Source organism: Aedes albopictus, chromosome 2, assembly GCF_035046485.1.
Source record: "Aedes albopictus strain Foshan chromosome 2, AalbF5, whole genome shotgun sequence".
Lineage (NCBI taxonomy): Eukaryota > Metazoa > Arthropoda > Insecta > Diptera > Culicidae > Aedes > Aedes albopictus.
In genome coordinates, this window is record NC_085137.1 from 198,300,482 (window position 1) to 198,372,570 (window position 72,089).

At 41.9% G+C, this 72,089-nt stretch overlaps 1 long non-coding RNA gene across 1 annotated transcript; it reads left to right on the top strand.

Moving 5' to 3' along the window:
- The first annotated feature begins 17,283 nt into the window (after window positions 1-17,283).
- On the top strand, window positions 17,284-23,056 carry LOC134286652 (uncharacterized). Its single transcript, XR_009996913.1, has 2 exons — window positions 17,284-17,404; window positions 23,024-23,056. It is a non-coding gene; the product is annotated as an uncharacterized LOC134286652 (long non-coding RNA).
- Window positions 23,057-72,089: the final 49,033 nt, after the last annotated feature.

The window sequence follows — 72,089 nt, forward strand, 5'->3', positions numbered from 1 at the left end:
GGGTTTCGTTGATTCGCGAGCCGTTCAACTTTCCTCTGAGATACTAGTCTCTTACAAAAGTCGGGCAAACCTAACACGACCGGTGGTCTCTCTTCGAGAGTGGCGCAAAAGCCACCGTGCTTTGATAAGATCTTTTGAGAAAGTTGGCGAACGGTTACAAGTGTGATAGTGAAAGAATTTTTGAAAAATACTAGACCGGGTCTTCACAGTTCAAAACCGAAGTTTATATGGAGAACTTGGGGTGTTCAATTGATATGTGCATTAGAACACGCTGTGCATATATTTAGGCGTTAGGCAACAACGAAACTAACCCAAATACTGAAAACGCCTAAAAATATACACGGCACTTTCTAATGCACATATCAATTGAACACCCCAAGTTCTCCATACAAACTTCGGTTTTGAACTGTGAAGACCCGGTCTAATATTTTTCAAAAATTCTTTCACTATGACACTTCTAGGGTCCCAAATCCATGTTATTTTTTTTTCATCCCATAACACCTAAATTTGTAAAATTTTGTCGAGCAGTGTTATGCTTCAGTTACAGCTATCAATGAGGATATAATAAACAGTACTGGAGGAATTTCTGCAGCAATTCTTGGGGGAATTTGAGGAAGAGACCGTAGAAGAATCCCTGAAGGAATTCCTGGAGTAATTTTTTAAGGATTACCTGTAGAATTTCCTGGGGGAATCCCTGGAGAAAATCCTGGAAGAATTCCTGGAGGAATCTCTAAAGGAATTCTGGAAGGAATTCTTTCCGAAATTTCTGGAGGAATTCCTAGAGGAATATATGAATAAATTGCAGGAGAAATCCTTGGAGGCATTTCTGAAAGAATACCTGGAGGAAATTCTGGGTGAATCCCTGAAGAAATTCTTAGAGAAATCTCTTGAAGAATCCTTGAAGGAATCCCAGGAGGAATTCCCGGGGAATTCCTGAAGGAATTTCTGAAAGTTTACCTGGAAGAATTCTTGGCAATCTCTAAAGAAATTCCTGGATGAATTTCTGAAAGAATTTTCTTAGAGAAATTCCAGGAGCAATTGCTGGAGAAATTTCTGAATAGATCTTTCAATGAATTCCTAGAGAAATTTCTATGGGAATCCTTTGTGAAATTTTTGGCATACGACTAAAGAGTAAAACCAGGCGAATCGGATTAGTCATTAATGTGTCGAAAATAAAGTATATGATGGCAAAGGGCTCCAGGTAGGAAACACCGCGCTCGTCAACCCGAATTTCTACCGACGGTCATGAAATCCAGGCGGTTGAAGAATTCGTGTACTTGGGCTCACTGGTGACCGCCGACAACGACACCAGCAGAGAAATTCAGAGGCGCTTTGTGGCAGGAAATCATTCTTACTCTGTACTCCGCAGAACTCTACGATGGAAAAAAGTTCGCCGTCACCTCTATGGGCACGAAGCATGGACTCTACGTGCAGAGGACCAACGCGCCCTTGAAGTTTTCGAACAGAAGGTGTTGCGTACCATCTACGGCGGAATGCAGATAGAAAGCGGGACTTGCAGAAGGCGAATAAGCCACGAGCTGCACCAGCTGCTGAGAGAACCAACCATCGTCCACACCGCGAAAATTGGGAGGCTACGGTGGACGGGTCACGTCATCAGGATGTCGGATAGCAACCCGACTAAAATGGTTCCCGAGAGTCATCTGACCGGTACTAGAAGACGTGGTGCGCAGCGAGCTAGGTGGGTCGACCAAGTGGAGGACGATCTGTGGACACTTCACAGAGTGCGGAACTGGATACCATGGACCGAGTAGAATGGAGACGAATACTATGTACAGTGGATGCTACTCAGGCCTTAGTCTGACCGGTAAGTATCTTTTTGCTTCTATCTGATGAGACATTGCGGCAAAAGTAAGTTGGAAAATCTTTAGTTATTGTATAGGGTATTGTACCATTAGGGCAGGTGTTCCTATTTTGGGCACTTGCCGCTATAACTAAGTCAATTTCAAACCGATTGATTTGAATTTTTGTACAGAGTTAGATACCGTAAGTGCCTAACTCTATACAAAATTTCAAATCAATCGGTTTGAAATTGACTTAGTTATAAAAAGACACGGACACGGACACCGTCTTCAGCCAGAGGCTGTACAGACTGAACGATACTTAAACACTAGACAACGGACACACGGAACATGCACCAGTGGATACGGAGAAGAAACTTTTCTCACGAAAAGTTTCATCGCCCGGAGCGGGAATCGAACCCTCACCCCACAGCGTGGTGCGATTAGAAGCTTGGTGACCCTAACCGCACGGCTACGAGGCTCCACGTTATAGCGGCAAGTGCCCAAAATAGGTACACCTGCTCAAATGGTACAAGACCCTATTTCCCGTTTGAAATTACGGGAATTAACCTTATCGTTAGTGCTGCAAAGCAACAAAAAAATCTTCTGAGCAAAAACTATTTCAGGTATAATGATTCATCATAACAGTTTTCATTGTAGATATCCATAAGTAACATTCTTTTTGTTTTCGCATCTTTACTGATTACATATTAAACATGCTATCGACATTTTTATGATCGGTAGTGTAACATGCACACTTAATTTGGAATACCGTTTTCGGTAATTTTTTGACGAAAATGGAACAGCTGAATACAGCTATACTGCATTATTTACCTTTTGCACCCGGTTTTGACAGTTGGTGTACTGAGCCTCAGTAAAATCGATTACCGAAGCTACGGAAATAGTTCTGCTGCTCTATTTTCGTCAAAAAAGTGCTGAACAAGCAATTCAGTGACAAATTTTGAAACGACGTATATTTTATATTTATGTTTCATTTCTTTAATATAAATAAATTATACATGGGGCTATATGGGGTACTTCTGGAGGAGACTAAATAAAACAGTTGTTGTTCGTTCAAGAGTTAACATACAAAGAGATCGAGCCTTTGCTCGAATGCTTTATTTAACTATCTATCAATACAGTGGTCGGTGTAAGGGTGGTATACACCACAGTATAATCATTGATTATACGTCGTTTTCAAAACTTGTTGTGTGTTGTATGTTGTGTGACCTTTTCATTGACATTGACTTTTCATTAAATATCAAAACGGTTTCCTACACTGAGGCAAAAAAACTTAGGAAGAACGTAAGAACCCCTTATGATTTGGCGACACTACGATTATTGTTGAAAGCCATAAATTTCACTTATTATTAAGAGGGAAAAAATCAATATGCAGTCCCTTAACAAAATCATAAGTTTTCGCTTATGAATAACATCGGATAAAAACTATGATTATGATGTGTTTTCACTTATTGAATTCAACTACTAATACTTATGGAAATCGATGTTGTTAATTATGAATTTCAACGCGCAAATCAAATAATATTCGTATTCTAATTTTATAGATTATGGATGGATTATTTCTATTCTAAATTATGACATGACATTGTATCTTGGAATTACCCAGTAAGTAAAATGATCGATTTTTCTTGTTTGATAATGTCCTTTAATTAGACAAGGAGCGCTTTCAACTGTTCTTTCATTTAAGTGGATCTGTGGCAAAATAATTCCGTCAAATTTGCTTATTGTTCCTTTTATTCAATCGTTAAGATTGATTAAGAACGACCGATCATGTTACTTACGTAATCCAAGATTTGTGGTTGATGTGGGCGAAAAATTCTTGAAATTAGGAAATGAAGGCAATTTGACTTTTTATGTCCTTCAGTTCCGAAAACAGATCTTTGAGTAATGTGTGTGAGTCCAAGCAGCGGCTAATTGGAATCCATACCCTTGCTGTAACGATTTTCATAGTTTTCAATTATGATTTTTTCACAACCAAACGCAATCACAACCGCTATGAAATAAATAAGCGAGCAATGAAACAGAAAAATCGTCCATTCATATATTACAACTTATGGAAACCCTAAGTGTTTTTGCCTCAGTGTAACATTTTCGTAATAAAAAAAGTATAACCAGTACCCAAACAAAGCCATCAAGCAGCCAAGCTGTCTGGCAAGTGTTTTGACTTCCAGGAACACATTAGAGGAGTCCTTCTTCTTCTTCTTCTTCGTGATGCACCCCGTATCAGAATACGTTCAAACCCAAATCATCCAGATCGACAGCATCAGTCCTTCTCCCCGCTTCAGCGGGAAGCACAATACTCGACTCGTAATCTCCTAGACCAAATCACCGACTCCCTTTTACACTTGATGACGACTTTTCGAATGCTCCCATTGTCAGCCTTCGTTACATTGTAATAAATTTCCGAAAACGCCTAATTCTCAACAACCACCCGAAAAGGAAAAAGCGAAATCAATGTGATGGGCTGCCGTTGCTTCTCCGCTGACTGTATCACGGTGTGCTCTAAAGGAGAGCCCTATTGTTTGGCAGGCGATAAAATAAATATCTTAAGGACGTTCCTTTCGATGCTTCATCTGGAATCCTAGATCAAGCGGGGACGATTCTATTCATTGCAGTTCGGCCGGTTGATTTAATGACCTGGGTCGCGCTTTTCCTCGAGGTTATTTGTATTCGTTGGAAACTATCAAAAAAGTGGATTCAAGCGTTTTGGGAAAGGAATAGAAGCGCGGGTGCCTTTGTTGTCCAAGTGTCCAAGTCCATTTGAATGCGGGCGAAGGTGTTCCATGATTGAGTATGTGTGGAAGACGCGATTAGAAGTTATTTTCTATCCCTTCGTCGGATGAAAAGGAATCAATTGAAAAGGGTATCAAAACATTCGTTTTGAGGTCCATTGTGTCGATGCACTTCTGTCCAGGGCTTGGAATCCGTTCGGCTCGATTTTGTTGGGTGGAGAAGGGAAGAAAAGAATTTGTTTTCCAAACTTTCATAAAACAGCTGTAAATATTATTAGTTCAACAAATTCCATGATAGGGAATGAACAATATAAAATTTATAGTCTGCCTTTTATCCTTACCGACTATTTTGAGGAATACTACTTGGGCAAACCTTGATTTTGCTTACAAAGACAATATAATTTGAAAATTAGAAAGGTACATTCTCAGGGATAAATCGAATGACTATCTCTGTTTCTTGGAGACGAGGCTTAAAAAATCTGAAAAGAGGCTATATAGATTCAAAATAAGATCATTACTCAAAAAGGCAACTCATTTATCAGATACATGAGCATGAGCATAGATGACCGCACAATTCGTAGTTGCTACTCCGTGATTGACCAGAGCAATCGAAATTGCACAAGGAACCAATGAATAGGGCTTGGGACTAGCTTACTATTCTCAATGTACACAGGTCGAGAGCTCTCAACTTTAATAAGGTCAATAACGGCGCCGGCCACGTCCTTACGGTCATCGAGGATGGGAGGGAATGTTAGTAAGACAAACGTTGTTATAAAGACCGCGACTCGCTGCATCTCCACGTTTGTCTCAGGAAGGAATTTTTTGTTAGTAGGGTAAGGTACATTGTCAGTCCGGGAGTCACCTATGGTTGGTGATATGATTTGACAATGGATCAATATACACAAACCGCCGTTAACAACCGACCACTTTTCGACGCAAGAACTAGCCAAAAAGAAAATTCTATCGCGCGTCTCCACTCCACTAGGGAGCAGAAACCTTTAGTCTATTCCACACAGAAATACACTGAACGCGACTCACTTGTCGGCGCCCGGATTTTTTCTCGACCGGCGAACCCGAACTAACATTTTTCACTCTGTGTAAATGCAAAAAATGAAAGAAAATATTTATTATCAACTAAAAGTGTATTGGAAACTAGCGCCGAAGGGAAGCGAAAAATTCAGAACCGACTCAACCACGGCGCGCGCACACTCGTCCCGTCGTCGGAGCCCCGCAGAGAGAAGAGAAAAAAATATCGTAAAAATCCAGCAGAGCCAGCGCGCGAAGCTTTGCTGCTGCCGAACTACCGCACACTACTGACTGCTTCAGGCAACTCATTTATCAGATACAGGGGATAAACGAAATGATCAGAACAGGAATAATTTTAACATTCTAAAATATGTAACACTAGCTGTTACATTAAAAAAAAATGTTCATGTGAATTTTATTCAAAGAACAATCAAGGTACTTTATGGAAAGTATTTAAAAATTCATAACTAAGACAACGATGAAACTTGGAGGCTCACATACTGCCAACGGAATAGCCTCACCCGCACAGAGCCCGGGAGATGGATGGCGTACAAACAAAGGAAAGCCCCGAATGCATGGATCCTTCGACATGGATCGACCAATCAAACATGGATTGCTGGTGCTGCTGATGGCATGCCAGTCGGTGAAGGAGGGCAAGGGTATCGGAAAACCCAAAGTTAGCCTGACTGCATGTGTAGTTACATGCCTCTTTATTACCACCATCCCTACTTGCAAGCGAATCCGTGGGAAACTGACGTGTGCCCGCGAGCGTGTGCCATCGTTCACGGACTCGCGCCCTGCCGCCGCTGGATGCTGCTGGATGCCAGCCAGGCCAGAAGGTATAGGTACCTACCTACTACGGTGAATTAAAGTTGCTTGCGAGGCAGTTATAAAAGTTATAAAATGCGCGATAACCGTAATTCACCTCTTGCTGTTCAACATTGACTGCCGCGGGCGTATGGCAAAATAGTTTGGGGTGATGGGGATTCGAAGATGGTGCTGAAGAATGCATCTTGGTTTAGAAAGAGAACCAATATTTTTGGGCGACATAGAATGGGGAAAAATTATATGACATCTAAAATGGACCAATTAATTTCCGAAAACTATTGAACGCTCTTCAATCAAAGTAAGACTAATTTTCTACTTTCACTTCTTGTTCCACTCCTGATGCAAATTCTGTTTCTTAGCATGTATTTCCACAGTTATTAGCTGCGAGAAAGCATAAGCGTTAGGGTGGCCCACACTTATATGAAAGACAAAAATTTTAAAAAATGCCAAGTCTTACCTCCTAAATCAGTTGTTTTGGACTCCCAGAAGCTACGTTCAAAATTTGAGCAAAATCGGTTGAGCCTACGGGGGCGCTCAAAACGTTTGAAGTCTGCATGGGAAAACTTGACCAAATGTATGCAGAAATTTTAATTTTTCGAATTTGGCCGCTAGGTGGCGCTGTAAGCGTTCAACAAATGACCCCTTTGGTATTTTTGTAGGTGACTATACGCCAAAGAACTTTGTGGAAGATCGCGAAGTGATCCGACGGCTGTGAAAAAAGTTATACCCTAGGCAAAGTGAGGCAAAGTATTGAGATTTCATTATTGATATTATTCCTTTACATGTACATATTGAAAAAAAACAACAATTAAGTTTATCCTCACTTTACCTAGAGTATAAAACTTTAAAACAACTTTTGCGGATAACATGAGTGACAATTCAGATATCGCTAAAAGAATTTCTGTAAAATCAGTACCCAGTGGATCTCTATGAAACCATGTGACAGAATTTTGTTCAACAAGTTTAAACTTTTAGTTAAATTAATTCAAAAATCAAAAAATTGAGGATGCCATTTTGGGGCGAAATTGATCAGTATACAATTAAGCATCGGTTAAAAAGATAAAAATCCTTATCCACTTAATTTTGTTTTTCTTAACCCGAATAACGCGTCAAAACTCTTACAACTAGTGAATTTGACACTAAAATGCAAAATTAAATTTTGAAATTTCCCCCTTAACGCCTAAAGGTAGGCACTTGCCTTTCAAATATGTGTTTTTTGTTACAATACATGATTTTTTCGTCAAAAAAAGAACTTATTTTAACTTATTCAAAATTAGAATAGCTTCATAACTTTCCAACCACAAAAATGTTAAAACAAAAAAATTACGGGAAGTCGTATTGGCAATCGATTGTTTAGAAGCAATGATTTCAGCTAAAAGAGAAATACATTGCAAAATCCTAAAAAAATAAGGCAAAACTAACTTTTATCTAAACAAATGAAAGTCTTAACTCATCTCTAGACATTTATGAACTAGATGAGGTAAGAAGTTTGAGATCATTGCGACGCTTAGAAGTTCCTGATATGCAATTACAATGTAGTACCCAAATGATCAATTTCGCCCCGCTGATCAATTTGACCCCGGTTCACGGTACTAGCAGATAGGGCCAGAGCTTGCAGTTCTTGATGCTTGCAGAACAGTTGAATACGGCGTGGTTTTTTACACTACTCGCCTTACGAGGACGAAAGGTGTGACAAGGACCACTCGCCCAAGTAACACACTTGTCACAGGAGAGTCACGGCGGCGCAGGTTTATGTTGCGCAAAAGTCACTGTGGTTTACTTCTAGCAAGCAAGTATTTATTTGTTAGAAGGAAGTCACAGTGGTTTCTGCGTTGCCGTGACTCTTCTGTGACAAGTGTGTTACTTGGGCAGGAAACTGGATAAGCGCCAGCAGCATTCTACCTAGGTGGACTCTCCAAAGCGAGTCATTGGTGTTTGTTTCTGCAGGCTACGCAGCTAATCTTGAGGGTCGTATGATGCGCACTAGGGCGCTGTCCATAAACTACGTAGACTCAATTTTGGCAATCTCAGACCCCCCATCCCCCCTCGTAAACTTTCGTCCATACAAAATTTTTGAAAATTGTAAGAACCGTAGACTTTGGCCAGAACCCCCCCCCCCCCCCCTCAGAGTCTACGTAGTTTATGGACAGGCCCTAGCCCCCCTCTGCAGCAATGCATTCTTGGTGGTTCCGGAGGGATAAGGGTTAGGCGGCCATGGGAATGTTGTTTAGTGGTGGATCTTGGGAAAATAGCTGTTTGGCAGATACGCACCTTGGTGCGAGGGTAGTGGTTTTGTAGGCGTAAAATAGAGTGTATGTTTAGATTTCTGTGGCGATAATGCAGCACAGTTTGCTTTTTCAACCCGTTTATAGCTCTAGCGACGGGAATGAAGAAGGATAGAAATAGAACGTTACAAAAGTGTGATTACCACGTGAGGACATGTTGATTCATATTGCGGTCTTTTGTACATTTATTCATTGTAAATCAAGGACCATTTCGAAGTAATCCGATGTATGCTTGTTTTAGTATGATTAAGTAAAGCAGGCCTGCCCAACCTTTTTCGGCCGCGGGCCACTGGTGAATCTGCATACCAGTCGACGGGCCAGAAATAAAAATTCGTTAATAAAACATTTTTTATCTTTTCTGAGCGTGGCTAGATAATAGAAAAGAACTTTTTTGCAATTTAATGTTTCTAATGAAATTTGAAAGGTTTTTTTTTATTTCTTGCAGAATATTGGAGCTTGACAAAGTATTTAGGAAGTTTCAATAACATGTTTCAATGTAGTACCAGGCGGAGCTATTGAATAGCACAAAAAATCACTGAAAGCTTCAAAAATTGTGATTTAATTTTTTATGTTTTTACTAAATTAAGTTTAGCGAATTTTCACATTACACATTATTTTATTGTTAAGAATCTTTTACTTCAATTTTGTAGGACACTCAAACCAAATGCTTGCATATTTTTACATCTTTTGAAAATTTTACAAAATATACTCTAAAAAGTCATTTTATTTTTTAAAATTATTAAAATACATTTCCATCGAAAAAAAAAATTTTTCAGAATTATAATATCTCGGGCTAAATTCTATCATTTTTGTCCAATCGTGCCGCGGGCCGCACAAAATGTCCTCGCAGGCCGGATCCGGCCCGCGGGCCGTACGTTGGGCAGCCCTGAAGTAAAGTATGCTTATTAAGATGGCCCACACTTTATGAAAAACAAAAACTCGAAAAATGCAAAGTCTTACCTTCTAAATCAGATGTTTTGGACTCCCAGAAGCTACGTTCAAAATTTGAGCTAAATCAATTAAGCCTAAGGGGCGCTCAAAACACTTAAAGTTTGTATGGGAAAACTTGGCCAAAAGTATGCAGAAATTTTAAGTTTTCGTATTTGGCCGCTAGGTTGCGTTGTAAGCGTTAAATAATCAAACCCTTTGGTATTATTGTAGGTGACTATATGCCAAACAACTTTGTCGAAGACCGTAAAGTGATCCAACGTCTGTGGAAAAAGTTATACTCTAGGTAAAGTGAGGATAAACTTAATTGTTGTTTTTTTTCAATATGTACATGTAAAGGAATAATATCAATAATGAAATCTCAATACTTTGCCTCACTTTGCCTAGGGTATAACTTTTTTCACAGCCGTCGGATCACTTCGCGATCTTCCACAAAGTTCTTTGGCGTATAGTCACCTACAAAAATACCAAAGGGGTCATTTGTTGAACGCTTACAGCGCCACCTAGCGGCCAAATTCGAAAAATTAAAATTTCTGCATACTTTTGGCCAAGTTTTCCCATACAAACTTTAAGTGTTTTGAGCGCCCCTTAGGCTTAATTGATTTAGCTCAAATTTTGAACGTAGCTTCTGGGAGTCCAAAACATCTGATTTAGAAGGTAAGACTTTGCATTTTTCGAGTTTTTGTTTTTCATAAAGTGTGGGCCATCTTAATAAGCATACTTTACTTCAGGGCTGCCCAACGTACGGCCCGCGGGCCGGATCCGGCCTGCGAGGACATTTTGTGCGGCCCGCGGCACGATTGGACAAAAATGATAGAATTTAGCCCGAGATATTATAATTCTGAAAAATTTTTTTTTTCGATGGAAATGTATTTTAATAATTTTAAAAAATAAAATGACTTTTTAGAGTATATTTTGTAAAATTTTCAAAAGATGTAAAAATATGCAAGCATTTGGTTTGAGTGTCCTACAAAATTGAAGTAAAAGATTCTTAACAATAAAATAATGTGTAATGTGAAAATTCGCTAAACTTAATTTAGTAAAAACATAAAAAATTAAATCACAATTTTTGAAGCTTTCAGTGATTTTTTGTGCTATTCAATAGCTCCGCCTGGTACTACATTGAAACATGTTATTGAAACTTCCTAAATACTTTGTCAAGCTCCAATATTCTGCAAGAAATAAAAAAAAACCTTTCAAATTTCATTAGAAACATTAAATTGCAAAAAAGTTCTTTTCTATTATCTAGCCACGCTCAGAAAAGATAAAAAATGTTTTATTAACGAATTTTTATTTCTGGCCCGTCGACTGGTATGCAGATTCACCAGTGGCCCGCGGCCGAAAAAGGTTGGGCAGGCCTGCTTTACTTAATCATACTAAAACAAGCATACATCGGATTACTTCGAAATGGTCCTTGATTTACAATGAATAAATGTACAAAAGACCGCAATATGAATCAACATGTCCTCACGTGGTAATCACACTTTTGTAACGTTCTATTTCTATCCTTCTTCATTCCCGTCGCTAGAGCTATAAACGGGTTGAAAAAGCAAACTGTGCTGCATTATCGCCACAGAAATCTAAACATACACTCTATTTTACGCCTACAAAACCACTACCCTCGCACCAAGGTGCGTATCTGCCAAACAGCTATTTTCCCAAGATCCACCACTAAACAACATTCCCATGGCCGCCTAACCCTTATCCCTCCGGAACCACCAAGAATGCATTGCTGCAGAGGGGGGCTAGGGCCTGTCCATAAACTACGTAGACTCTGAGGGGGGGGGGGGTTCTGGCCAAAGTCTACGGTTCTTACAATTTTCAAAAATTTTGTATGGACGAAAGTTTACGAGGGGGGATGGGGGGGTCTGAGATTGCCAAAATTGAGTCTACGTAGTTTATGGACAGCGCCCTAGTGCGCATCATACGACCCTCAAGATTAGCTGCGTAGCCTGCAGAAACAAACACCAATGACTCGCTTTGGAGAGTCCACCTAGGTAGAATGCTGCTGGCGCTTATCCAGTTTCCTGCCCAAGTAACACACTTGTCACAGAAGAGTCACGGCAACGCAGAAACCACTGTGACTTCCTTCTAACAAATAAATACTTGCTTGCTAGAAGTAAACCACAGTGACTTTTGCGCAACATAAACCTGCGCCGCCGTGACTCTCCTGTGACAAGTGTGTTACTTGGGCGAGTGGTCCTTGTCACACCTTTCGTCCTCGTAAGGCGAGTAGTGTAAAAAACCACGCCGTATTCAACTGTTCTGCAAGCATCAAGAACTGCAAGCTCTGGCCCTATCTGCTAGTACCGTGAACCGGGGTCAAATTGATCAGCGGGGCGAAATTGATCATTTGGGTACTACATTGTAATTGCATATCAGGAACTTCTAAGCGTCGCAATGATCTCAAACTTCTTACCTCATCTAGTTCATAAATGTCTAGAGATGAGTTAAGACTTTCATTTGTTTAGATAAAAGTTAGTTTTGCCTTATTTTTTTAGGATTTTGCAATGTATTTCTCTTTTAGCTGAAATCATTGCTTCTAAACAATCGATTGCCAATACGACTTCCCGTAATTTTTTTGTTTTAACATTTTTGTGGTTGGAAAGTTATGAAGCTATTCTAATTTTGAATAAGTTAAAATAAGTTCTTTTTTTGACGAAAAAATCATGTATTGTAACAAAAAACACATATTTGAAAGGCAAGTGCCTACCTTTAGGCGTTAAGGGGGAAATTTCAAAATTTAATTTTGCATTTTAGTGTCAAATTCACTAGTTGTAAGAGTTTTGACGCGTTATTCGGGTTAAGAAAAACAAAATTAAGTGGATAAGGATTTTTATCTTTTTAACCGATGCTTAATTGTATACTGATCAATTTCGCCCCAAAATGGCATCCTCAATTTTTTGATTTTTGAATTAATTTAACTAAAAGTTTAAACTTGTTGAACAAAATTCTGTCACATGGTTTCATAGAGATCCACTGGGTACTGATTTTACAGAAATTCTTTTAGCGATATCTGAATTGTCACTCATGTTATCCGCAAAAGTTGTTTTAAAGTGATCAATTTGACCCTGGATTACGGTACCAGGAAGGATTGCTGACAGTGGGGCTTCCACCTGCCCCGGCCCTTACCGGGGATCCCTTTCAAATCGCGGGCTTGGATCCACCAGGATGTTCTCCCCGCTGTAAGGGTCGATTTCGACCACAGGGCACCGGTGTGACCTACGAAGCCGACTTTGATCACTTGGACCACCTCTTGTATAGCGTCTGAACTATCCATTCTCTGAATCCAAGCACCACCTCTTCTGTAGCTCCAAGACGATGCGGGTGATAGCCGTTAAAACGGCATTCCAGTCAAACTCATCCCTACACATCCTCTGGACAAGATTGTCCGGAGTTGTGTCTTCCCCGCATGTGACAAGAATGCGAAAGCCCGTCATACGAACAAAACGTGATCCGCCGTTTCCTCTAAACCAGCTCAAATTGGACATTCGGGAGAACCCGCATGACTGAAATGGTGTAGATACTTTCGGAAGCAACCATGGCCTGAAAGGATCTGAGTCAGGTGGAATGATGCTTTCCCATGACGCCTGTAAATCTATCTATGTAACTATCTCGGGATCAACCTATGGGTTCACTTTCCTTTGAGGTAGTTGTCCGCGCTGCCATTTGTCCTTGGAGGCCAATCTGGCAGTCCTTCGTATGCCTCTTGTGCCGCGCATTTCGAAGCCATCTATGTCCTCCCTGATAAGGATGCCGATAGATACCATACCTAGTGATGACACAGAGCGCATCGTATGACACGGTACGGTATGCGCTCGCAACCCTCAGGCACATCAGCCTATAAGTACTTTCTAGCTTACCACGTGTTACCACGGTAGCTTTTGGTACTTAGCGCCAAGCCCCAAGCTGGGCCGCCATACCTTAATATGGACGAGGCAACACTAGCCGGAAGCTTGCGCTTGCTGGTATACACCGCAGAGCTATTGGACATTATCCGGGACAGTGCCACTATAGCTGTGAAGGCTCTTTTACAGGCGCAATCAACGTGGCTACCGAAGGTATGTTTATCGTCGATCATCACCCTCGAGTGTTTGACAAAGCGCGTGCAATCGTCTACACTAATCACCGCTTGCTGCCCCGACCTTCAGTTGTTCACAACCACCATCTTACTTTTATGGTGAGCCAACTCAAGTTTCCTGGATCTCATCCACTCTTCTGCAACCGCGATCAAGTGAGCAGTAGTCAATTTCACTTCTTCGATCGATTCACCGTAGACTTCCTGTGTAATGTCCGCAGGAAAACCGACGAACTCCATCGGGAACTCTCACCTCAACACCTCATTGTACATGGCATTCCTTATCACCGGATCCAAGATGGAAACTTGCGGGACTCCTGAGGTTATGTGAAAGCACTTCCGACCCACTTCTGTGTCGTAAACTAGTATTCGATTCTGGAAGTAACTTCCGAAAATCTTGTACAGGTACCCGAATATCTCGAGCGCACCGGCAATAGCCGGCCAACTGACGCTATTAAACATCTTTTCATCCAGAGTTCCAACTGCACAGTAGCGAAGCCCCCTTCTCTTACGCTGGACCGCTATCTCGGCGGTTTTTGTAACCGACAGGATAGTGTCTACGGTCGACGTCCTCTTCCGGAATCCGAACTAGTTAGTCGATAGACCATTTACACCCTCGGCGAGCCTGAACATTCTGTTGAGGTTGATCTTTTTGAGCAACCCCCCCGTGTCGATCAAGCATATTGAGTCAACGGGTCTCAGGTTGGTTTCTCCGCCTTTGACAATAGAACCAGGCTCTGCCTCTTCCAAACTTCTGAAAAAGCTCCCTCGTACAGATATTCCTGCATAGCAGACATGAACATCCCGGGACACTCTGCAATTGCAACTTTTATAGCCAAGTTCGGAACTACGTTCGGAGCTGGGGCCTTACCTACGCTAAGGGACTTCGCTTTCCACCAAGTTCTCCATTGGTGACCCTCTCATTATCGTCAGCTCCAGTCCTCGGCTATCCTACGAAAGGAGGCTAAGGACTGGGATCTTGGCATGGAAAAAACCCCTCAAAGAACTCCTCCAGCATCTCTAGAAACTGCTATGCAAGAGCCATTACACCTCTTGTCTTGACCATCACGATCCTGTAGGCATCACCCTCATGGATTCGCATTGGCACTCTGACAAAGACCCTCAAAGCAGGCCTTTTTGCTAGCCCTTATCACGGTCTTCAGCACGGCTTTTGTAGCTGCGAATACCACCCGTCGCTCATTTCGCTCTTCCGCAGATCGTACAGACTCTGCCGCCTAGCTCAAAGGCAGACGCGGCGCAGGTCTGCAATCGCTTGATTCCACCAGTAAGTCTTCCACTTCTAGTGTGAACTTGTCTAGGCATGGTCGTCGCATCGCACACACGCGAGAGCACTAGCGCCGCCGTCTAAACCAAGTAGGTTTCTCTCACGGCGGAGCGCCTCTCTTAATACCCCTTCGTCAAAATATGATGTCTCCCACCTTCGAGAACTTGGCTCAGGCCTAGCTGTCTCTTCATCTACCCGCTGCCTGCTGTTATTAATACTATAGCAAACCACCAGGTGATCGCTGTGAGTGTAGATATCGTCTTCTCTCCAGTTCGAACAACTTGTTAGGCCAGGACTACAAAAAGTAAAGTCAAAAATCGACTCCGCACCGTTCAGCCTAAAGGTACTCTTAGTGCCAACATAGGCCATGTCGACATCTAGTATGGCCAGTGTCTCTAGCAGGATCTGACCCCGCTGGTTCGTGTAATGGCTTCCCCATTCCATGACCCAGACATTGCAGTCACCCGCTATTATCACCAGCCCTCACCCTGTCCGCTTGGTCGTCATACAGTGACCGTCCAACACCTGCGTGGACTGTTCGATCTGCCACCGTGGAGGAGCATAATAACTACAGAAGAAGACCCCGATTACTTTGGCGACCACGAAGCTCTCATAGGTAGTAGACATAAACTCCTGGACGGGTGTTTATCCGTCGTACATATCGCCGCCATTTTTCTGAACCCATTCGCGACCCAATTGCCATTGCCGGAATTTTCTCAGTATGGGTCCGTCATAATGGCAATATCCGTTCCCCACTCAGAAACCGCCTGAAAAAGCAGTTGCTGAGCTGCGTCACAATGGTTCACATTCAACTGCGTTACCTGCACTGTGATTTGTTCACTGCGGCTTTCTTGAAGGCCGGGCGCCTTGGACCACCCGTTAGGTGCCTATTGTTCACGGATTTCTCGGAACAAATCCGGCAAATAGGTGGACTTGTGCAGCCTTGTGCCTTATGGCTTTCGTCGCCACATTTCCTACACAGTTTGCTCCTGTCAGGGCTTTTGCAGTCCCATGAGTTGTGTCCCGCCGGTTAAAGACACCTGAAACAAACATCCGGTGGCTCGTGGAAGATCAGATGACATATGTACGCACCAGCCTACCTTGCTTCTCCCTAATTTAACGGACTTTTTTTACGTCCACCACAGGTAGCTGAACCAAGGATACCTGTGTCCCTGCCGGCCCCTTCCGTAGCCGAACGGCTGTGGAGGCCACCTGCGCATCGCACTGTTGCCGCAGTGCCGAGATGAGCTCTTCCGCTTCGGTGACCTTGTCTAGATTTTTCCCCATCAGAGTCGCCTCTGTTCCCTCACCTAGACCCCTTCGCCAAGGGCGGCACCCTTGCGTTACTTGTCGCGGTTCAGCTCTAGGATCATTTCACCAGTGCGAGTACGTTTGATACCACGCACGTCGGCTCCCCCAGATCCACGAGCTTGGCGTCACTTCGCATCGCTTCAAGATGTCCGATTACCTAAACTGTTCGATCTTGATGACGAGCGCGTATCGTCGCCCTTCTCGCGCTTGGCACCTACTCTTTTACGCCCTCCCTGATTTCCTCGACCAGTGGCTTTTTCTTCTTCCACTTCCACTCGACTTTCATCTAAGGGGGGTCCTCCCCTTGCTTACCCCTACTCTGAGGCTGCTGAGTACCTAACAACGGTCTCAACCCCCTGTTCCCCTCAATCCGGGACGGGCCAGCCTTTTCAGGCCAATCCTTTTCAGCTTTCCGGGACGCCTGGCTGGGGGCCGACTTGCCGGCATTACTGCCGACCTTCAAGGTTAATATTTTTCTAGCCTTGCGGGCGCCGTGCGACAGTTCCTCACCTGACGGCTATCCCACCCGCTTCGGCAAATGTTTATTACAAGCAGTCGCATCCACCACAGTTTTTGAACTTCCTGCGAAAGCGAAGGCCTCCGTCTGGGTAGACTTCGTAACCTTTACTTTCACCGGCTCCGCCGCTGCTGCAGTTTCCACGAGTTTCACGTGATCACGGGTCGTTTTCAGCTCCATAATTATGTTGGACTTGGTGAACGCAAAGTCGATGATCTCTCCAAGCTGATGCTCAGCCACCTCAATCGCGATCAGCCCTTCTCGCTCCGTCTAGTATCCTCCGGCAAGCTAGCCAGGGAATGGATCGGAGCTCCCACGCTGGAGCTGGGTGCGCAGCTTACCGTTCGTATCTCCTCGCTTCTACTTAACGGAGACCTTGCCAATCTACTTCTTATGAAGGGGTTAGCCTCGCCAATATATTACCACTATCTTCTCTTGAATTGATTTTGTTTTTGCCTTTCTCGTACACTAAGTGTACTGGAAAGGCTATATGTTCACTCCAAAAATGACTTTTTGATAGAAGGCTCGGAGGGTCGAGTCACATATACCAATCGACTCAGCTCGACGAATTGAGGTGATGTCTTTTTTTTTTTTCCTTCTAAACCATAGGGGGATAAATCTGCTCATCAGACACCCTAACAGGAAGGTTAGGGTAGTGTGGGGATGAGGCCACTCCCTTTGTCCTCGGAAGGCGGGCAGGGTCAACCCCGCCCGCGCCCTACTGCTGAGCGGACATCAAGAACTGATGCCCACGTGCAACCCGATCTGATCTGCCCGCAAAGGAAGGGTATCACTACCCTTCAGGCCCTATCAGATGCACCCGTAGGTTGCAGACAGCAGGATCTCACCTACCCCGACCCTTGCCGGGGACCCCTTTCCAACCGCGGGCTCAGATCCAACCCAGTAGACCGACGCCACGACAGCACCGCTACCGGGACTTCCTCTCCGCGGCCACTTAATCGCTGTAAGGGTCGATCTCGACCGCAGGGCACCGGTATGACCTACGAAGCCGACTTCGAACCCCTGGACCACCTCTTGTACTGCATCTGGACTAGCCATTCTCCGAGTCCACGCGCCACCGCCTCTGTAGCTCCCAGACGATATGGGTGATAGCCGTTGAAACGGCATTCCAGCTAATCTCATCACTACACATTCTCTGGACCAAGTTGTCCGGAGTTGTGTCCTCCCCGCATGTGGCAAGCATGCGGTCACGCATTGTGCGAAAACGCGGGCACACGAACAACACGTGTTCCGCCGTTTCCTCTAAACCATTGCACACTGGGCATTCGAGAGAATCCGCATGCCCGAAACGGTGTAGATACTGTCGGAAGCAACCATGACCTGTAAGGACCTGTGTCAGGTGGAATGAAACTTCCCCATGGCGCCTATTAATCCAACTATCTACCCTCGGTATCAACCTATGGGTCCACCTTCCTTTGGTGGAACTGTCCCACGCGCGCTGCCATTTGACCATAGAGGCCATCTTGACAGTTTTGCGTATGCCTCTTGTGCCGCGCATTTCGAAGCACTCCATGTCCTCACTGATAAGAATGCTGATAGGCACCATACCAGTAATGACACAGAGAGCGTCGTGTGACACGGTACGGTACGCGCTCGCAACCCTCAGACACATAAGCCTGTAAGTACTTTCCAGCTTCCGTCGGTACATTCAGTACTTAGCGCGGTACCCCACGCCGGGCCGCCATACCTAAGTATGGACGTAGCAACACTAGCCAGAAGCTTGCGCTTACTGGCGTACACCGCTGAGCTATTGGACATCATCCGGGACAGTGCCGCAATAGCTGTGGAGGCTCTTTTACAGGCATAATCAACGTGGCTACCGAAGGTAAGCTTATCGTCGATCATCACGCCCAAGTGCTTGACAGAGCGCTTCGACAGGATAGTGCATTCTCCTACACTGATCTCCGTCTGCTGCGCCGACTGCATGTTGTTAACAACCGTCACCTCTGTCTTGTGGTGAGCCAGCTCCAGTTTTCTGGACCGCATCCACGCCTCCACAACCTTGATCGAGTGGTCGGTAGTCAACTTCACCTCCTCGATCGTTTCACCGTAGACTTCGAGCGTAATATCGTCGGCAAATCCGACAATCACCACTCCCACTGGGTACTCTAACCTCAACACCTCGTCGTACATGACATTCCATAACACCGGACCCAGGATGGAACCTTGCGGGACTCCTGAGGTTATGTGAAAGCACTTCCGACCCACCTCCGTGTCGTATACTAGTACGCGATTCTGGAAGTAGCTTCCGAGAATCTTGTACAAGTACTCCGGTATCCCCAGACGCAAGAGCGCATCGGCAATAGCAGCCCAACTGGCGCTATTAAATGCATTCCTTACATCCAGAGTCACTACCCCGCAGAAGCGAATTCCCCTCCTCTTAGGCTCGAGTGCTTTCTCGGCGGTTTTTGTAACCGACAAGATAGCGTCTACGGTGGACCTCCCCTTCCGGAAGCCATACTGGTTGCTCGAGAGACCATTTACGCCCTCAGTGAACTTCAACATTCTATTGAGGATGATCTTTTCGAGCACCTTCCCCGCCGTGTCAATCAAGCATATTGGTCTATATGCCGACGGGTCTCCGGGTGGTTTCCCCGCCTTTGGCAATAGTACCAGGCTCTGCCTCTTCCAAGCTTCTGGGAAAACTCCCTCGTCCAGGCATTTCTGCATAGCAGACCTGAACATCTCGGGAGCTTCTGCAATAGCTACTTTTAAGGCCAGGTTCGGAACTCCGTCCGGACCTGGGGCCTTACCTACGCTAAGGGACTTAGCTATCCCCGCAAGTTCCACATCGGTGACCCTTTCCTCATCGCCAGCCCCAGTCCCCGGCTGTCCTACGAAAGGAGGCCAAGGACTAGGATTATGACGCGGAAAAAGTCCTCCAATGATCCCCTCCAACATCTCTGGAGATTGCTCTGTAGGAGCCATCACACCTCTCGTCTTGGCCATAACGATCCTGTAGACATCACCCCACGGGTTCGTATTGGCACTCTGACAGAGACCCTCAAAGCAGGCCTTTTTGCTTGCTCTTATCTCGGTCTTGAGCGCGGCTTTTGCAGCGGCGAACACCACCCGCCGTTCGTTTCGCTCTTCCTCTGATCGTGCTCGCTGCATCCGCCGCCTAGCCCGTAGGCAGGCGCGGCGCAGGTCCGCAATCGCGTCGGTCCACCAGTAAGCCGGTGGCCTCCCATTTCTAGGGTGGACTCTCCTAGGCATGGTCGCATCACACGCACGTGAGAGCACCGCTACCAGCTCGTCGCCGTCTAAACCGAGTAAGTTTCGCTCACGGCGGAGCGCTTCCCTAAATACCTCTTCGTCGAAGTATGATGTCTTCCACCTACGAGGGCTTGGCCTTGGCCTAGCCGCCTCTTCTTCTATCCGCTGTCTGCTGTTGTTGTAGTCGATACTGTAGCGAACCGCCAGGTGGTCGCTGTGAGTGTAGCCATCATCTACTCTCCAGTTCGAACTACTTGTTAGGCCAGGACTACAAAAGGTCACGTCAATAATTGACTCCGCTCCGTTTCGACTATAGGTACTCTTGGTACCGACGTTAGCCAAGTCGACATCTAAGATGGCCAGTGTTTCTAGCAGGATCTGACCCCGCTGGTTCGTGAAACGGCTTCCCCATTCCACAGCCCAGGCATTAAAGTCACCCGCTATTACCACCGGCCTTCGCCCTGTTAGCACGGTCGTTAAGCGGTCCAGCATTTGCGTGAACCGCTCGATCGGCCACCGCGGAGGCGCATAACAGCTACAGAAGAAGACCCCGTTTACTTTGGCGACCACGAAGCCCTCATAGGTAGTAGACACCAACTCCTGCACGGGGTATTTACCCGTCGTCCATATCGCCGCCATTTTCCTGGTCCCATCCGAGGCCCAGTTGCCGTTGCCGGCGGGTACTCGGTATGGGACCGAAATGATGGCGATATCCGTCTCCCACTCAGAAACCGCCTGACAAAGCAGTTGCTGAGCCGCATCACAGTGGTTCAGGTTCAGCTGCGTTACCTGCACTGTGATTTGTTGCTCACTGCGGCTTTCTTAAAGGCCGGGCACCCTGGACCACCCATCGCATGTCTGTTTTTCGAGGTTTTCCCGGTACAGATCATGCAGATGGGCGGACTCGTGCAGCTTTGGGCCTTATGACCTTCAGCGCCGCATCGCCTACACAGTTTGCGCCTGTCGGGGCCTTTACAGTCCCACGACTTGTGTCCTGGTTCCAGACACCTGAAGCAAACCTCAGGTGGCTCGTGGAATGTCAGGTGACATACACACCAGCCCACCTTAATACAGTCTGGATTCGCTGGTTGGGTCACGACTGCGCCCCGATTATCGAATCGTGTTCGTTCGTTGGGGCAACTGACAACTGATGAAAATGATCTAGACACACGCAAGTGACAAGAAAGACGTCATGAAACACTCACATACTTGCGCAAACGTTCTGTATACAGGAGCTGTGATGCGACGGCAGTCAGACGTCAAACTAGTTTTGACATCTGTTTTGACATTGACAGTGCTTTTTAGTTGGGTTTTGCCCCAACCAGTGAACATTCAACCATCGAGACAGCCCATCTAACGAGCTCTCAACGAACGAATCGTCACTGTACTCCCTACTTTAACGGACTTTTTAACATCCGCCACAGGTAGCTGAACCAAAGCTATCTGTGTCCCTGCTGGCCCTCTCCGTAGCTTGACTGCTGCGGCGGCCACCTGCACATCGCACTGTTGCCGCAGTGCCGTGACGAGCTCCTCCACTTCGGTGATCTCGTCAATGTCTTTGACCTTCAGAGTCGCCTCATGTGTCAGAGCCCTCACCTGCACACCTTCGCCAAGGACCTCTTCTGCCAGCCTTTTGTAGGCGGCGCCCTTGTGCTCCTTCTGGCGCTTCAGCTCCAGGATCATTTCGCCCGTACGAGTACGTCTAATACTGCGTACGTCGGCTCCAAGACCCTCAAGCTTGGCGTCGCTTCGCATCGTTTTCAAGACGTCCGAGTACTTGGACTGTTCCGTCTTGATGACGATAGCGTCGCCTTTCTCACGCCTGGCACCTGCCTTCCTACGCCTTGGCTTGGCGTCCTGCACTTCTACCTGCGGATTCACCTTCTTCTTCTTCTTCCGCTCTACCTTTGTCCAAGGAGGGTCTTCTCCTTGGATCGCCCTGCTCTGTGGCTGCTGAGGGCCCACCATTGGTCGCAACCCCTTGTTCCCATCAATCCGGGACGGGCCGGCCTTTTCAGGCCCACCCTTCCCAGTTTTCCGGGAACCCTGGCTGGGGTCCGACTTTCCGGCATAACCACCGGCTTTCGGGGTTATTATACGCCTGGCCTTGCGGGCACCGCCAGACAGCTCCTCACCTGACGGCTGCCTCGCCCGCTTCTGCGAATGCTTGTCACGTTTGTCACGAGCATTCGCTTCCACACTCTTCGGACTACCCGCGAAAGAGAAGGCCTCCGTTTGCGTAAGCTTAGACGCTTTCTCCTTTGCAGGTTCCGCCGCTGCCGCAGCCAGCAACGCGACCGCGTGCTCCTGCTTGGCCTCATCGACTGATGCTCTAAGCCGAAGCAAGGCCGTTTTCAGGTCCTTACTTATATTCGACTTAGTTGTCGCGAAGTCAATAATTTTGCCAAGCTGCTGCTCAGCTACCTCCAATGCGGGCCGTCCTTTTCCTGCTACTTGGCTGATGGCCCTCAGCAACCATGCTCCGTCCATAACCTCCGCCGGCTGGCTTGCCTTGGAGTGGACAGGAGCTCCCACGCTTGAGCTGCGTAAGCAGCTTCCAGCACCTGACTCCTCGCTTCTCCTTGTTGGAGACCACATCAACCCGCTTCTTGCGAAGGGGTTGATCGCACCACTACTACCTGTTGCACTTGTTTTAGAAATTTGTTTACTCATATTTGATTCCCACGAGTCGCACGAGAAATAATGTCCACCACGCCAGAGCTCTGCATTAACGCGGTAAGGGACAGCTTACTGTGGGGGGTGCCCAGGTGCCCCACAGGCTCCGTTAAAGATCGAGCATCTTTTTCACCCCCTCGATCACTCATTCCTCGGCACGGGTCGCTTGACACCTTGAATTGGGGTTAGTAGTCCTATTCTTAGCCGGCAACTACGCGGCTGACTCGCAAGCGGGGGGGTGCGTCAGGCCCCAGGACATCCGTCCCTGCTGCCCCCTGAGGTGATGTCTGTGTGTGTGTATGTGTGTATGTGTGTGTATGTGTGTGTACAAATAAACTCACATCAGTTTTTGGCAGTAAACCTCAACCGATTTTAATGACCGACGGTTCATTCGACGCGGCATCTGGTCCCATTGTTTCCTATTGAAAATGGTTCGGATCGGTCCAGCCGTTCCGGAGTTATGGCCATTAAGGTGTTCCGGATCGGTACCCCTGGAAGGGGCCAAACATGAAAATGCACCAAACCCATGAGTGCGACCAATCAAACCACGGCATTTACGATTATCTGATGAACGGTAAGCAGGAAAATAGTCTCAGACCGTATCTGAAACGGTAGTGTTCCGGAAGTCCCACCGGAAGTGGTCAAATATAAAAGTGAACCAAACCCATGCATGCGACACATCAAATCACGGCTTTTCCAGTAACCTGATGGCCGGTTATTGAGGAAGTAAGCTCAGACCACATACGGGACCGCCGGTTGTATTCCGGAACCAGTTCCGGGTATCTCGCAGGAAACGGCCAAATATAAAAGAGTACCAAACCGATGCATGCGACACATCAAACAGCGGCATTTTCGATAACCTGATGAACGATTAGCAGGAAAACAGTATCAGACCATATCTGAACCGGTAGTTGTCCGGAACCGGCTCCGGGGGTCCCGACGGATGTGGCCAGATATAAAAGAGTACCAAACCCATGCATGCGATACAACAAATAACGGCTTTGCTGCTAACCTGATGACTGGTTTTCGAGGAAATAGGTTAGGACCACATTAGGGACAGCCAGTAGTGCCTTAACCAGTTCCGCGTGTCCCTCCAAAAGCGGCCAAACATAAAATTGAACTGAACCTACGCATGCGACACAGCAAAGCTCGGATTTTTTTGATAACCTTATGAACGTTAGCAAGCAAACAGGTTCAGACCGGTAAAAAAATGTTATACGCATATGGTCACTTCTCAACCGTTACGTAGTAATTGAACTTTACATGTTTTTGACTTTGCTTGCCTCCAACTGGCTATAACTTGAAAATGGTCGAACTTATGGCATTTGAAAGATTATTAAATTTGCTACTAAAAAGATCTTGGAATCTATTGGTTTAATTAGATCGTACACTTAGTGTACTAAAAAAACTATATGTCCACTCAAAAAACGATTTTTCGAAAAAAGGCTCGGAGGATCAAGTCGCATATACCAATCAACTCAGTTCAACGATTTGAGATTATTCGTTGGGTTCCCGAGCAGAAAAGAATAGCAACAAAATAACATATCGAGGCATTTATCTTAAATAACATTATATCTCTTATGCCCTTCATTAGGTGGACATAAGAGGCAAAATAACAAAAATGAATACTAAAATTTTGTATGAATAACTCAAATACCTCCATTTGTTATTGTGGTGTTCTCATAACTTTGCGTAGAATAATATAGCAATACCAACTTGAGATATTAGAGCACAGGTTGCTCTTTGCTCGGTATTTGTATGGTATGCCCTTCTGCTCGGGTTTAATCACCGTTAACAAAAAAGATATAGAATTGAGACTATGTCTGTATGTGTGTATGTATGTATGTATGTATGTATGTATGTATGTATGTATGTATGTATGTATGTATGTATGTATGTATGTATGTATGTATGTATGTATGTATGTATGTATGTATGTATGTATGTATGTATGTATGTATGTATGTATGTATGTATGTATGTATGTATGTATGTATGTATGTATGTATGTATGTATGTATGTATGTATGTATGTATGTATGTATGTATGTATGTATGTATGTATGTATGTATGTATGTATGTATGTATGTATGTATGTATGTATGTATGTATGTATGTATGTATGTATGTATGTATGTATGTATGTATGTATGTATGTATGTATGTATGTATGTATGTATGTATGTATGTATGTATGTATGTATGTATGTATGTATGTATGTATGTATGTATGTATGTATGTATGTATGTATGTATGTATGTATGTATGTATGTATGTATGTATGTATGTATGTATGTATGTATGTATGTATGTATGTATGTATGTATGTATGTATGTATGTATGTATGTATGTATGTATGTATGTATGTATGTATGTATGTATGTATGTATGTATGTATGTATGTATGTATGTATGTATGTATGTATGTATGTATGTATGTATGTATGTATGTATGTATGTATGTATGTATGTATGTATGTATGTATGTATGTATGTATGTATGTATGTATGTATGTATGTATGTATGTATGTATGTATGTATGTATGTATGTATGTATGTATGTATGTATGTATGTATGTATGTATGTATGTATGTATGTATGTATGTATGTATGTATGTATGTATGTATGTATGTATGTATGTATGTATGTATGTATGTATGTATGTATGTATGTATGTATGTATGTATGTATGTATGTATGTATGTATGTATGTATGTATGTATGTATGTATGTATGTATGTATGTATGTATGTATGTATGTATGTATGTATGTATGTATGTATGTATGTATGTATGTATGTATGTATGTATGTATGTATGTATGTATGTATGTATGTATGTATGTATGTATGTATGTATGTATGTATGTATGTATGTATGTATGTATGTATGTATGTATGTATGTATGTATGTATGTATGTATGTATGTATGTATGTATGTATGTATGTATGTATGTATGTATGTATGTATGTATGTATGTATGTATGTATGTATGTATGTATGTATGTATGTATGTATGTATGTATGTATGTATGTATGTATGTATGTATGTATGTATGTATGTATGTATGTATGTATGTATGTATGTATGTATGTATGTATGTATGTATGTATGTATGTATGTATGTATGTATGTATGTATGTATGTATGTATGTATGTATGTATGTATGTATGTATGTATGTATGTATGTATGTATGTATGTATGTATGTATGTATGTATGTATGTATGTATGTATGTATGTATGTATGTATGTATGTATGTATGTATGTATGTATGTATGTATGTATGTATGTATGTATGTATGTATGTATGTATGTATGTATGTATGTATGTATGTATGTATGTATGTATGTATGTATGTATGTATGTATGTATGTATGTATGTATGTATGTATGTATGTATGTATGTATGTATGTATGTATGTATGTATGTATGTATGTATGTATGTATGTATGTATGTATGTATGTATGTATGTATGTATGTATGTATGTGCGAAAAATAAGTTCACTCACTTTTAAGACACTTCCCATTGGCCAATTTTTCGGATTATAGCATGAATCGAACCGGAATTGTTTGCTATCAAAAATGGTCCAGATCGGCCAAGGCGTTCCGGAGTTATGGCCATTTCAGTGATCCGGACCAGCACCGGTAGAACTAGCCGTATATAAAACTGAACTAGCCCCATCATGCGATACATCAAACTGTGGCGATTTTTGTAACCTTTAGCATGGTTGACGAGTTTTGTGCGAAATCGATACTGGAGACCAAAAGCTCCACGATGTCGGCCCAAAATTCAAAATGGCAGCCAAATGTTCAAGGTGGCGGCTCAAAATTCAAGATAGCGGTCGTTTAATAGAGATTTAGGCTTTTAAAGCATGCTATATGGGAATATTTGATATGGGGAAGATGCCTGGATGCCAAAAATGGTGACCAGAACATCCAAGATGACAATCTTGAATCCTAAATGGCGGCTTCAAATTCAAGATAGCGTCTTTTTATTAAGAGTTTGAGGCTCAAACATTAAAAGTCAGATAAACGATGTGATTTCTGGTATCATGAAATGGATTTCTGTTAATTGTATGGAAGTGCGATATACATCAACATTTCGCTTGAATTTTATTGAAATTGGGTTTCGAAGGCACGAGAAAGGCGCCATCACCGCTAGGTGGATTAATTAGGTTTTTTTTTTAAGTTTGACTCCATTGTTAATCCAGCGAGTAGCACAGAAGAAGAGGTCCACCACGCCGGAGCTCTGCATTAACTTGGTAAAGGATGAAACATTGTGAGGGGTACCCACCTGCCCCACAGGCTCCGTAAAAGATCGATCATCTTTTTCACTCCCTCGATCACTCATTCCTCGGCATGGGTCGCTTGACACCTTGAATTGGGGTTAGTAGTCCTATTCTTAGCCGGCGACTACGCGGCTAATCCATCTGCACTTGTGCAAACGTAGTGATATATACGGTCCGCCGTGGGCAAGCGATTATATTATCATCCATATTGGCTTATGCCTTTCTCGATTACAAGCATAGATTCACCTAACACAACATGCTGAAGATTCATGTTAGTCACAAACGGCCATCTCATTGGTTCCATGTGTAAGTGTTGCTGGATGATACTGGAGTAGCAACTACGGTCTCATCGGTCATCAGTCTTTGGCGTCACATACTTTTATTCATGATCAGCTCTTCTTGTTTGGAAAGAATTTGATCAGGTAAATCCTACACAATCCAATGATCTTCATTCACAATATGATTTATCCACCTCCATCTCCATTGCCCAGCTGACTTGGTGTCCAAGCATATCTACGTGATTTGCCCAAGCGCCACCATTACCGATTACACGGTCATCCGATAGCGACCAAACAAACGTGCCATAAAGGGGGAAAAAGAACACACAAGACAGCCGACCAGCCGGTTCGCAGCAGTCAGTCTAGAGTCTCAGTCAGAGTCAGTGAAAGCTGTCGTCCATCCAGCAAAGGTAGCAATCTCCTACTTAACTAGAAACTCACGACTCACTGCTTTATCAAGAACATAACAGTTGTTTTCCCTCATTTTCGGATTAATAATTTTTAATTATCATACTCGTTTGTTGCTGTGTTGTGCCGCTGCTGCTGCTTTGCCATGTCCATTCGTTTCGGCTCGGTCTTTTCCTCCAAATGTTGACCAATTCCTAATTTTTGGGAAGACTGCGGAAAGACTTCCCATCGTTGTTGATTGTCAGCCGACCGATCAAACAACCGCAGTAGATGAGTTCGGCCTCGGGACGGCCGGCGTCTTGTTACGGGGTGCTATTTCACTCTTCTCGGTGAGACATCATTTTCATGATTTTATTGCCATAATATACATGTTGGTGAGTGACCTGCTGGGCAAGAAAATCAAATAAGATCGATCCCCGCCCGTCCGTCGACTCGTATACTCGCTGCCACTTTGCCTTATTTTGGAGGCACGATAGAACAATACTGGTTTGTACAATTATACTGCCGATTTTTCATTGACCCCCGGATCAGTGATATTCACTCAAGCAATCAATGAGATAAGTGCTTTGAACTAACGCATCTTCTATTTTTATTTAGACGAGAATGGCGCGTGCTATGTCAGATTGCCGGCCAGTATGAGTATGAGACGAAAAGGGAGGAAATGAGCTGAGATGACTGCGGGCTTGGGAAATGACTGTATGGCGGAGGGTTCACGTTGGTGCGTGGATGCCAGAGGTAAGGTGATAGATTGTTAGCTTATTACTCTGAAGATACGGTGAGATCCGGAAGACAAAATGGTACAAAGTAGTTCAACAGGGACGGGCCAGGGATTGGAGCTTCTCATAACTAACAATTTTAAATTTATCCTAAAAAGATGTTAGTCAAGAGAGCATCTTGAAGTACCAGCACTATCGCTCGCACCTTGAAGTTCATGATGGTCATTCTTCTACGAAAAGCAGTATACTTTCCGCCCGCTAAGACAAGACATGTTTTGCCGAAATATAGCTCGTGATTAGAGCAGCTTCCTCCGATCGGAATTGCCGACTACGGTCAGGGCTCGGCACTCATCAGAGTTCTTCTGGATCTAAATCGACAAGCCACGGTTCGCCACAGCATGACTCCGCCGACGCTAGGCGTTTGACTTATGGAGCGCTGGATGGAAGCCGGACCGGATTGTTCTATATAGGAACGCTTCGAAGGCGGTGACGACGGCGGCGTCTTCAGCAGCAGCAGCAGCAGCAGCAATATTCGATCGCATCACGCAGCGAGACGAGTCAGGAACATTTTACGGACGAGTCTATAATTCAATCCGATCGTATAACCAATAATTAAAAACAAAGAAATTATGAGCCAAGCTCTGAAGAGGCACGCGGTTTCCTTTCATCAGAACGAAAACGGCGCGGACGAACGGCGTGATATCACTTGGTGCGGCGGCGGCGCGACGAAGACCTTCTGCTTGAAGACGGGTAAATCAGAGTGCAAGAAGTAAGGAGCCTAATGCAAGCGGTGGACCGCTTGCACCACAGGAATCAAATAGTTTCAAAACGAGTAGGGTAATTGACGGGTTGAAATATTCAATGGATGAATTTACTAGACAAATAAATATGCAATAAAGGTTATTTCTGTTCCGAAATCTGTGATAGAATCACTTCAAATGTTTGATAGTAAGCTCAGATCAAGGATGAAGTCCAGATTTGAACGTATGTTTAGAATTTTCTAAAATAATTTTGGTAAAAAGAATCCCCCATTAAATTAAAGATCTAAACAATACCCAAGTAACCAATAAGCATTTAAAATAGCACTCCTTCAGCATTATAGTTGCCTTTACGACAAGGCGTTTAATGCTAATTAGCCGTATATACGCCTATAGTGCTACCTCACTGCAGGTTTTGGCAAAATAACAGGCTGTCTTAGTGCTACACCTTCAGGAACGTCGTGACAAAATGTCAAAGAAGCGTAACGGCTCATCGAGCAAAACAAAATAAAAACATATTTGCTTCTGCTTCTCGTTCTCTCAGCCTACTTCTCCGGTTCCTCGTCCTTCCACAACACTCGGACTCCAGCTGCTGCTAGGTGTTATTTTTTTGCATGTTCTAGTAGTGATTTGGGTTTGAACTTAGGATCCGAAGATTACTCAACCATATTAATTTATCAATCTGCTGCTGCTGCTGCTGCTGATCCACGATGCTACAGCTGTTCCGATAGCGTGCGTTGATTTGATCCCCAATATAAAGAATGGTTTTCCGAGCATTCTTTATAATTGGGGATAAAATTAACGCACGCCATGGGAACAGCTGTAGCATCTTGAACCGTCAGCAACAGCATCAGCAGCAGAGTCAATTCACAAAACTTGTTTTCAAAGAGGTTTTTCATTGTATGTTGAGCATTCCTCTTTTGAATAATCTTATGATTCGCCAAAGCATCCACCTATTCCAGGACACATTTTCCGACGAAATGGGAATTAGTAATTTTCTGATGACCAAGTTCCGAATCCAAACCAGCAATGTTTGCTTCTGAGCTGATGAATGAGTGAGGGAAAACGAAGAATCAAATGTGATGCACAACTTTGTAAACAGAAGCGTTGGCCCTGTAAGAGAAAGACAACATGTGCTGTGAAATGCATAACATATCACCCATCCTCTCTGCTCTTGGCACTTGAAGAGCAATTTTGAAGCATTCTGATAGCTCCCAATCGAAAACCCCTCAAGCAGTTGAAATGCTAATTAACAACCAACAGCTTTTGCGTAGCACAGCTTATGCTATTTGAAGGCAGTTATGCATTCGAACTGCTAATGTAGGGCAGCAAGCAGTTCGAATGCATTATACGGGTTGCTGTACGGCTTATTCAAATGCTTAGTGGTTACCTGGGTAGCCCTTGATAAAATTCTAGGAATAATCTAGAGGGATTCCTAGAGTAGCCTAGAGTAGAACGTCCGAAAGAATTCATGTGGAGATTTCTATCAAATGTATTGTATAGGGTATTCATTCCGTTACTGATCATATAGGCTTCAGTTTTCATCCAATTTAAAACAAAGGATACAAGGCAAGGATAGAATGCCTTTTGTCCCTAATTTTTGTAGATTTTGATAAAAGTGAGCATGAATTATAACAAAAAGAACGGAGTAAATCGGTGCCGTAATCGTTTTGTTTTCGAATCGGATGAATTTATGAGCTTAAGATTACTGAGGGCACAGTGACCCTGTTAAGTAATTAAAAAAAAAAGTCTAAAGGAGATTTTGAAAGAGGTGGAAAGGGTAACCCAAGAGCGAGAACAGACAGAGTGTTATGGGAGACATCCAGTAGTGACTAAGGATTATAGGAGCCAGGAAAGTATAAAGGAGTGCTTTAAGAGGATCCAACAGGAGAGCCTCGGAGGAGGTTAATGAAATGTTTCAGGGATGATTCAAGTTACAGCAGATTTCAGGAGAGTTACAGAGGAGCTTTAGATGGCTTCACAGATATTTCAGTTGATTTCAGCAGAGTTTAAGGGAAGGAGTAGAAAGGGGTGTTTTAGAGAAAGTAATCGTTCTGATTTCCGCAAACAAAGGTAGATGCTGTAACACGATTTTTTACCATTTTTTTTTTTTCTAAAATACCGTAATTTGGGGTAACATTGATCAAATTTTGTATACTTCTTGCATAATTTTTTGGTAAAGCGAATATTACATGTTTAATATTTCTAAAATAAGTACTGGCCCTTTGAGTATGTGTAAAGCTACTCGAAAAAGTATTGTGAAACTATAAAACATGTTAAAATAGGCTTTTAGTCTAATTTTTGATTTTGTTGATTCACTAAGAGCCAAAATCGCAATCTAGCGGAACAAAAATAATTACTCCAAAACTAAGCATTTCCGGCACATAGTGTCTTCGACAAAGTTGCTTGACATCAGCAGGGGCATCTATTGCTAAGAACGTGATAGTTCGCAAATCGTCCGCTTAGGTGGCACCACCATCTAACTTCCTTGTTTTACATCCTAGAGACTTGGCGTCTTCGGCAAAGTTGTTCATTTTGGTAAAATAAACAACTCTTTCTCAGACGTCAAAATTCCACAGCCAACTGTTTTCGAGTTATTTTAAAAATAAAAAAAACAATCAATAAAAAAACAGTTTTTTAAGTTTATTTTGGCATTTTTACTAGAAACCATGTGAGTTTAATTTTTTTTCCTAATGCAAATGTGTCAAACCAAACACATTGTATGGAAATATATTCAATATTATCATTAAATATTAAAAATAAAAATACAAATTCGAAAAAAGTGTGAATTTTAAGCCTTAATATCTCAAAATGCGCAAAAAAATCGCAACTTCAAATTTTCAGCAAATACGAAGCAATACTAGCTGTACATACTGACAAAAATTTGGAGAGGTATTTTTTGGTGTTTTTGAGATAAAAGCTTTTTAGTAACACCCTAAATATAAGTAGTGCCAGCGTGTAACTTTTTACTGTTACATATTAGAGAGTTCATGTCTTCGAGAAAGTTGTTCATTTTGACTAAATAAACAACTATTTCTTAGACGTCAAAATTCCATGGCCTACTGTTTTCGAGTTATTGTATATAAACTAGATTTTATTGATAAAAAATGTCAATAAAACACATTTTGATGCAATAGTATGAACTAATTTTAGAGATTGATGAACTATTTAGAAATTGATAAACGTCCTTTCCATCCAGGAACAAATCCACGAGCTCTCGGCAAGATATTTCGCGCTCTAGAATTTAAAATGATTGACTGAATTGGTTAAGCTTAAAACATTTTGAAAATAACAAGCAAAAATTAAAAGATACATTGAGCCATGCTGACAATAGTGACATTTTCATGACCTCAAGGGGTAGTCACTCTACACATTTGATTTGTGCCAACGGTGCCTACCAGTGTGCACTGGTGTGCCTTAGTGTGCCGAGGTGCTGAGGTGCCGAGGCTCCAAAATGCATTATGGTGACTGCTATAAAAAAGCGGCGCCGCACTGGCATTATTTGTTCTTAGCAACCGTGGAATTTATAGTACTTAATTGTTTTTGCTTTTTCCTAAACTGTCAACGAAAATACTTGCAGGATATTTTTTTCAAAATTGAAGAGAACTTGCTAATTGTATTCTTTTTAATTTTAGGTTAATGGCATTTGGACTTACATATATTGACGGAAGCACAGGATTGAACCTAACACCCGATTTTACTATTGTTCAACTCGTCATCGCAACTTCCGTGATAAGCTTGTCTTCCAAAACTGGATTCTGTAGCGAAAAAATACACAAGATTTTCCAAAGATTTCCAATGTTTTCCTGGCCTAGCACTATCCAGCAGGATTCGCCAAGTGAGAATGAAAGACCACAAATAAAACGGCATCGCTGTAACATCCCAAAAGTTCAATCCCAGCGAGAAGAGCTGCTCAAGCTCCAGCCTTCCGGTCTGAGTTTTTGGAATGTTTCTTTTGAAAAAAAAATAATGAATTGATTTTATGTTGTATTTTTACTTATAAAAACAAAACTTTTGAACAGTTTATTAATTGTCCCAGGTTTACATGATCTAACTACTTTTCGATTATGAACGTTCAAAATATTTCACACCGTAATTGGAACGTTGTCTGTGTATTGTCTGGATTGGTTGGACCTGCAGAGCAGGGAAGCTCTGGTGTAGATGGATGTCTAGCTTGCCTGCTTTTGGAATGGATTGAGATGGCTGGTTTAAGGCTTGTACGTAAATTGTTGTAAATCGAATGCTGGACCGCTTAAGAACGAAACTGATAAGCGCTATGAGGGCTCCCAGATCTAGCTTCTGTCCGGGAATATCTGACAGTTAGAAGTGTCTTGAACAGCATAAATAGAAACGATAATTCGGTACCGGAATGACAAACTGAATCGTTGATGCATTTAAATATCTACAAATGGGGATGATAGAAGAAACCAGAGGGACTATCTTTCATTGCTTTCAAAGATATCAGTAATGTAAGCTAATCACGAAAGCTGCCTTAGGTTCATTTCTGTTCTTGCGTAAATAGAAGTCCAAACGCCATTGGCCTAGAATAAGAAATAATATAATTAAAATTGATACATACAAATCAATCAACCTTAAAATTCTGATGATGACAGATAATTAATTTACTTCGGAATCAAGGTTTGCTGGGATTGACACATATATTGTCAAATTTATTTATAGCATCCGTCATTATAGCATCTGTGCCACTCGGTGCCACTGGTGTGCCCGGTGTGCCCAAGGCACACTGTGTAGAGTGACTACCCCTTGTTCTCCACCGTATTTTAGGAGCTCGCTTGGTAGTTGATCTGCTCCAGCGGCTCTGTTGTTTTACAACCGGCTTACCCCCTGCTCAATCGCTTGGAGATTAGGGGCAGGAAAGACCCGTTACCACGCTTCCTTCGGTGCTTGCAACGTCACTATTGAGGTGCTTATCGTAATGCTGCCGCCACCTCACGCTCGCTCGTGAGAGGACTCCTGTGATTTTTTCGGCACATGTCGGCTTGTGGCACGAAGCCTCTGCGCGAGAGGTCCAGCTTCTAGTAGAACTTCCGTGTGTCCTGAGCGCGGTACAGCTCTTCCATCGCTTCGTGATCTCGTTCTTCCTGCTGGCGCTTCTTCCTCCGGAAGACTGAGTTCTGCCTGTTTTGCGCCTATCTATAACGTGCCTTATTCGCCCTCGTACGGTGTTACAACATTCTCGTTTATGCTGCATTCTTCTCGGTTTTCAACTGTTCACATTCGTCGTCGTACCAGTCGTTTCTGTGATTCCGAGTCGCGAAGCCTGCTGCGGCCGAGGTACTAGGTACCTATGGCAGATCGGTTGTCCCTCCAGCCATCTTCAAGTGTAGCTGCGCCAAGCTGCTCTTCCGTTGTTAGGGCCACTGCAAACTGCTACGCGTAGTCTTGACCCACTTCTACGTTACGCAGCTGCTCGATGTTGAACCGCGGCGTTTGACTACGACGCGTGGTGATAACTGTCAAAAGTTTTGAGCGCGTACATACAGCGACTATGCAGTGATTTTAGTCTATTGTGGTAGGTAAAATAGAAAAAATCCAACGGGGTTGCAGTGGTTTCGACCGCTGCAGTCGTTCCGCAAACGTCAAAAGTGCTCGGTTCACGCTAAAAAGCACTCACAAATTGTTCCATTTATGGTTAATGTAATCACAATCGCTGCCACAATATGTAACTTATTTTTAAACTACAGGGTTTCGAACTACTTGGGCACCCGCGTCAATTCCTGGCACCCCATAGCAAAACAAATCAAAATATCACTTGCCGCATATTTTCCAAGCACACTTCAGTGGGTAATCATCTACCGCAACATTTCTGCAACGGGATCCACAGTCAATTAGCTACACTTTCACTCTGAAGCCGCACAAGTGCTCAAAACAATTATCACACACAGGCGAATGCACTTCGGCAGCACAAAGATGGGTGCCGAAGTGATTTCCCATTTGATTTTGCTTGAAGTTCGGCACTGACTGGTGCCGAGAATTGGTGCTGGACTAGGTGCAGTAAACTCGTTCAAAATCAACTTTTCGACTGAAAATCTTCACAACAATCACTGTTAACAACAAGTTCACGCAATAAGGTATCGGGAATAAGGCAAAAAACCCTATTAGGTTTAGTTTCAGCATTTTTGTATGCAGCTTAACGCCAATAAGGCGCTGTCCATAAACTACGTAGACTTTTTTTCGGCCATCTCAGACCCCCCCCCCCCTCCCCCCTCGTAGACTTTTGTTCATACAAAATTTTCGAAATTTGTATGGAGCGTAGACTTAGGCCAGACCCCCCCGTCCCCCCCTAGGAGTCTACGTAGTTTATGGACAGGCCCTAAACACAATTTAAATTTTCGACAATTTATTTTTATTGCAAGGTAGTGTGCATACTTTTTAAAGTGTGCAGCATTTTGACGTTTGCGGAATAGGTCTTCTTTGTCTTCTTCACTCCGCCAGGTTGGATGATTTCTCTGGATAAGCAATATATTCGCAGTGCGGTATGTGCGGACATTGATTATATCCGAGAAGAATTTACCGTCGATTAGAACGTGGGCGATTTGGTTTTCTGCTTGATGGTCGGGTGATCTCCAGGTGACTTTGTGGATATTTTTTTCAGGTAGAAAAAATGCTTCGGACTACCATGCTATAGGGCACTGCATGAAACTATCTCCTTCTCTTTCACTCTTACAGAAACTTTGTAAACAACAAGGCCAAGAAACGTCAAAATCCCATACAAAATCAAAACAGTGCGGTGCCCTATGGGAAGCTGCAAAGTTTACGCATCGCTGGTCGTTATTTTTCACGTCACGCTGTGAGCAACCACCGTATGTTTGCTCTAACTGCGCGTAGAACGCTTCTATCTCGTCATCAGGTATCCCTTCGTGTGGGCAGTGGACGCTGATGATGATAGTAGTTGGCCCTTAACTCTCAACATGCACATCCTTGCGTTGATCGGCTGCCACCCGATCACATGTTGTCGCATCTTGCCCAACACTATAAATCCTGTTCCCAGTTCATTGGTGGTGCCACAGCTGTGGTAGAAGGTAGCCGCTCGATGCCCGCTTTTCCACACTTTCTGTCAAGTCCAACAAAGTTCCTGCAACGCCACGATATCGAAGTTGGATCTAACTGGGGGCGAGATGGAGCATTTCTTACTCAGCCGCTGGATGCCAGCACAGACGCTGTTTGAGCAGCACCTCCTTGGTAAACAGTTAGCTAGTATACTTTCCGATTATGCAATAAAAAAAAGTTTGTTTTTTATCCCCGCGAAGTATATGACCCCTTAAAGGGCTTCATGGAAGAATATTTTAGCTATTCAGTTAATAGAATTCCCTTCAAATCAGTGCTCTACGCCTGCAAATAAAAAGAGTAAAGTTCCCATTAGACGTGACAAATATTTGGCCAAACAAGCCCAACAAATGACCAACACAGCCTGAATCATAGCAACCTTGGATAAATGTTGGACTTCAATGGCAAATATTTGTCATAATGACAAACAGTCTAATGACACCTTAACAAGTTATGCGCCATTCTTTATTCTTTCACCGTCGTGGAATGGCGTACTTTTGACCATCAACCCCTGGTCAGCCACATACCAAAATTTCAAAGCAGTCGTGATCCATCCCCCCCTCTCAGAAATCTATTGACCGATCGCGATCGGCGGCAAAGATACGCTATTAATCGATTCAAATTTTTCAACGATCACATCATTGTTCGCAAACAAAGATGCTTAATTTATCCGGGCGAGCTTCGGTTCTTCGGTCCGGACACGACCATTTCAAACGAGCCGTCCATTTCAACAAGTCATTCAATTATTTCGAGTCCATTCCGGGATCGAATCGATCGATTGGCTCATCATCATCCGGGCAGCCGCGCAGTTTGAAACTCGATTCGATTGGTTCGAATTGTCCCGGCCAGGCCCGGCCGGCTGGGCGGGGGTTTCTTCGATGGGCCATCATTATCCACTTATGGAGTGGAGTAGTTGACCGATCGACCGACCGACCGCACACATGGAGTCTGGCCGCGGCCGGGTCGCCACTTGTGAATGCGCGAAGGAATCGTTTTGTTTGGTGTTTGAATTCCAAGCTTTTGGCCACGCAGCAGTCGGCTTGTCTAGGAATTTCATCGCAACGTCATCGGCATTCTTCGGGATTTGGGATGGGGAGAGGCGATGGGAAATCCTTTGTGGCCCTCAACGTGTTACGATAGATCTACGGCGATGTATTTGATAGATGATTTTCAATATTATTAATTTGAAGATATAAATCTGGAAACATTCCAATAAATGTTTGGGTGAGGTGCAATCACTGGTTTCTGCGGAGAACTGCTATCAGGACAATTATAAGAAAAACCAATAGAGTACCCAAAGTACGCGTCATTCCTAGTCATGCGATTAGCTTATGACATTAACCCTATTGCACTCACAATCTGAATTGTGAAATTAAATTTGACGAAAATGCATATGATAGAGAAAATCCTTGCATTGCTGTAAAAATTTCCCATATGGCCTACCGGTAAATTTGAGGGTATTCTGCAAAACCATGCTGATGACGATAAGTTTCTTTGGGTGATCGACTGTACGTTGGAAGATATCTTTTCTTAACCCTTAGGGTTAAGAAAACATATACCTAGTTGTTTTTGTTTGACCCAATTAGATTGAAATGCCAACAAACCCCCCAAAAGGAATGATGATAAAATCATTGATCTTGTTATGGAAATACTTCTTTGAGTATAGGATATTACCACATAATATACGAATGCAAAATGGTTTATTGGCATATGAAGATATCATTTAACCAGATCGTCACCCATTGACGCGAACTGTTCCAGTCTAGGGCATAATGACCCCGAAGCACGACTAGGGTTAATAAGTGAGCCTCACAGAGCACTAAGCTAATAAGCAGATGAAGGTACTTCTGACAAAATATCAGAAAGATGTTTTTCACAGGAAGTGATTAAATAATGACTAGATATAAGGTGGCAAAGGGTATTATCGGCATGTTTGTCTCTTCGTCATGAGGAGTTTTTGTCGGTCAAATTCTATTCTACACTCATTGCACAATTATGGGTCACACACAATTATTAGTCACTTTCCACTACAATAGATAAATACTAATTAATTGCAAGCTTTTGTTAGCTATTATTATTTTTCGCACATAAGTTGATTTGTTTTGTGTCACTATACGTATCGCACACGGGCTTATACATCAAAACATACATATTTTCAATATTTTTTTGTTCGGCGCAAAACTAGCTGTCAAAGTAACGCTTCGATTGTGAATATCGGACAGTGCGTGCGCTGCTTTCGTTAGCTCTGTAAAAGCGAGCTTCAATGATTCTCATGTGCGAAATGGTATCGTCACCAGAACAAAGGTATAATTAACGTTCTAAATGTAGAAATTCATGTGACTGCAGCCAATCAAAGCTTATTTCTGGCAAAACTTAAGTGACTCATTATTGTGCCAAGGAACACCGAAAATCACACAATTATGGGTCACTTTTTGTGCAGCATAATATTGACAGTTCTGCGTACAAGGCCATTGCATACTTTTAGGCGTTTATCGGTGGTTGTGTTGGAGATTTTGACCCAATTTTGAAAATTTGATTCCAAATCGTGAAAACACGCTTCGTTAAGAGGTTTGAGACCAGTTTTAGATTCTACTATAGTTGATCTATCGAGAATAAGTGATCATTCATTGAAAAAATAGACAAAACATTATTTTTGTGCCGATTTCTCTTAAGTGACCCATAATAGGCAACAAATTGACCCATAATTGTTACACAGCCAATTTTGACCCATTATTGTGGTTTTCATTATTCACCAACATTTTAGTAATTTTCACCGCCTAAAGAGAATTTTACAAGCAGATTTTTATTTAAAACAATAAAGAGGGGTTTCAATGATGAGAATATAACATAAAAATAATGAAAGTGTTATTTTTGTATGAAAAACGATTCGTATTATGAAATGGTTGTTCCTTGAGTGACCCATAATTGTGCAATGAGTGTACTCTATTCTATCCTAGTGCTTGCAAGGGGTTTTTGTCGGCCAAATTGAATGAAACTTGGTCATATAATTCAACTTGATTGGGAATGAGTTGAGGCCTACTTTGAGTTCAATAGTTAAAAAAAACCATGACGAAGTAAACAAAACGGACAAAAATATGTAAGTTTCCCTAATTGTAAAAAAAAACTATTTCGGAATAAAAACAATAGATTCAGGCGATAAGTATCTTTTGAAGCAGTTCTGAAATATTAACAACCTATATCGTTTAAATTCTCAAATTTCAAATGGAAAGCCATAAGGAATTTTTAGAAAAAATAAGAACGCAATGAAAATATATGTGAAATTTATTGAAACGTTCGAAAGCTTGAATGCATTCCTGACTAGGCTACCGAAGAAGAAGCTCTGTGCAATTTTGGAAAAAAAAATCTAATCAACAAAACTATCCTGTAGAATTAATTATGCTATTTCACCAACTGTCATTGTCTTCGAAGTAGAAAATGGGCAACTGTTTTACTTCATATCGATTCACTGTAGGGGAGTTTTTCGGATTGTGGGATGTGGCAGAACCGATGAATGTTCCGTGATATACAAATCGCTTCTCTCTGCTAGAATCATCCTGTGCTGGATGAGAATCCAGAGACGTGTCCTCAGATGTATCAACTTCCATGCAGTAACATCTCGTCCGTGGTTTCCGGGTGGTGGTGTTTAGAACTGTTGGTGCTTCTGAAGAAGTCGTTCGAGTGCTTTCGGTTTCAGTGATTCTCGTTGAAGTGGTAGCTTCTGTGGTAGGTGTAGCTGTTGTATTGGAGCACAGCGAGGTTGTAGTAGATTGCTCATTGCAGCCTGGGATTTGAGTTGTACAAGAAGTTCGATTATTGCAAGAACATCTGCGACTATTGTCACGAAGTGATTCAACAATTTCACGAGAAAGATTTGGTTGATAAAAACAGTCAGTTTGAATTGCTCCGCTGCTGCCTGGCATGACTACCGATTCGCACTTGAGTCGCTTCTGATGATTCCTCGTATGGGAGTGAGATTGATATTCTTGTTGAGGTTTGATTGATTCGTAATCGAACTCTTCTGATTGCTGATATTTCCAATAAGTATCTTCATCGTCAGCCAGCAGAATATCACAATGATCACCCATCCATATCAACTGTATCGATTCTCCATTGCTGTAAGCTCTTGGACACAACTTCTCCTTAGCAAGTCCATCGCCAACGCAAAGTAAGTAACGAGGCGATTGTTTCCCCACCGGCACAAATCGTACTCCAGGATAGCACTTGTCAGTGCGAACCAACGAATTGGTATTGTACAAAAACCATCGACTTTTGCTGGCAGCCCGTTGACAACGACGCCTCGAAGGGTCAAACAATGCCTCTTGAGGGCACTGGAATTCATAGGCCGTACCCAATATGCACCTGTAGTATCGGTTGGTGTGATAATCACTTTTAAACACCACATCCAGTTGTTTGTTTTTCTGTGGACAGTTGTAACTGGGTCGCGATATTGCTTTGTCCAACACTCGAACAGTTTTCCTACTGCTTACGAGATTCACTGCAATTAATAAGAATAGTACAAAAAACTTCACTAGATTCATCTTCGCCAAAGGCCTACCTGTTAATGCATCTCCGCGAAAAGCAATCAACAGAGCTAAGACGTTGAGCTGGACGTATTGATGTTCGTGCTCAAGCAAAAACACCGCGCAACACATGAAATTACATGATAACAACCTGGGCATTAAAATGCACGTATGCGGTTAGTTTTCTCCGAAGAGTGTCGAGAGCATTGCAACAAGCTCATATATGAGAAGTAAAGCTATTATACAGAGAGTATGATTCATTGGCGATGCGAGTCGCGACTTGAATGCATTACACTAAAACTCCAATTTATGCTCATTTTATTTGCGCCAAACTCAATTTTCAACCCCTCATTTTCGCACTAATTCCTAAATAGCGCTCTCCTTGGGGGTTAATGGGGTTCTAGGTTTTCGGGAACAACCAACATGTGATATAAGCCTCAAATGAGAATCGCATTACCCAAAACTGAAAAAGCACATTCTCCAGAATGACTCAAGCTTGTTCGATTGTCATAATTAACTAAATAAACAATCGGGCATTCTTATTTTCTTCAATTTGTGGATCGTTTTGGGAAAAGGGGTACCCTTCTCAATTGAGTCATAAGGAGCACTAAACACCAGCAGTGTTGCAAAATTTATTGGCTCCTAATCTTGGGTAAAGGGCCACGCGAACTTCCCAGGTTCCGAAAGTTCTAAGAGTGGGTGTATTTTGATTCTGTGGCTTAAGAAGCATTCCTCAAGTTACATATTTTAATATGTAGTGGTATTACACAGATCAGTGGTTCCCAAGCAGAGGCCACGGCCTCAAGAACCAAAAGTGCGATAAGATAGTGAAAAAGGTTTTCAGATTCTGGGTCTCAAGAAGTGGCATAACAGCATGGTTTCCAAGCTGGGGGTTGTTACGCAGAGTTTGCAGTAATCATTTTCTTATCAACAATATTCTCAATTTTTAATTGCAAATTTGTTAATAAATACATTATTGCAGATAAAAAAGAACTCTTTAAGAAATTCCAGGGTGACCATTAAAACACGAAAGTTGTAGCTATTTTTCAATTTTTCATAAGATTTCATTCATCATTCACATTTCTCCAGAAAGTTCTTCAGAGGTTATTCCAGAAGAATTAAATGATGCCTCCAGGAGATTCATCAGGGATCCCTACAGGAGTTTTTTCGGTATTAGTCCAGGAGTTTTTTTTTGGAGATTTCTACAGGAATTCTTCAAAGATTCTTCCTAAAATTTTCTCTGGTTCCTTCATAGATTCATCCAGAAGGATTCAGGGATGTCTCTAGGAGTCTCAACATGATTTTTGAGAAGATTTCCCAGGTATTTCGACAGAAGTTCCTTAAGGGATTACTTAAGGAGTTCTTCCTTTCTTTTAACCCGTTTATCCCCAGTTAAAAATAAAAGTTCAAAACACCGCCAACAGTTCATTTCTTAACAGAATTCAACCAAATTTTGAACACAGACTCGCACAACACTATAGTTTTGGAAATATACAGGATCAACATTTTCTTGAAATTCTGGATGGAGTAAAGCCGGTGGGTCACTGGGTCAAGTCGGGCAAAACAAAGCCCAAGCACGATTTGCGACCCTATCACTTTCTTCTCAGCAAAGTTTTTCAATGGGAGTTTGCACATTCCGTTGTCTAACGATATTTGATGTTGCTTCAGGTTCGAATTTGAGATTTTCCGATAGGTTTCTTTCGAGTTCTTGAGATATTCAACATTTCTGAACCATCCATGTCTTCATTTGCGTTTGTTGTTTTCAAATGAAACTAAACACGAGATATTATTCCCTTATTGACCCCATAGATCATCGGAGACATCTTGAGAACATGTGTTGCCCTTGTAGTACTATTAATATTTCCTAAATATCTCGATGGATTGTCCGAATCCGTCCTTACAAAACATGAACACTCGAAATAATCACCAAGGATTATTTTCAATTAATTTATCGCTTTTATTTGCACCAATACTTGAAAATCTATATAATGTTTGTTATATCAACGAACGGTAGAAATTTTGGATGACCAGATTGAAGTCATGCCTTGACTACAGAGAACCGTAGATGTACTATAATTAGACCTATTTGCATGCGGAAAACATCTGCTACCTCCAGAAACCAATACTACATCGAACAGGAGCAAGTAATTGCCTCGACTAGATTCCTGAGTACCTGGGATAGCCTGACTGAAGTCAGGCCTTGAATTAATTGAGCTGTAAATAAATTGTAATCACATGTTTTAACTGTGTGGAACCTCTATGCACTACATAAAATCATATTCTATCATGTGTCAATAAATTGGTCTCGCACAACTATTCCTAGGAAAATACGATGACCTAAGCGAAGTCATGTCTTGACTTCAGAGAACCATAGAAGGACAACAATGAGAGTTTTTTTGCACGTGATAAACAATGGTTAGCTCCAGAAACCAATACTATATCGAACAGGAGTAAGTAAATTCCTCTACTAGATTCTTGAATACACGGGACATCTTGATTGAAGTCAGGCCTTAAGTTCTATGAGCTGTTGATGATGTTTTTTTTGGTTTTCAAAAGAAATCTATCGGAAAATCTCAAATTTGAACCTGTAGCAACATCAACTATCGTTAGGCAACGGAATCTGCAAACTCCCATTGAAAAACTTCGTTAAGAAGAAAGTTATGGAGGTGCAAACCGTACTTCGCCTTTTTTGTCCGACTTGACCCAGTGACCCACTGGCTCCGTCCAGAAGTCCAAGAAAATTTTGATCCCGTATATTTCCAAAACTATAGTGTTGTGCGAGTCTGTGATCAAAATTTGGTTGAATTCTTTTGAGAAATGGGCTGATGACGATTTTTTGAACTTTTTTTTTTACCTGGGGTCAAACGGGGTAAGGAGGTTTTGAGGATGCCTCTAGAAGAACCATCCAGAAGATCTTTCAGGGATTCACATAGGAGATTCTCTTGGGGGTTATCTCTGAAGTTTTTTATACGAATCCCTACAGGATTATCTTCAAGAATTAGTCAAGGAGTTCCTTCAGAGATTTCTGCAGGAGTTCCTTCGGGAATTTCTCTAGAGATCCAATCATCAATTTGTCATGGCGGTCCTTTAGGGATCTCTTTAGGAGTTCTTTTAAGGATCGCTGCAGGAGTTCCTGAAGGGTTCTTTTCAGGAGTCAAGAAGTCTCATAAAGGGTTCCTACAAGAGTTCGTTACTTCTGGAATTGTTTCAGAGATTACCGCAGGAGCTTCTTTAGTAGTTTCTGCAGGAGTTTCTTCTGGGATTCCACCCAAAATTAAGACTTTCGAGTCGAGTAAATTCCAAGAGGCTATAAACACCATATTGATTTTACGGCGCGTTTTTCAAAACCGCTTGAAAGCAAATAAGGCATCAAATGATTGCTAGGGCACGGATCCCTTCTGGCATTCCTTCGGGGATTACTCTTAGAATTTCTTCGGAATGCCACATGGCAATTTTTCAGAGACTCTTCCATGAGTTCTCCTAGAGATTTCTCTAGGAGTTCCTTCAGGTATTGCTAAAGAAGTTCCACCAAGGGTTATTTCAGGAGTCCATTCAAGGATTCCTGCAGCAAGGCAGCTCTTTCCGGGATTTCTCCAGAGGTTTCTTCAGGGATCTCTCCAGGAATTCCTTCAGGAATCTCTCCAATAGATGCAGGGACTCCGGGATTCCTACAGAAGGCCAATCAGGGATAAATTCATAAGTTCGTTTTAAGGTTTCCCCAGGAGTTTCTTCAGAGATTCCTCCGGTAGTTCCTTTAAGGATTCATCCAGGATCGCTACTGGAGCTCTTTCGGAGATTTTTCCAGGAGAATTCAGACATGCCTCCAGGAGTTACATCGGAGATATCTTCAGAAGTTCCTTCAGGAGCTCCTACAGGATTTCCTTGAGGGACTCTTCTAGAAGTTTCTTCAACAATTTCTTCTGGGCTATAATCAGGCATATCTTCAGGATTTCCTCAGGAAGCACAGAAATTCTATCGGGATTCCTCCTGAAAATTTTTCGGAGATTCCTCCCAAAAATCCTTCGGAAATTCCTCTTAAGAATCCTTCGGGGATTCTTTCTGGATACCCTTCGGGACTGGGAAGTCTTCGGGGATTGTTCCTCGAATTACTCTAGAATTCCAAAAGGGATTTTTTTTATTTTACAGGGATCTATCTAAAAGAGATTTTTGAACCACCAGAGATCCCTGCAGAAGTTCTTTCAGGGTTTCATACAGCAGATCCTGCGGGGATTACATATAGTTACAATGCTCCGAGCCAAAGCTAAAGAATCATAACTACAAGAAAAGACATCAGGTTTATCCGAAGATGTAATATCCACACATCCAAGGAAGTGTGTGCTGAATAAGCATTCCAAAACTTCTTCATCAGAGGAAGTCAGATCGCCATTTGGCAAACGAAGTTTGTTCACCCGGAAATCCTTAGATTTCGCAAGGGTTTTGTTTAACCGACTGACTTCACTCAAGCTGGAAACATTTGTACAAAGGATTTTCCAGCCAGATCGTTCAGCAGACCGGAGAGCTTTCATGTAGGCCTTGCGAGCCGACTTGAAAGCCTCCGAACCAGCCGAACGTCGTCTGTTCCAACTCTTTCTACATTGTTTCCTGAGTTTCGCCAGATCAGAGTTCCACCAAGGGATTCCTCTTGTGATCTTCACAGACCGTAGAGGGCATGCTTCTTCAAAAGCTTCCATGATGAAGGTCGTTGTAGTATCAACGGCATCATCTAAATCACCTGGAGTGTCAATAAATGGTGAGTATCCATGAAATTTGGCCGCAACCAAATCAGTAAAAAGATCCCAGTTTGTTGACCGAGGATTCCTGAAACGCAATGTTTGCGAAGTAACATTTAAATGTTCAAAAAAGATGTAGCGATGGCCAGATAATAATTCCTCATCTGACACATGCCAATTGGTCAGCTCGTGACTAATTCTGCTAGAGCAAAGCGTTATATCTAACACTTCCTCTCTAGCAGATACCATAAAGGTTGGGCGGTTGCCTATGTTAAGTAATGCAAGATCTGTACTACTTAAGTACTCCATCAAACTGGAGCCTCTCAAGTTAATGTCTGAGCTGCCCCAGATGATATGGTGAGCATTAGCATCACTGTCAACAATTAGCGGAAGGCCTTTTGAAGTACAGTATGCGATGACTTGTTTGAAAGCATCCGTAGGGGATGGTTCATCATGCGGTAAATAAACCGAACAATATACGTATTTCCTGTTGAGGTTTCCAAAATATACATCAATTGTGATACATCTCTGGTGGTTAATTCAGAGATGAGTGTAGCAACTATTGCGTTGTTGACAAGCACACAGGCTCGAGGCATGACACGCGAGTTTGTCATTTCATATTTACTGAAAGTAGTAAACACCGGGTTCACATGGTTTCCTAGATAGAAATTTCCCTTACGAAAGTAAGGTTCTTGTACCAAGGCCACTTGGGCTGTATCATTTTGCATAAGTCTGCAAAAATTGATCGTTGATGTTCTTTTATGCTGAAGATTGATCTGAGCTATTCTAACCGTAGCCACTACCCAAACTAGGTAAGATTGAACTCTTCGCAACAACAGCACAACAAAGAACAGCAACAATAAAACCAAATCGGTATCGATTGGAAAACGCCAAAGGCGAGGATACACAGAATACACTGTGTAAATCGCATATTGCGAAACCATGTAGGAGAAAATTTAAACTAATTAACAACATCTTCATAATCCCGCCCATATTTAGCCTCAAGTGAGACTAAAGAAGGGCAGCTGATTGTCTCGGAGAAACACAAGGTCCACTGCACCATTGCTCCGGATAGCGCAGTAAGGGCTACATACTGTGGAGGGCGCTCTGGTACTCCACAGGCTCCGTTAGCGGTTAGGTTTTATTAGACCCCCCTAGCCATTCATTCCTAATACACAGCAAAAAATTTCTTGTAATATCACATCATTTTCGCTGCACATCAGTCGTGTCGTAAAAGTGATGTACAGATTACATCCTTCCCACGCAGCAAATAAGCCGCCGCAGCTTGAAAGTGGGCCTAGCAATCGCTAGAACCGGATCGATAGATGAATCATATATAAGTAAAATATTGGCATGGATTCGTACACGGATCCGTTGATTGTGAGGCATATCCCTTAGAGCCGATGCACACGGGCGGCGCGTCCACGCAGCGTGCACGCAAGTGCGTCCTGAGTTACACACAATCAAATGGGAGGATGCACACGAGAACGCAACGCTACCGCACCGCAACCGCGCCGCACCGTGTACGTCACGCAATGTCAACGCATGCCCCACAGGAACGCTGCGGCGACGCAGCGTGAATTCACGCAGCGTCAATTAACGCTCGTGTGCATCGGCTCTTACCTCTCGGCTATTTCCCCGAGTTAGAAGATAGGAGATAAATATGATACTGCTTCTAGGTATCTGGTGGAATGGGTTTGTTGACACTTTCTGGTGGTAACTACGGTGTACATGGTGAGTGTGATAATTGTTGGAAAACGATGTAACCGAGTGAATTTACGTTCAAAATTAGATACGTTCTAGAAATTACGCGCCTGGATATTACAAAATTATTTGCTGTGTAGGCACGGTAAGCATAAAGCCGCATCACACCATGAATTAGGGGTCACCTGTTGGTGGATTCTTACCACCGGAACAGGCAGTCCGTAGTGTTATTCTTAGCCAATTGAGACAATCGCTGCCGACACTACACAGCTATCTAGGCTGATCGAGAAAAGAAGTTAATATTGATGATCAACTGCATACGGACTCGAACAGCCGGCAAAAAGTCGGTCATCTTCTTCGTTACCCAAATTAAATCATGTGTTCAGAGCAATATTGAGTAGAAAGCATTTAAAATTGAGTTAGATGTAGCTTTAGAATAACGACTAATATAAATATGCCGATTAATGTTTTAGCCGACCAGGTCATAAAATGCCATCACAGCATAAAGAACTTGACAAAGAAGAACCTTTCTCTGTGGTTGTGAAATACGCTATTTCGTATGCAGACAATCAACGCACACATTTGCCTGCAGCTTCTCAAGGACGAGGGCAACTTTTTGGTCACAATATTTATAAAGACGGGAAAAAAGCAATTTACCTCAATAATATGTACTCCAATGCACAGTGACGTCAACAAGAAATTGCTCTCTTTCTCTCCTACGAAAAATTAGAAAACAACAGGACCAAGACCTGTCAAATTTGACAGGTACTGGTCCTGTTGTTTGCAAACTCTCTGAAAGAGCGAAAGAAACAGGATTCCGCCGTGAGGTGGTCTATTGAACAGGTTCTGCTGCATTAGTGAAAGCCAACTTCTCAGTGTCACATAGCTTTTGTGGGAGTGTGAATTGAAGATCAGTTCAATAAGTGAATCTGGCGAAGTGAAAATTGAACGGTGATGAAGAACAATTCGGCTAGTTACTGCTTTGATGAGGTTGTTTTCGGCATACGCAAAACAAGAAAACTTGTGAAGTCTAAGTGGAGTATTGAAATTGACACGTGTAATTTTACGTAATTATTCGATTTCCAGTGCTAAAGGGGCTGATTATTGATAGTCTACATCTGTTTCTTCTGGGTCTCCACTCCAGTTAGCCTAGAGGTTAAGGCTATGGATCGCTAATCCGGAGAAATTTTCTCACTAATCCGGGAAAATTTTCTCGACTTCCTGGGCATAGTGTACCGTTCTACTTGCCACACAAAGTACAAATTCATGCAATGACAGACAAAGAGAGCCCTTTAAATAATAACTGTAGAAGTGCTTTAAGAACACTAAGGGCCGATTTCTTCACCTCGGCTTAACCGGTAAGCCAGGCTTACCCATACAGTTAAACCTGGCTTAACGCTTAAGCCAGGGTGAAGAAATCGCCCCTAAGTTAAAGAGAGGCAAGCTAAGTTGCCAAAGCGAACGTCCAGCCAAAAAGAAGAAGAGGATCTGTTTCTTCCATCTAATGAGTCATTGGTAAAGGTAAGCTAGTTTATCTTCAATTATTGGCTATTTTAAATCTGATATGTCAGGAATCAGAGCATATGACGAAATAAATTTCTACCTTACATGAACATGCCAACGGGAAAATATGGGCAGAATCCCTTGAAAAAATTCTGACGGAATGCAATCCAGGAGGAATGAAACTTTTCGCAAAGCTCAGCCTGTATACGCTCACAGTAACTTCGCTGACGGTGTTTGAACTATGTTCAAGACAAGATCTTTGGCTCTCGTGGACATTATCTAACGCATGACATGCGTATGCAAAAATAGTTGATTGAATAGGATAGCTCTCAATTGTTGAATATAGAGATTCAAGCACGCTGAGCTGAGAACCAGGATCTGTCACAGTTGAAACCTGAAGCCAGACAGAAGTAGAATATCCATCGTCATCGACATGATTTATAAACCTTTTACTGCATCATGAGAATTGATCATTAACCCTCTAATACCCAATCCCGCCTTTAGACGGGGTATAGTTTGAGCATTTTTGTAATTTTTGTTTCGTGGAAAATCATTTTTTTTATATTTTTGGCTGATATTTAGGACTGTTCTGTATATCTCAAAATGGTTTTTGGTGTATTTTAAAGCGTATTTACATTTTTTAAAAATCATTGAAAAATTGATGTTTTAGTCACCTTTTAGAAGTCATTGTTTATTTTGTATTGAATCGCTACAATTAACATATTTTAATTTTTTCCCAAATCATTCTATCCTTGTTTAATAGTTTAAGGGAGTCGAATACACTCTAAAATTATTTTCCCTCAAATTACACGGAAAACAAAATTTTCTGCGAAAAAAATTAAAATATTAATATATCAACAATAATCGTAAAATCTCAAAATGTTTTTATCTCAAAAAATCTGTTCCCCAAATTGGCTTCCAGAAAAAATATAAAAGTGTGGGGATGTTCAAAAATAAAAATTAGAAAAATCAAAAACTGAAATTCACGAAATCGAGAATTAAAAAGAATCATCTTCCAAAACATGTTTAAATCGATTTTAGATGACGAAAAATGATATTTAGATCAAAATCAAAAATTTGGGTATTAGAGGGTTAAGTCCGAAAAACACGCTGTTCAACATAATTTGATCAATCCACGCTCACAAGCAATTATAACCGTCATAATGATGATGATGATACCGTCGAACCTACTGCCTTCAATGAATTCATCAACCTCGTCTCGAACAAAAAGCGCCATACATCCTAATGGTTTCAATAACTCGATCCTCTGAAACACAAAAAGTTCCCGCGATGTCGCCCCGGGGTCTTCTTGTTCGATCCCCAGCTTCAACGACGGCAAACAATTTGCGGCATGCGTGTCGATTTGATAACTAGATCAATCTGGGACCTGATGCCGATCCGATCCAACCGGACCCAATCCGTCCATTCAACTGGGGTCCGAAGATAGCCACCGGGTAGAGCCGTGGCATGGTTGTTCTTTATTGGCTTCCATAAAATGAGAGCCTTTAGATTTATCAAAATCAATCACACGAACTACCAAGCGACCAAACAACCATCGGCGATTCGGCTTCTTGTTGTTGTTGGGGTCGAGCGGGGATTTCATCTATTGGCCGGTGAGTTTCCGATGGGATGGGGCTTGCGTGCGGTTAATGTCCAAGCGTTTATGAGCAATTTCCTGCCGATGATTTGATCCATTCAAAGCCAGGCCGTAATTTATGCTGATGAGTCGGATGTGTTTTGAATTGGATCTTTCGGCTGTGAAAAAGCTGAGCCATTGTTGAATATTAGTGCAGTTTCGGTCAGAAAGGCTAATTGGTTCGTAGTCCTCTTCTTTAGAAATGCATAATATGCAATGATATGGTTCTAAGATTAATTAATTAGTAATGTGAAACATTTTAGCATACTATATAGCATTGAATGCATACTAGTGCGTAGAGTTTTGCACTAAACTGTCCATCTTTTCAAAATTTTAAGCCTGCTGGACAACGTAACCAAGCACCTGAACTTTCTAGATAGGCTGGAGCATGTAATAACACACGCCAAATTGCTTTTTTTTTAAATAAGAGATGGTTTCTAATAATGTACTGGAGCACTCGTCTTGAAAATAAAAACGAAAACAAATTTCCCACGCGGTATTCATAGTAAAACGCTTCTACGAACCTACGGACAACCAACGTTGCTCAATAGCTGAAAAGGCTTTACATCATAAATTTCAAGCTACCATTGTCCCTCCTCCCACAAGCACAGACTCCCAGCAGCACAGAGCCTTCAGCTCGACGAAAACTCAACGACGAATAGTTGAACCGTATATCATACCTTTTGTTGCGATTATCAATGGGTCATTTGCTCTATGGCCACCTGATTTCATTCTTCGCCATCTCACACATTCACTCTTACACTCTCTCTATAGTGATCATTTCAACTGCCTTTTCTGAGTCGTGCGTACCTTTCAATAGCGATGAAATATTAATTTTTAAAATGTGCCTCGTAATTCGGTTTTTCATCCTTCGTCGCAGTGTTTTGTTGGTGAAGAAATAATGATACAAATTCTCGTACAAAAGAAACGCAAGCTGATGACAATTTCATGGGAGACTTGGCTGATTTGTTGGATTCCGGTAGCTTACAAGGCGCTGTCCATAAACTACGTAGACTCATTTTGGCCATCTCAGACCCCCCGCCCTTTCCCCTCGTAGACTTTTGGTCATACAAAATTTTCGAAATTTGTATGGAGCGTACACATTGGCCAGAACCTAACAACCACCACCCCCCTCCCCCATAACAGTCTACGTAGTTTATGAACAGGCCCCAAGCTGTTCTGTACTATGGCATTCAGTAATGGTAATATTTTATAACTCTAAAGCTGTATCTATAGAAACATATATGCTTCTATTTTTTTTTAATCACACACATTACACAGCCAACAAATTTGTTCACTTTACGAATTTGCAGCTTCTTAGAGTAAATCTATATTGGAGGCCACATATGTACGACTGTACGTGCATGTGGCAAAAACGTTGTTATTGGCTTGTACGATTTAATATGATTTCATAACGAATGGTATATTACTTTGTTTACATGTTACTTCCTAATGCTATATATACCTATATAATAATAAAGTAGATTAAGAATTAAATATCAAAACGGATAATTTTTAAATGCATGAAATTTGGATCGCCGATGATATAGCTATAGGAATAGTTTATTATGTTTGCTTAAATTTATTATTAAATTACTTAAATTATTATTACCTGTTTCCAGTTTCGATTCCTCGTTCTTTTAATTCGTGAGCCTGATCCGATCCTTGATGCCACACAATCACTTACATTGCAAGCAACAAATTTCTAATCACATTAAAGCTATGTTCACTTAGAATCCAGAATCATGTCACATTTTCTAGTGGCGCTCTCAATGAACATAATCATCATTCTTTTGCAGCACTCTGATCATACACTAATCCTCATTAAATGGTGAAAATTTCATCGATTTTCTTACAACGAGTGAAAAGTTATTTCAGATTGAAGACAAGAGGAGGAAAAAAATCTTGCACAAACACGTTGAAAATTTAGCGTGGTCAGGTACGACAGTCGCGAAAAATGTTAATATCGTCAAAACCATTATGTGTTATGTGCACAGATGTTGTTAACCATGGCATGAGGAAGTGTCCTCGGAAGAAAAAAGCTTGGGATCATTGATAAATCTGCTTTGAATTTGAAGATTTGGCAAGAAGTTCGAACTCTGGGCATGTTTTTTTCGCAACAAGATGATGAGAACCAATTCATACAAGGATGACAGCCTCAAGAATCGCGTGCTGCTTTTCAATATGTAGAGGTTTTACCTATTTTGATGAGCTGCCATGACAGCCGGAGACGTTCAGTGGTATCGTCACAGATGGGTAGTGTTTATCAACGAAAAAAACACTCAAATTTCGCGTTTGCCCAATTCACTGAATTGCCTCTCATTTCGCAATAAAAAAAAAAAGTTTGCCAATTTTTCTTTGGAATCCTAGTCAGACTAGTCAAGGCACTCAGGACACTGCATAGATGACCTGATTTTTGAACAAACGTGCGGAAGGGGTTGTTGCTAAAATTTACCACCGTTGTGCAGATTTTTAGAGAGGTCAACACTGAAAAAGTGAGAAAATGTGTGAAAAATAAAAATAAATTATTTCAATGATATTTTTCCATGAAAGTACAATGAGGCTTCACCTTTTATGTTTGTTATTCCATCCCTAAGATATACGTGATTTTGTCATTCCGGATTCTAAATGAACATAGCTTTAAAAAAGAGTTGTAAATAATCAAAACCAACTTGGAATGGACTGTTATACAATCTACAATATTTGCAACATGCCGAGTGATTTTTTTTTTCTCATTATAATATAATGAGAAAAAAAATGCACTCGGCATGTTGCAAATATTAACGGAATGTGATTACCCGCGATTCATATATAATCTCAAATACACATTTAAGTGACTTGAATTGAACATCACAGATTTCTGGAAACGTGGGTGCTAGATACACGGCAGTGTATTATATACCGTTTTATTAAAATTTGAATTAGAAAAATTGGACATCTGTGCTGTCAGTTGTAAATACATATTAAAATATGTTTCAAAATCTCTCCATGTTATTTGTGTTTATGTTAAAGTTATGAGCCATTTTACGAGACGTTTCGGATCAGCTGATCGCTCATTTCATGAATGAAAATTTGACAGGAGGTTGCGCCCAAACCCGTGAGTGTCAATATCAACACTGTTGTCGTTTCGTAAAATAGACTATTTAACAAATACTTGAAAGTTCCAGTTATATTCATTAAACATCATATAAATTGAATAAAAACTATTAAAAAAACTGGGCGCACTGCACTTATCAGCACCCACCAGAAAAACGTAAACAAAACTAGATTTGATTTAAGGACAAACGTCTAGACATCCCGCTTCAACAGTGCATAAGAACTTCAGACGCACAAATCTCAAGAAGCAAGCTTCACACAACAGTTACTTTTATTATTCTCTTCTGGCTCACTTGTAATAAGCTTAAAATAAAAATATCAGGTGCGCTGGTTTTGTTTACGAAGAGATTTGTGCCCTCGAACTCGTGAGTAGGTGCCAAAGTCGGCCATTGTGGCGGCCATTTTGGGATTCTAACAAGTCTGTCCTTAAGTGTCGTCGATTTTGTGAACTGTCGTTTTCAGTTGATACAAAAGTAAGTTTCTACAACTTATTCATCAATTTTACTTAGTTAGACTAGGGTAATGGTTGAACTTTGGACCCCTAGAGGACATTAGCTTGAATTTAAGTCAAAATCAAACAGATTCAGAGAGTATCTACACATAATGATGATGTTATTATGTTCGTAAAAGCCTGTACTGTCCGTTAAAAATACCCACAAGCTCATTTCTGGCTGAACATTTGATGAAAATAACTGATTTTTGAAGCATCAGTTTTCACTGTTTTGGACACCCCAATATATTTTGGACCCTCTTCAGTATATATTTTAGACACCCGGTGTTTAAACTCGTTTGAAACTATTTTGGATGAAATTGCCGCTTGAATATGCTGGATCACATCCTAATTACTTGATTGACAAAGGCTGATTAGACGAACTTTGCGAATTTAATGCGCTAGAATGATAAACTTTTTTGTTTACATCTGCAAGTTTCCTCAGCACCGCAATCTGTTTTTGTAAACATAATGCGACACTCGCATGAATGACGAGATTGGCAAAAATTAATTTCAAGGCAAATAAGGAAATTTCCAGTGAGGAAATGATTGCTGCCCGTGCGGAGTAATCTTATTTAGCGAATGATTCTAAAAGTTTCCGTCATCTCATCATTAAACTTGTGTAAGTTGTGATAATACGACCCAGAGGGTCCAAAATATATGGGGGTCCAAATTATATTGGTTACCCTATTTAAAACTGTTTCAGATGTTTGGAGTGATGTAGTTTTTAGAAAACGGCCAGTTGCAGGTTCTGGCTGTTCTCATGAGCTGGGTGAAAGGAGGATTTTTCATGTGGCCAAAAGCAACGATAAAATTGAGGAAATGAGGAAGGATGACACAGCTTTGCATGGATCCACAAAGTCCATACCGGCAATGATCACCAGAAAGTTCCGCAGTTTTAAATTGGCAAAAGCGGCAGTAGAGCAACTTCCCAGAAAAGGTGTGTTTGTTTTTGAAGGCAAAAAAGATGCTTAACACTGCAAAAGGAAAGAAATCAGTGGATAAATTTGCTGATTTGAATGATCTAGGGGAAATTACCTATTCTCGGCCATTTTGTTCTCTTCGTCTTTGGGGGTTTTTTGAAACTTATTGAACTCAGAGTTGGTCTCAAATCCTTCCCAACTAAGCTGAATTATATGGCCAAGATTCAGGCAATTTGGCTGACAAAAACCCCCCATGACGAAGAGAACAAACCTGCCGATAATACCCATTGTCACCCTATGTGCAGGTATGTATTCACACATAAGTTGTTTTACTATCTATAACAACGATTATTTTTTTCAGATACCATTGAAAAACAGCACAATAGGCAAGGAGAATGACATATCCTTTTCTAACCGGAAAATCCGCATTTATCCGTTCCTAACTGTCGCTAACCGCTGCTAAGCTGCATACGCGGTTAACGACGGTTAGCAACGGATAAATGCGGATTATTCCGATTAGCGAAAGAAGTGTCATTCCCCCCTGACAATAGGCAATTAATCCGTCAGGTAAGGATCCGTTTATTATTCAGGTGTTTCAAGAGATTTCTGCTTCTTGGCCTAACGTTTCAGCTGGAACAAAGCCTGCCACTCAGCTTGTTCTATGTACACTTCAACCTTTATTAAATGAGAGTTTTAGAGATTATTGAATACATTTTATCTTTTTCAGATTACAAACTATACGGGGCCCATGCGATAAACCAGTCCAGTGTCCTATTTGAGGAACAACCAGAGCGAGGTACAGTAAAATCATTGAACAAAACTGTGACTAATATTGATGCACTTATTCGACAAGCAGTTTTTGATCCGTGAATGAAGTCGTTCCTGTTGCAATCGATTCATATTTGGGCAAAGCAATCGTGAAAGCTGTTGATCAAGCGGTAGCTAAAGCTGTCGACAAATGTTTTGAGTCAAATTTTGCACGGCTAGCAGCTATGTTTGCGGTGATTGTTAGTGTTGGTAAGTTTGCGTCGTGAGTGTTACCGAGAATTTTGTGATTTGTGTTGCGTGAAATGTTAAAATGTTCAATGGCAGGTAATACTCGTGTTTAGTGTAGATTCCAACCAGCTTATAGCTCCCGATAGGCTAGATAGGACAACGTCAGGCTCCACCACCCTAAACAACAACCATCAATACTATGCACTGTAGTTGAAAACCCCACCACCAGAGGGACTGGCTGGTTACCACTCATTGAGCGGCCATGAGGGGTGGCGTAACGGAGCCATTAAGAAATGGGATGGCTGGAGAGGGCAATGACCGAGGAGCGAGGTCATGAACCCCAAGGCAGTCAGAGACTCGGTATGCTATCACTTGCCCAGAGCTCGTCGACTAAGACAGTTTGAAGGCTTATGGCTAGTTTCCACCTGGTACGTACTGTGCAAAAAGATAGGACAAGTAATGATTCCGCTTCAAAATTACTTGAGCTGTTCGCAGATGGCAAGTAAGGAAAAAAGTGTAACACTCGTAACGCCTCCCGTGCGAATCAAATGGAGCTGTCACCTTTCCTTGCGGAAAAAAGTCCGCGCTATTATTCCGCAAGGAAAAGTAACGTTTCTCCCTATACTGGATCAGTTGTCAAAATTACTTGCGGAAAAAGGTGGAATTTTACTTGAGTGCTCTACTTGGCAACAAGAAACTAAGCTTTAGAGTTAAAACTGAAGAATTCGAAGCAATAGTTTGGAAAGTTCTATGCAGAGTTATTGGAGAAAGTTGAAAAGTGGAAGAAGCGTCAGAGTAGTGGACTGCAGGTAATACCAGTAACCGTAACATTTTAAACCTGTGAGTAATGCCCTCTCTGTGCTACAGAATCCCGCCGTTTTTTACTTGAAAGTGCCCAACCGATTTCCTTACGTCGTCTCCGTGACCATCTGGGCGAATTCCGGCACAAAACTTGCCGAAGGCTAATCCGTCATCATATCGGCAGGACCGAGACGCATAGGAGGTTCAGGAGCCCGTGTAGTGCCACCCCAAACCACCCAAATCCGAAGGACGTTGCCGTTGCTCATAGCGGTGTAAAGTACCGTGCGCCACCATCGCGTACGCCAGCTGCACGAAGGCCTGCGCGCCGCCATCGCGCACAGTATCCAAGACGCTGTGAAGAACAGGTGTGGTGGAGTGTTGGTGACAAAGGGGCCCCCAACGTGAAAGGTCAGATTAGTTGTCAGATAGTGGGAGATAGGGGGAGAGAACAGTAGTGTCAGGATCCTGGAAATATAGTAGGTAAAACCCAAATAAAGTGTAGTTGTCCGTGAAGTGCTGTTGTGGTTATCTATTTCTAAGTGCGAGAGTTCCCTGCCCGCGAGTTACGGGACGTGAGCGTGCCAACCCTGAGGCTATTGAATCGGAGAGTCTCAGTACTGCTCCTGACCGACTTACCCGAAAGTTACATGATGGACAAAGACAGAGCCAAATGTTCTTCAACCAACGATAATGTTATGATCGAGAAACGCACTCTTATCGACTCAGAGCAGGACGTTGACGAATTGAATATCGATTTGAGAGATGACGTTCTACAAAGCAAGTTCGTAAGTAGTATCAGTCATAATAATTGGTATCTATTCAATAGTTTTGATTTGAGATTATTTTTACAGTTGGAATATTTCTCACGTATCATTGTGCCAAACTCATTTGCTGGAAAAGGTGACAATACCTGCTACATAATTGCTGATTGACTTTTTACAAGGCAGTTTTGGGATAAGTTCACGTGGGGAGTAAACCAGGGAGAAAAATGCAAACGTGGATGTCGCGAGTTCAGAAGCGTGACAGAGCTCATTTTGAGTATTGTGCAAATTGGAGATCCTTCGTACACAAGGAAAGATTTGGAGAAATTTTGCAAAACTCGTCTATTCAGGCACTCCAAAACGCGAGCAAAGAGTAAAGTTATTCGCGAATCTTCATGTCGTGTCAAGCAAGGAGTACTGAAAAAAATGACGGAATTCAGGATGATAACATGGTCAAGGATGAGTTTATGGATGCTACGAATGCCGAAACTAAAAGTGGAACCGATGATGCAAGTGAAGTGGATGAGGAACGTGTTTCTACATCTTCAGAAACCTCTGAAGAAGATAGAAACAATCATGAGCCGAAGGATACTGATGACTCTTCTGAAAAGTTTAAGGTTTATACTGTTTGATTGTCTAAAAATTGGCAACCATAATTGATTTCAAAAACAAGATTTGAATGTAAAAGAATGTGTTAGTATGAAATAAATAAACTTTCTTAGCTAGAGAACGGACCTGGTTGGATGGTTAGAAGACGTGACTAACACGCCGAGGAACTGGGATCACATCCCACTCCCGAGTCCCGACAAACTCACGAAATGTGAGGCCGTCCTTCGGAAGGGAAGTAAAACGTGGGTCTTGTGATGAACTATCCGAGGGCTAAAAATCTCTTTAAAAAGATAAAAAAAAAAATAAACTTTTTCAGCTTTGTTACACTTCTTTTTTATTCAAATGTTACTTATAATTCCTAACCGTATGCATCAGTGGGATAAACACAGTTATAAGCTTCAAATTAAATGCTACCATTTTACACAGTACGGATTCTGGTATATAAGTAATATTCAACTTTTGAAGAATTATTTTTAAGTTTAGAACTAAAATATGCAGAAAATAAGACTTCATTGGTTTGAGGAAGAAATCTCGTTTTTGTTTTATTTGATTTGTATTCCATCATCGCTGTTATGAATATCTGTCATTCCTACTAATTTTAAATGTTTGGTTAATAACCATTTGTTCTTGAAGTCGTTAGTCCTGAGTTCACGGAAAACAAATTTTACTGTGTTTCTATTTTTTCTCCACGCGAATAGTCTTTGAGTAATTTGTAATGTACTTGAATTATTATCATGTTCAGCTTCTAAAATACGGTTTACTACCTATACAAGAGGGTTAGGACCTGCTTTTACAAGTTTGTTTTCACTGAATGCAAACAATTTTCAAAGGGATATGCCGACAACGTTATCAACGATCCGATTTTTTCGACTTCATCTACGATGTGACAAAGATTATGAATGTTGCTGGTTACAAATTCCATCCAATACAATCTTTTGTACTCGTTAACAAATTCCAGTACAACGAGTTTAGCTGAAATTTCACAAAAGCTTAAAATTGGAAACTTTTCAAAACTCCACTATGGCCAAACAGGAAATCACTATGGCGACAACCCGAGCAGAGGAGAATATCAAAATGATAACAACGGAATCACAAATTTTGTTTTTATATCTTGGTTTGTTATTATTAACCCTCCATCAGTCGCATCAAAAAAAGTTACACGAGCGGTCGCGTCGTGTACTAAGTACACGGCATACGCTTTCAATTTTGGTTTATATGCTTTGCTAGATACAATGTTGGTGTCTTCAGCAAAAATGTCCAACTGGATAATGCGCGTCTGATAGTGGACATGTGGAACCGGTCAACACGATCTGGTCCTGTCCCGCGTGTCGGAATGGCCCTCGCGGGAACCTGTTTCGTGGACATTTCAATTATGGCACCAAAACTAGGCATGCGATGGCTCTATCTTCATGATTTTTCATGTACATCATCTAAGTAACCATGAAAACGACCAGTGACCTCCCTGGCTAACCCGTGGCCACCGGAATGTGCCCTGGAGGAACCTGTTAAGAGGACATTTTGAACATGACACCAAAACTAGGCATGCGACGGCTCTATCTTTATGATTTTTCATATCCATCATCTTAGTAACCATGAAAATGACTAGTGACCTCCCTGGCTAACACGTGACCACCGGAATGTGCCCTGGAGGAACCTGTTACGAGGACATTTTGAACATGACACCAAAACTAGGCATGCGACGGCTCTATCTTCATGATTTTTCATATCCATCATCTTAGTAATCATGAAAATGACTAATGACCTCCCTGGCTAACCCGTGGCCACCGGAATGTGCCCTGGAGGAACTTGTTAAGAGGACATTTTGACCATGACACCAAAACTAGGCATGCGACGGCTCTATCTTCATGATTTTTCATATTCATCATCTTAGTAACCATGAAAATGACCAGTGACCTCCCTGGCTAACCCGTGGCCACCGGAATGTGCCCTGGAGGAAACTGTTTCGAGGACATTTTGACCATGACACCAAAACATGGCATGTGACGGCTCTATCTTCATGATTTTTCATATCCATCATCTTAGTAACCATGAAAATGACCAGTGACCTCCCTGGCTAACCCGTGGCCACCGGAATGTACCCTGGAGGAACCTGTTTCGAGGACATTTTGACCATGACACCAAAACTAGGCATGCGACGGCTCTATCTTCATGATTTTTCATATCCATCATCTTAGTAACCATGAAAACGACCAGTGACCACCCTGGCGAACCCGTGGCCACCGGAATGTGCACTGGAGGAACCTGTTTCGAGGATATTTTAACCATGACATCAAAACATGGCATGCGACGGCTCTATCTTCATGATTTTTCATATCCATCATCTTAGTAACCATAAAAATGACCAGTGACCTCCCTGGCTAACCCGTGGCCACCGGAATGTGCCCTGGAGGAACCTGTTAAGAGGACATTTTGACCATAACACCAAAACTAGGCATGCGACGGCTCTATCTTCATGATTTTTCATATTCATCATCTTAGTAACCATGAAAATGACCAGTGACCTCCCTGGCTAACCCGTGGCCACCGGAATGTGCCCTGGAGGAAACTGTTTCGAGGACATTTTGACCATGACACCAAAACATGGCATGTGACGGCTCTATCTTCATGATTTTTCATATCCATCATCTTAGTAACCATGAAAATGACCAGTGACCTCCCTGGCTAACCCGTGGCCACCGGAATGTGCCCTGGAGGAACCTGTTACGAGGACATTTTGACCATGACACCAAAACTAGACATGCGACGGCTCTTTCTTCATGATTTTTCATATCCATCATCTTAATAACAATGAAAATGACCAGTGACCTCCCTGGCTAACCCGTGGCCACCGGAATGTGCCCCGGAGGAACCTGTTTCGAGGACATTTTGACCATGACACCAAAACATGGCATGCGACGGCTCTATCTTCATGATTTTTCATATCCATCATCTTAGTAACCATGAAAATGACCAGTGACCTCCCTGGCTAACCCGTGGCCACCGGAATGTGCCCTGGAGGAACCTGTTTCGAGGACATTTTGACCATGACACCAAAACTAGACATGCGACGGCTCTTTCTCCATGATTTTTCATATCCATCATCTCAGTAACCATGAAAATGATCAGTGACCTCCTTGACCAACACGTCGCCACCGGAATGTACCCTGGAGGAACCTGTTTCGAGGACATTTTGACCATGACACCAAAACATGGCATGCGACGGCTCTATCTCCATGATTTTTCATATCCATCATCTTAGTAACCATGAAAATGACCAGTGACCTCCCTGACTAACCCGTGGCCACCGGAATGTGCCCTGGAGGAACCTGTTACGAGGACATTTTGACCATGACACCAAAACTAGACATGCGACGGCTCTATCTTCATGATTTTTCATATCCATCATCTTAATAACAATGAAAATGACCAGTGACCTCCCTGGCTAACCCGTGGCCACCGGAATGTGCCCTGGAGGAACCTGTTTCGAGGACATTTTGACCATGACACCAAAACTAGGCATGCGACGGCTCTATCTTCATGATTTTTCATATCCATAATCTTAGTAACCATGAAAATGACCAGTGACCTCTCTGGCCATCCCGTGGCCACTGGACTTTGCCTTGAAGGAACCTGTTTTGAGAACAATTTTGACCAAGGCGCCAAAACTAGGCACGCAACTGCTCCATCTTTTTGATGTTATATACATATCCATCATCTAGGGTAAATCGCCAATTGTTACACACCTTAAAAACTCGCCATCAGAAAAGCATGGAGTGTGCAACAGTTAGCGAGTTTTCAAAGTGTGCAATAATTGGCAATTTACCCTAAATAACCGTGAAAAAGACCAGCGCTCACGGTTCCTACTCTATATGAAGGCGATCATGCATATAATTTTCGCTTATAGCATGGTGAATCCGTTAATTTGATACATATTAGCCTCCCAAAAGCGTTTTTTTTTTGTATCGTATAAAGTATGTTCAATCTAGTTTTGTAATTTTCGAATAAAAAGAAATAAAAAACAGTTTTTTTTGCTTCACGGAGCCATATTTTTTTGTTTTGTGGTTTTGGTTACCAACTGATTTGTAAACAGTCATACCTCGGTATAACGTAGCCTCGATATTACGTAACTCAATATAACGTAACTTTTACCTTGATAAAACGTAACTTTTTTATGGTTTCAATGTTTTGCTATTTGAATAATAAGCGTGATTCACGGGATAGTCTTTATGATATCACGCTCCTCCTGGAACCAAGTCTGCTAACCAGTTATACAAACACTTTCGCAGTTATATGATAGTTTTCGAAGTCAGAAATTTTGTTTAGCTGCTCACTGCAACATGTTTACGTTTCACTTAACGAATGAAATTGAGTAACTGCAACGCCTGACAGATGTCATCAAGCCATCAATTGACGTAAAATGAACGTGAACTTCATGCGATTGTTCATAGGCCAGAGGAACTTATTCACCTAGCGTGAATGAGGGTGAAGCATCAGTTACTTCTGCATTTTGTTATATGAAGATCCTGCTTTTTCTCTTCGTTTTATTCATCCACATTCATTCATTTTGACGTTTGGCGGTGCGATAACTCCAAATGTGTTGAACTTACCGGACTTACAGGTAAAAAGTATAGACACTATAGATTCCATAGACTCGCGGAGACATGGTTGAGAAATACGATTTTAGTGTGTTTTACCGTGAATTTAGAGTGTACCGAGCAAATATGACGTCACGTAATCCATTATCACTATTGAAATTGTGACGTCATGCTCGTTTGGCTACACGAACTGACAGTTCGTTTGGCTACAATTGTCTTCGCCTCTGCGAGTCTATGGAATCTACCCAGTCAACCAGTGACCGTATAAGATGTTGCATAAGATGTTAAAGTGGAGGCGATATGCGTACATTTTGCATGCGCCTAAATAGAGGCATGCTTGCATATGGCCACCACTTTATCATCTTATTCAACATCTTATACGATTACTGGTTGTATGGGTATAGTGTCTATAGTAAAAATCATTGCAGTTAAACCGTTTGCACCGACCGAACGTCTACTGTACTTATTCTTGACATATTATTCCTACTGAAACATAGCCTTCAAACTCCAAAAGATATGACAGTAGACAGCAGTGGAAGCAAATTCAGTTTCATGCGATACTGCGAGATATAACGCCGGGGCAAGCCCACCTAGTTCTAGAAGAACTCTGCAGAAAATTGCTTAAGAAATTCTTTGATAAATCCCTAGAGAAATTTCTTGATAAATCTCTGTCGAAATTTCGTGATATATCCCCCGGATGAATTTCCACCGAAATATGCAAAGGTATAATTCCTAAAGGAATTCATGGAATAATCACATGAAGAATTTATGTAGAAATGCCACGTGAAGTACCAGCGGGAATTTCTGGAGGGATTCAAAGCAAACTTCAAGAGGAGTCACAGCGAGAATCTATGGAAAAGGGGAAATTCATGAAGGAATCATTAAAAGAAATGCTTTGAAAGAAAATGAGGCATCTCTGGAGTAATTCAACAGGGTTTCCTGGAACCAGCAATCTTTGATTGAATCTCTGAAGAAATTCCTGGTGGTTTTTGCCGAAATTACCGGTGAAACTCCTGGAAAAAAAATTAGAAGAAAGTACAAAATGTGCAGAATAAGTTGCAGCAGGAATTACTCAGCAAATACTTATTGAGCAGGAATAGTTGAAGTATTAGAGCATTGCAGGTATGACTGGGAGAATCCCAGTAGAAATTTTAAAGGGAATGGCAGGATGAATCCTTACAAAAATCTCTGGAATCCCATGGGGAATCCTAGAGAAGTTACAGGGGAAATTTCTGGAGGAATCATATCGAGAACTTTTGGAGTAATAGGACAGATCGGTGAAGTACTAGATATGTAGTAATGAGCTGAATTTTTGTATGGTGAGAAGTTCAATTCTCCGTTTCTGCAATGAAATGGTGCAAAAAGCGTGGGTACGATTATTCCTTGCCGGCTCTATCTTCATACTTTGTATATTCATTGTCTTGGTAACCGCTACCCCCCGTGGCCACGAGTGTGACCTGAAGGTAACTGGTCCTATTTTGGTAACGCAGTTTTTTCGGTTACAAAGATGATGGATATGGAAAATCATGAAAATAGAGCCGTTGCTAGCCTAGTTTTGATGTCATCATAGGCGCCAACTTAGGGGGGCAAGCATGGTTTTGCCCCCCCCCCCAATATTTGACGATTTTTAGATTTTCCCATACAAAATATCAGAAAAACCAGACTTTGCCCCCCCAATAATTTGACCAAGTTGGCGCGTCTGGATGTCATGGACAAAATGTCCTCGAAACAGGTTCCTCCAGGGCACATTCAGGTGGCCACGGGTTGGCCAGGATGGTCACTGGTCATTTTCATGGTTACTAAGATGATGGATATGAAAAATCATGAAGATAGAGCCGTCGCATGTCTCGTTTTGGTGTCGTGGTCAAAATGTCCTCGAAACAGGTTCCTCCAGGGCACATTCCGGTGACCACGGGTTAGCCAGAGAGGTCACTGGTCATTTTCATGGTTACTAAGATGATGGATATGAAAAATCATGAAGATAGAGCCGTCGCATGTCTAGTTTTGGTGTCATGGTCAAAATGTCCTCGTAACAGGTTCCTCCGGGGCACATTCCGGTGGCCACGGGTTAGCCAGGGAGGTCACTGGTCGTTTTCATGGTTACTAAGATGATGGATTTGAAAAATCATGAAGATAGAGCCGTCGCATGCCTAGTTTTGGTGTCATGGTCAAAATGTCCTCGAAACAGGTTCCTCCAGGGCACATTCCGGTGGCCACGGGTTAGCCAGGGAGGTCACTGGTCGTTTTCATGGTTACTAAGATGATAGATATGAAAAATCATGAAGATAGAGCCGTCGCATGCCTAGTTTTGGTGTCATGTTCAAAATGTCCTCTTAACAGGTTCCTCCAGGGCACATTCCGGTGGCCACGGGTTAGCCAGGGAGGTCACTGGTCGTTTTCATGGTTACTAAGATGATGGATATGAAAAATCATGAAGATAGAGCCGTCGCATGCCTAGTTTTGGTGTCATGTTCAAAATGTCCTCTTAACAGGTTCCTCCAGGGCACATTCCGGTGGCCACGGGTTAGCCAGGGAGGTCACTGGTCGTTTTCATGGTTACTAAGATGATGGATATGAAAAATCATGAAGATAGAGCCGTCGCATGCCTAGTTTTGGTGTCATGTTCAAAATGTCCTCTTAACAGGTTCCTCCAGGGCACATTCCGGTGGCCACGGGTTAGCCAGGAAGGTCACTGGTCGTTTTCATGGTTACTAAGATGATGGATTTGAAAAATCATGAAGATAGAGCCGTCGCATGCCTAGTTTTGGTGTCATGGTCAAAATGTCCTCGAAACAGGTTCCTCCAGGGCACATTCCGGTGGCCACGGGTTAGCCAGGGAGGTCACTGGTCGTTTTCATGGTTACTAAGATGATAGATATGAAAAATCATGAAGATAGAGCCGTCGCATGCCTAGTTTTGGTGTCATGTTCAAAATGTCCTCTTAACAGGTTCCTCCAGGGCACATTCCGGTGGCCACGGGTTAGCCAGGGAGGTCACTGGTCGTTTTCATGGTTACTAAGATGATGGATATGAAAAATCATGAAGATAGAGCCGTCGCATGCCTAGTTTTGGTGTCATGTTCAAAATGTCCTCTTAACAGGTTCCTCCAGGGCACATTCCGGTGGCCACGGGTTAGCCAGGGAGGTCACTGGTCGTTTTCATGGTTACTAAGATGATGGATATGAAAAATCATGAAGATAGAGCCGTCGCATGCCTAGTTTTGGTGTCATGTTCAAAATGTCCTCTTAACAGGTTCCTCCAGGGCACATTCCGGTGGCCACGGGTTAGCCAGGGAGGTCACTGGTCGTTTTCATGGTTACTAAGATGATGGATATGAAAAATCATGAAGATAGAGCCGTCGCATGCCTAGTTTTGGTGTCATGGTCAAAATGTCCTCGAAACAGGTTCCTCCAGGGCACATTCCGGTGGCCACGGGTTAGACAGGGAGGTCACTGGTCATTTTCATGGTTACTTAGATGATGTACATGAAAAATCATGAAGATAGAGCCATCGCATGCCTAGTTTTGGTGCCATAATTGAAATGTCCACGAAACAGGTTCCCGCGAGGGCCATTCCGACACGCGGGACAGGACCAGATCGTGTTGACCGGTTCCACATGTCCACTATCAGACGCGCATTATCCAGTTGGACATTTTTGCCGAAGACACCAACATTGTATCTAGTAAAGCATATAAACCATAATTGAAAGCGTTTGCCGTGTACTGAGTACACGACGCGACCGCTCGTGTAACGGTCAGGTTCACAAAAAAGTTACACCAGCGGTCGCGCCGGTGTACTGAGTACACATTTAAAATGTGAGGTTAGAATTACGTATTTTTCGAGTACTTTCCGTGCATTTTTTATTTTTTTTGTCTGCCTTACTAACAAGAAGAAGAGTGGATCTTGGAATAGGACCAACACCCGGTTCAATTTGGTGCGAATTTCGATTATTTTTTTGCATTTTTCTGAGACGCGTGTACTCAGTACACGCAAGCGACTGATGGTGGGTTAACTTATTGAGGCATTACTTTTCCATAACATGTTTTGTTGGACAAACTTATTTTGTTATGATCGTGCTATTAATATATTTTCTTTAAACAACATTTCAATAACCTGTTTTGTACAGTTATTATTGAATTTTTGTGACTTTTCAAATATTTGATCATCATCTTCTTCTTCTTGGCGTAACGTCCTCACTGGGACAAAGCCTGCTTCTCAGCTTAGTGTTCTTATGCGCACTTCCACAGTTATTAGCTGAGAGCTTCCTCTGCCAATGACCATTTTGCATGTGTATATCGTGTGGCAGGCACGAAGATACTCTATGCCCAAGGAAGTCAAGGAAATTTCCTTTACGAAAAGATCCTGGACCGACTGGGAATCGAACCCGTCACCCTCAGCATGGTCATGCTGAATACCTGAATGATCATCAATAATACATCAATAACATGCTTTGCAATCAAAACTACACCATTCGAAATTGCCGTTGTTCACAGCATTTCGCAAGGAACTGTTGAGAAAATCACAAACCCCTCTTCTCCCTAAGACCTCATAAGATCTTATAACTCATTTTGTTTTGAAATTGTTATAAATAACTTGTTAATTTCAAAATTTGTTTTTGAAATATTTTACAAATTCACTGTTATTAAGTTGTTATTGAAACAAACAAATTGTGTTATTCAACTGGTCTTCTAGGAACATTTTTGCCTTTCTCGTACACTAAGTGTACTGGAAAGGCTATATGTTCACTCCAAAAATGACTTTTTGATAGAAGGCCCGGAGGGTCGAGTCACATATACCAATCAACTCAGCTCGACGAATTGAGGTGATGTCTGTGTGTGTGTATGTATGTGTGTGTGTGTGTGTGTATGTATGTGTGTGTATGTGTGTGTACAAAAAAACTCACATCACTTTTTGGCAGTAAACCTCAACCGATTTTAATGACCAACGGTTCATTCGACGCGGAATCTGGTCCCATTGTTTCCTATTGAAAATGGTTCGGATCGGTCCAGCCGTTCCGGAGTTATGGCCATTTAGGTGTTCCGGATCGGTACCCCAGGAAGGGGCCAGATATGAAAACGCTACAAACCCATTCATGCGACACATCAAACCACGGCACTTTCGAAAACATGATGAACTGTAAACAGGAAAATAGTCTCGGGCCATATCTGAACCGGTAGTGTGCCGGAACCAGTTCCGGGTGACCCGCCGGAAGTGGCCAAATATGAAAGTGAACCAAACCCTTCATGCGACACATCAAACAGCGGATTTTTCGATAACCTGATAAACAGTAGGCAGGAAAACATTCTCAGACCATATCTGAACCGGTAGTATTCCGGAACCGGTTCTGGGTGTTCCGCCGGAACTGGCTAAATATGAAAGTGAACCAAACCCATGCATGCGATACATCAAACAGCGGCTTTTTCGATAGCCTGATGAACAGTAGGCAGGAAAATATTCTCGGATCATATCTGAACCGGTAGTGTTCCGGAACCGGTTCCGGGTGATCCGCCGGATGTGGCCAAAGATGAATGTGAACCAAAGCCATACATGCGACACATCAAACAGCGGATTTTTCGATAACCTGATGAACAGTAGGCAGGAAAACATTCTCAGACCATATCTGAACCGGTAGTATTCCGGAACCGGTTCTGGATGTTCCGCCGGAAGTGGCTAAATATGAAAGTGAACCTAACCCATGCATGCGATACAACAAACAGCGGCTTTTTCAATAGCGTGATGAACAGTGGGCAGGGAAACATTCTCAGACCATATCGGAACCGGTAGTGTTACTGAACCGGTTCCAGATGTCACGACGGAAGTAGCCAAGTATAAAAGTTAACCAACCCCTTACATGCGACGCATCAAATCGCAAGCTCTTCAGGCAACCTGATAAACGGTTAATAAAAGAGAATAGTTTCAGATCATGTTTGGATCAACCGATAGAGTTCCGGAACCGGTTCCGGTGTCCCGCTGGAAGTGGTCAAATGTAGTAGATATCAAAACCCATGCCTGCGACACATTAAACAGCGGCTTTTTAAATAACGTGATGAACGATTAGTCAGAAAATAGGTTCAGACCACAACGAAGATCTTTATAAAGGCTACCGATAGTGTTCCAGGACCGATCTAGGGTGTCCAGCCGGAAGTGGCCAAATGCCAAAAAGAACCAAACCTATGCATGCAACACATCGAACCGCGGTCTTTTTTTAAACCATGAGGAACGATTAGCAAGAAAATAGGCGCAGACCACAATAGAGGCTACCGATAGTGATGCAAAACCAGCATTGGGTGCTTCCTAGGGTGCTTCGCAGGAACTTCAAAAATGAACAAAGTCAATGCAAGCGATAAATATGTGTAAGAAAACAAAATCTTGACTGAACCAAGGCCACATACATACAGACGTCTTACTCTACTCACTCTCCATCGTCCTTGTTTTCAACGGTTGAAACAAATATGTATTAATCGTTGTTGCTTGTTTGACGTCTACTCACTAGCCGCAGTGAAACGCAACCTGATTAGCATTTGGCGATTATTTTTTTCGTAACGATGAATATAATAGCAATATGTTACGAATGATATGTCTGTTTGTCTGTACTAAAGCAATCTCATCAAATCACTGAGGTGTAAAATATACAGGGTAGGTCAACGTTATATGAGAAAATTATCGCATTAACCCCGGAGAAAGTTTTTTCAATCCTCTTTTCCGTCTAAAACTACTGGGAATTTTTTTATGGGATTTAGTATGGGCAATTTCACTTGCTTGCATTTTTTGTCAAATTTTACATGAATTTTGTAACCTATGATAATAAAATATAGCCTAAAGTGTGAAGAAAAAACTATATCGAAGACCGTAGAGCAGGGCTGTCCAACGGCTGCCCGCGGAATCGATGAATGAAACTTGGCCCAAGGATTGAAATATTTGAAGATATTTCACATTTAAATAAAATTTAATATAAAAAATAAACTCGAAATACCGTCAAGGCGCCATTCACCGTGGGGGCTCCATTCACCGTGTGCCTTCGAATATTTTTTCATTATTTCCATATTACGATTGAATGATATGACAATTTCCCTTCAATTTCACCAATACAACACTAATGTATTGTTACCATGTCAAAACGCTCATTAGAAACATTTAAAAGTATCATTTTGACACTAAAGTGTGTTTACATGAAGCGGGTTTCTGCTTTTTCACTGCATTCATAGTGAGAAAACGAAAACTGCGCTAAGGTGATTTAAGCGATAAACTAAATGTAGTAACGTCTTTATTCCACCAAGAAGCAATTAAATTCACATATCAGGTATGTATTTTGCATTACCGAAGTAAGTTTGACAAGAAAGTACGATTACTCGTACTTTTTAATTGAAACAAAAAGGCACGGTAAATGGGTACCCTAAAAATCAATGGTCTCCATTCACCGTGCCCCATATTGTCCCATATATGAGCGATTCCAAGCAACAGCATCAAAATCAAGGAGATTTTTTAATTCATGATTTTCTATTGAACTGAAACTTTGCACAGTTTTTAAGTTCCATCTAAATCGCCATTTTCCGATATCAAATTTTTATTTTGAATCACGACTAACTTTTCAAAAGGGTGTATGTGAAAATAGTTCAAAAATATTCAAAAATCTGCACAGCCAAAATGGTTCGTTCGATTGCTATGAATTTTTCAGCAAAGTTAGATAACTAAATGGTGATTCGTAAGAAAATATACACTGTGAAAAAAAATCTTTTTTAACATTAAAAAATATCATTTTAGTCACAAAAACTCAAATATCTCAAAACCCTACCTTTTTACCAACGTAATTTTTTCAGGGATGATGGTCCATTGTATTAGCAATCTACCATAAAAAATTGGTGATGGTAAACTAATAAACAAAAAAGTTATAAGATTTCAAACATTTCACAATTTTCACATTTGGTAAATATTTTTTTCTGTGTAAATTATTTCGGTCAGAAATCGCAGTTTGATGCTGATTTTATTGTTCAGCAAAGTTAGAAAACTAAATGGTGATTCCTTAGAAAATATACTGTGAAAAAAAAAATCTTTTTTAACATTAAAAATATCATTTTTGTCACAAAAACTCAAATATCTCAAAGCCCTGTCTTTTTACCAACGTATTTTTTCAGGGAAAACGGTCCATTGTATTAGGTAGATTACCATAAAAATTTGGTGATGATAAACTAATATACAAAAAAGTTATGACAATTCAAACATTTCACAATTTTCACATTAAGTAATAATTTTTTTAGTGTAAATTATTTCGGGCGGAAATCGCAGTTTGATGCTGATTTTATTGTTAATGGCCTTGCGTGAGTAAAACAAGCTGTTTTTATTATGTATTATGTATATTATATGTACAGTAATGTTCCGATTTTATCACGCCCTCCGTGCATTAGTCGTTTATTCATTAGTTTGCTGTTACATTTGAGAACAAGTGTTTTCCCTCTCTTTCAAGATGAATGTTGAAAGCGTGTTTTGCAACGTTAAACATATTGAAATGGGTATAGATGTTGAAGTATATTTCAAAGCATTTTTGAAAAGGGGCGTGATTAAATTGTTTAAACAGATGTCGCTGATGGTACGGTGGCATGACTCTCTGCACTTAGCACTTCTGGCAATTTCTCAGTTGTTGTCGTTTTCGAACTTCCTGCGCCCTGCTTTACCGATGATATACAGATGGCTCATTTGTCAAAGTATAGACGGCAGGACGTGCCAGTCTCTTTCAGTTTATCTATGGTGCTTTCGGTGAGATTTCGTAACTCTTTTGAACATTTTTTTTTCATCAAACGGTCTACAAGAGAGCGTTGAGTTGAAGACCTTTGAGAAAGCGACTGTTCATGTTGTTCGTTAGATTATAATAAACAAAATCACTTATTAGTTTTAACTGACTAGTTTGGTGTTGTTTGCTTGGCTGAAGAAAAAAATTACTATACAATTTTTAATATCCATAGCGGTAGTATTTTTTTGCTTTTTCGTGAGCATTGTCATGGTATGTATACAGACAAACAAACGTAACACTGACGAAATTTTCATTGACCACGCCTTTAACGATCATTTTGAATCTTGGTTGTGGCTTTCATAACCAGAAGAGTGCCCATCGTTTCACACTAGCGCCTTCTGATGACGATATTGCACAACGCAGTGTTTCGTGAAACATCATTTCCACCAGGTGGTGGTAGTGTGAACTGGGCGATGGATTTTCACGAAAATTGTTCTAGGCGTTTCGTCTGTTTGTCTGTGGTATGTACCTCTCATGCATTTGTTGTTGTTGAAGTTACTCGCATTGTTCCGATCATATAATCTGTTCTCTAAGAGGTATTTTTTTTTGCAGATCAACGCGTATATATAAAACTTTTAATATGCAGCTTTCGTCCTAAAAATAAGATTAATTCCATTTTTCTTATGATCAACAGCTTTTCAACACTATCAAGGGATTTTTTCACC